Consider the following 72,089-nt stretch of genomic DNA (forward strand, 5'->3'; position numbering starts at 1 on the left):
CTTCCCTCCAAAAGAGCCAGTCTTTGCATGATTCTTATCTCCAGCAATTCTTATTGAAGACATTTCTGATTTTTTATTTTAATGGACTTTCTGAAATCAGATGTAATGCCTATTATTCTTGCATGGTTGTTTTTTTTTAATAAATTTATTTATTTTATTTATTTATTTTTGGCTGCATTGGGTCTTCATTGCTGTGTGCGGGCTTTCTCTAGTTGCGGTGAGCAGGGGCTACTCTTCATTGCGGTGCACAGGCTTCTTGTTGCGGTGGCTTCTCTTGTTGCGGAGCACGGCCTCCAGGTGCAAGGGCTTCAGTAGTTGTGGCTCATGGGCTCAGTAGTGTGGCTCACGGGCTCCAGAGCGTAGGCTCAGTAGATGTGACGCATGGGTTTAGTTGCTCCACGGCATGTGGGATCTCCCTGGACCAGGGATCAAACCTGTGTCCCCTGCATTGGCAGGCAGGTTCTTAACCACTGTGCCACCAGGGAAGCCCCTGCATGGTTGTTTTATTCCTGCATTTTTTTCAAACAAACAAGGGAGCCAAGGGACCTGGGGGTGCTAATCATTCTATAACCCTCGAGCCATGACAGCAGGGCTTTCAACACCAATATGGAAGTGGCAGCGAAAAGACAGTGCTGAGGCCTGATTGAGTGTCCTCTTGGTCATCAGATAAATGCTTAAACAAAGCTTGTCTATATGTATTCTGCAGCAACAGATTGTGTCTTTCTTTGGCCAATGGGCGTAAAAGGGTTCCAATGTAGATATGGGTTAGCAGAGACAGCACGGATGTGAAAAACAACAGAACCAGATGAGACGTCCAGAGGATTGTCTTTCCTTTTTTTCCCTCCTTAATTAAATAATTTCCATTTATTAGCTGCAAGTATACCCCCCAGCTTGGGGTTGGGATATGATGGTTCTAAGGGAAAAAAGGTGTGATCTCCAAAGTATTGACTCCCCAACCCCATCTTTCACAGATTTATCAATCGCTACCTTTATCCCTAGGATCACATGTACACCATCCCCTCCTGATCTGGCCAGCCACGGCAGGAGGAATTTCTGATTGGCATATGAATTAGACAAGGATCCAACATCTAGAGACACGTCTGGGGCCTGAAAGGGGCTCTTGGTGAACTGGTGTGGACCATCCATGATAGAAGGCCCGTGTACTGAATGAGGCACTTGGAGAACAATTTCAGCTAAAAAAGAAATCAAAGAATGCTGATTGGTTTGGTAAACAGTCACTTCCTGGTTCTCTGTACAGTCATTCCAGTTACCTCTCTTTCCTCTCACTCTTACTTTCCTATCTGTCTGTCTGCCCCCAAGTCCCCCAGTTTCCCATTGTCCTTATTCTATTCCATTTCACTGAATATAGGTGTGTTTATACCTCTGAAGCTTGGCTCATTCATGCAGCTAAACTCATGAATACCTTATCCATCCACTGTGGAGAAAAGAGAACAGAAAAAAGGGGGGAAGAAAGAGAATTGCTCCTAAACTGTGAAGCCATGATTCAAACAACCAGAAAGACCTAGACTCAAATCCCTGTCCTGCCTTTTACTAGCTGAGTGATTTGGGAAAATCTGCTGAACATCTCTGAGCCTTGGTTGCCTGGGTTGCCAAATGGGCATAAGAACCCTTACATTTCAAGGTTGTTGTTAGGATTAGAGATAGTGTGTAGGTTACTAGCTCATAGTAGATGTTGAGGAGATAGTTGCTATTAATATCTAACATAGAGTTATATATACAATCTGATATCTGTTTTTCCCATTTAACACTATAATATGAGCATCTTCCCATGTTTTTCAAAACTTTTTGTAAACATCATTTTTAAGTGCTACAGAGCAGCACATCATATGGATGTACTATAATTACATAATTTTTTTATTTTTGGATCCTGAAGTTTGGTTTTGTTGTTGTTGTTCTTCCTCTTTCCTGTTATAAAGGGTGCTACAGTGAACATCTTTGAGCATAAAGCTTTATATTTATTTAGGCACACTTTCCATGGGCTTTGTTCCTAGAAGTGGAACTACTATGCCAAAGCTTAAGGACACTTTTAAGAGTCTTGGTATATAATGCCAAATTTCTTTCCACAACTCCTACGAGCCACGTGTGTGGCCTGTCTCACTGGACCCTTGGCAGCCAGAGCAGACACCATGGGTTGTCTGCCCAAGGAACATTATTTTCCCTTTTTCCCTGTTGATAGAGATTTGGTTGGTCTAGGTGACCATACTTCCTCTGGGAATAAACCTGGATTAGTCTAAACCAACCTTGGTCATCTCATTTCTCTTGCCAGTGATTGGGCTAGAAGTGAGCATATGACCCAGTCCTGGCTAAGGAGATGAGATGTGAGGTTTACTAGGTATATATTTTTCATTTTTATTTGCAGCAACATAGATGGATCTAGATATTATCATGCTAAGTGAAGTAAGTCAGACAGAGAAAGACAAACATCATATGATATCACTTATATGTGGAATCTAAAAAAATGATACAAATAAACTTATTTATAAAACAGAAATAGACTCACAGACATAGAAGACAAACTTATGGTTACCAAAAGGAAAAGGAGGGGGAGGGATAAATTAGAAGTTTGGGATTAATAGATACACACTACTATATATAAAATAGATACAAGGACCTACTGTATAGCACAGGGAACTATATTCAGTATCTTGTTATAACCTATAATGGAAAAGAATATGAAAAAGAATATACATATGTATATATACCTATATGTATATATATAAATGAATCACTTTGCTGTACACCTGAAATTAATATGACACTGTAAATCAACTATACTTCAATAATTAAAAAGCATAGTGTCCTTAGATACACAGAGAGTTGCCTCAAAATGATTCATCTTCTTCAGTTCTTCTTAAATATAATCCATTATCAAAAAAAAAAAGAGAGAGAGAGAGAGAGAGAAGGGAAAAACAGTCTCCTTTCCTTCACTGGACAGTGTCATGTCTGCATGCCAGCTTAGGGACAAAACCAGTGAAGGATGGGAGCTTGATGATGTTATGGAAGTCCTGAATTAATCAACCCAGGAACCCCCTTCCTTGGGACTTATTTTCACTTGAAATCATATACATGTTATTTAAGAAGTTTGATTTGGTTGGTTTGTTATTGTCACCTAAAAGCATTTTAATGGGAATGCCAGCATTATAATTACTAAAAAACCTTTCGCAAATTAATTCACACACAAAAATAGCAACTTAATTTTGTTGGAATTTGCTGTTCTTTAATTACTGATGAGATTACATGTTTATTATTCATACGTTTATTAATAATTTGCATGTTTTTTCCTAATTTATCTGGAAAGATTTTTCAGAGATCCATGGTCTGCAGAAGAGGGTCATTTGCAGGCAGACTGGGCAAGGTGAGGCATCAAGGGAACAGTTAAAGTCATTCTGGGAAGGAGCTCTGCCACTCGTTTTCATACAAATATGCCTCCAACTTACAAAGTGTCTTGAGCTCACTGAGATGGGCTCCTATCCAAAATATGGTAAGATAGAAGTCGATCTTTCAGGACTGTTTGTTTGTAGAAAACTAGACCTTGGGGAGGACTGTCTCTCAACATGGAGACAGGAAGTCTGGTGGGTGAAAGGAAAATAAGACACGTGAAAGTGAAGGAAAGGTTGAGCAAGGACAGACACACACTAAGGACACACCGTACAGGAGCTCAGATAGCATTTCTCCCTGCTTGCTCCTGACTTTCCCAGTTTCAAGCCGCTCTGGTTCCCCATCACTTGCCCCATTAGGCTTATGCATGTGTCTGCTCTAGCTTAAGAAGATTTTCATTAGATTTTCCATATAGAGAAATGTTTTCAATTACTCCAGTTCTGAAATAAACTTTGAACACAAACATTGGAGCAAGAGCGTCTGATTCATCTCCCAGAAAAGGGAACATATGAAAATGATTCACACTCTCTTTTTATTAGCACGTTAGAGATTTACAGAGTACTGAGTCATCAGTATTAAGGTAATGTCTAATGGTCAGATAATTAGAAATTTAAATGGCCTGGGTTTCATAGGAGGTTTTCAATATTATGACTAGTCGGTGAATCCAAGCTCGACTGAGAAATACCCCTGATGAAGTCTTGCCAATCGAGGACATGTATAATACATGGGTAAGATTGTGTTTTGTTTTGTTTTTTTGCGGTACACGGGCCTCTCACTGTTGTGGCCTCTCCCGTTGCAGAGCACAGGCTCCGGACGCGCAGGCTCAGTGGCCATGGCTCACGGGCCCAGCTGCTCCGCGGCATGTGGGATCTTCCCGGACCAGGGCACGAACCCGTGTCCCCTGCATCGGCAGGCGGACTCTCAACCACTGCGCCACCAGGGAAGCCCGGTAAGGTTATTTTATAAAACTTATTGACTTTCTGGTCAAGGGTCTAGTAGCTTCCATCAGTCTTGTTCTAAACCATCATAAATTAACGGGTCAATAGTTAATGGTACTGCTAGGCAAGTTTAAAGCCAAATAACTCAGATCCCAAGACAACTCCATTTTACTCATTTGTAATTCAGAGGCACTTTGGTAGACAGATTTATGTTTGTTCGGCCAATTTGTACATCCCAAGGTCCTCAGCCTGAACCTCCTTCCCTTAAGCCCACAAAAACCGTCAGCAGAGTGTGGCTCACTGATCCACAGCTGACTCTTTTGTTTGTGTTGAGACCTTTTATTACCCAAGTTCCTGCATTAGCAGCATCTCGTAGGATTAGATCTGATCATCTGTGGTAGGTAGGATCCTTAAGATCCTGACCAAATCAAAAAGTGGACTCCATACCAAAGTTGGGAGCAAGAGAACATGAGAATGTATGTGCGAAAAGAAAAAAAAAAAAAGAGTATTTTTAAAAGCAATATAGGGCAGTTTGAGAATGTGTGGTGTGATGTGTATGTGCCATGTGGCCTGTGTATGTATTGGTGGAGGTATTTATGCCACTTTAAGTTGCCTGTGCGCTGTGCCCGGTACTTGGTGATTTTCAAAACAATATTGCTCTAGCTTTAATGTGAATTCTGCTGGAAGGAAGAGAATAGAGAAAAAAAATAGATCATTTGTGCTTCTGGCTGCCTACTCTTTATATGCAAAATAATAAAATAAACAAGATCCAAAAATAGTACTTTCTTTGCTAGCCCAAAGAGATCTTGCACTCAGCAATGAATTGTAAAAGGCTCTGCTTTTTTTATATTTATTTTTTATTTTTGGCTGCACTGGGTCTCTGTTGCTGCACCCGAGCTTTTCTCTAGTTGAGGCGAGCGGGGGCTACTCTCTGCTGCGGTGCACTGGCTTCTCATTGCCGTGGCCTCCCTTGTTGCGGAGCGCCGGCTCTAGAGCTCAGGCTTAGTAGTTGTGGCGCACGGACTTAGTTGTTCCATGGCATGTGGGATCTTCCAAGGCCAGGGCTCGAAGCTGTGTCCCCTGCACTGGCAGGCGGATTCTTACCCACTGCGCCACCAGGGAAGCCCAAGGCTCTGGTTTAAAGGAAATAGGTAATGAATTGGGCTTACATGGGAAGGATATAGGAGGAGGCAAGACTAACTTTAATGAAGGGCTCAGATTCAGCTGAGTGTGCTGATGTTTGTCGGGGAGGGTGATGATTTCTCAGTTCTGCGGTGATGTCTGGAAATGCGGCCCACACACTCGCGGTCATGAGCTTTTCTTTTCCTTCCCTGATAAAGCTCTGGGTGGACAATATCAGTGCCGCTGCCCATTTAGCTACAAAAACAGTTAATTCTTTTTCTTTTTTATATAGTTAGCTTTTTTTTTTCAAACTGAAGTATGGTTGAGTTACCATTTTATATAAGTTTCAGGTATACAACATAGTGATTCCCAATTTTTAAAGGTTATACTCCATTCATAGTTATTATAAAATATTGGCTATCTTCCCTGTGCTGCACAATATATCTTTGTAGCTTATTTTATACATAGTAGTTTGTACCTCTTAATCCCCTACGCCTATCTCGTCCCTCCCCTTTTCCCTCTCCCCACTGGTAATGACTCTTTTGTTCTCTATATCTGTGGGTCTTTTTGTTTTTTTAGACTGACAGTGTTGCCTCAGCCCTGACCAAAATCTGGTTGCCTAACTTTGGCAGTATCAGCTCATAAGGCCTGAGGTTTCAACAGCCTCTTCTCTCCCCTCCAGCCCCAAACCATAGGAGTTTGCATTTGGCATCCAATCCACAGTCAGTATAGCACCTACATCAGACCCAGATTCCCAGGGCCTATGGCAGACCAACTGAATGAGAATCTCTGCAAGTAGGACCCAGGACTGCACATGTTTACAAGGGCTCTGATTCTTACGCTCAATGTTTAAAAACTGCAATCTCATAATTTCTTTTTCTTTCTTTTTTTTTTTTTCTTTTTTTTTTTTTTTTACATTTCTAGCTAGGATTATCTGTGTTTAAAAAACAAAACAAACAAATGAAAAAAAAATCTACTTTATAAAAAGAAGAGTGTTTTGACCAGATTCTAGAAGCATTGATTATTTAGTGACATACAGTCTCTAACTGGCCATCTGACTATGACTCGGTTTGGGTCTTGGCTAATCCAAATTGGATCCCCCAACAGAGGCTCCCTGATCAGTTCCACAGTGACTGTTGGTTGTGGGCTGCGTGTACCAAGTACTCCTTATTCTGTTCTTCAAAAGATGTGTCACTGGGCCAAGAGAAGAAATGATGTCACAAGACAAAACAAGCTTCCCATATACTGATCAAGTCTCTTCTTTTAATAAAACTATGAAAATTTCTTTAGTGGCTTTAGTACTATTAATTTCTTTTGTATATTCTATGCAGAGCCCTTAACCCGAAGGATAATGAACTTAGCAAATTCTTGATTATTCACTTTGTGGATTTTCTAAAGTTTTTATTCCAAGCTCAAAGTCTCCAGCACTCAGAGCCCTGCCAGATTGCCATCTCCCAATTAGTTTAAGCTAAACATGACTGGAAAGATACATCTGCTATATAAGTAAGGATTCCAGATTTTGCTATAATTTCGGTTCAAATCTATGGTTTTCAATTAAGGGCTACTGATTGTAATCATTGTTCACAGGTGTTGAATGAAAGACCCAGCTTTTTATACATATCTCTATTTTTTTTTTTTTTTGGCAGTACACGGGCCTCTCACTGTTGCGGCCTCTCCCGTTGCGGAGCACAGGCTCCGGACGCGCAGGCTCAGCGGCCATGGCTCACGGGCCCAGCTGCTCCGCGGCATGCGGGATCCCCCCGGACCAGGGCACAAACCCGTGTCCCCTGCATTGGCAGGCGGACTCCCAACCACTGCGCCACCAGGGAAGCCCCATATCTCTATTTTTTAATTTGAAATTATTTTAAAATTTTCTAACTTTAGTATATGTGTTGCCGAAATGAGCACATGTTTTTGTTGTTATTCTCCCTCTTTCATGAAGATAATAACATACAATGATTAGAAAGTGATTCTTAATCCAGGAATTATTTAAGCTACATAACGGATTCTTGTTTTCGTGGAAGACAACTTCTCAAAGTTTACCCAACACAGAAGAGGGGGCCCTTTAAGATCAGGGCAAAGTGTGATTTAAATCTCCCCTCACCCTCTACTGGGAAGACACAGCTCCTTGGCCAGCATCTCTCTTGAGCTCTTTGTTTCTGCTCCAGCTTCATCCCCGCATGACCTGACATTTGTCAAGTATCCAGACTGGAAGACACTCCAACATTCTGTTCTTCTCCTACTCCACCCCCAACTCACCCCCCAAAACTCCCAGCTAGATCCATGTGCCCCTGAGCAGGACTCCAAGGTCAAGCCTGCTCACAGCTGACCCTCCCACCTCAGCATTATAACCAAGGGTTCCCAGCTCTGACTTAACCCTATGGACTCTGGTGGGACTTAACCCAGGCTTCTGGACCATCTCATTCTGTGTATTATTAGCTTTATGGTGACTCTTTCGCCACGCCCTGACACTCCCTAAATTGTATATTTGTATTCGTTAAAATCCTCCTTGCATTTAAACGGTTCTCCACTGAGGTCAAATGTTTTTGAGAATGAGCCGGTCTCTAGTGACTAAAGCAGCCATCATTCACATCTGAACACCATTGAAGGTGAAGGGAGACGCTATCTGGATAGGATGCTGGGGCCACAGATTCAAGGAAATAAGATACACAGTCATTTTAGTAATGAGGCAAACAATAGTCTCCTGAAAGGATTCTGGAGTCGTGTCCTTTGGACTTGCCACTGGGGAAGGAGGATAGTCCGAGCAGAGTGGACTGAGAAAAGTGGAGAGGTGGGAAGAAAAAGAGGGAAAGGAGAAGAAGCAAAGTGGGAGGAGACAAGAGAAAGACTGAACTCATTTTCGTATGACCTCTGATTGATGAAGTCACAGTCTTTAAAATACACTAACTAGAGCCCCTGCAAGAAGAAGACCAGAGAATGAACCAAAGTATCTAAGGTGAGATCACCTAAGCTGAGCCCACAGTTAATCCAGCTGCTAAGTCCTTACACCATATTCTGATTTCTTCCCAGCGTGCCTTATGGGTTGTGACTAATCTTAGGTCTGGGCAAAGTAGTTACATGTGTGGCTGGAATAGAGAGCTACAGACAGCCCTCCCTATCCAAGAGTTCCATATATGCAAATTCAACCAACTGAGCACCAAAAGTATTTGAAAAAAATTCCAGTAAGTTCCAAAAAGCAACATTTGAATTTTCCACATGCTGGCAACTATTTACTTAGCATTTACATCATGTTAGGTATTATAAGCATCCTGGAGATGACAAAGTATACAGCAGGATGTGCATAGGTTATTTGCAAATACTATATAAGGGCCATTTTATATAAGGGACTTGAGCATCCACAGATTTTGTTATCTGTGGGGGTCCTGGAACCAGTCCCCACTGGATACCAAGTGATGCTACATACAGATTTTCACCTCTCCTTTAACCTTGTAATCCTTCTTCCGATGAATTAGTCAGCATCACTACCTCAGGCAAGGAATGACTGCAGAAAGCAAATGCCACAAAAGGAGTCAATTGTTATCTTTTTAGTTTTTGACGTCTTGGCTTCAAGAGAACAGAAAGAACTGAAGCATGTACAATAGATGTGGGAGAAGAAGTGCTGAGTAATAACAAAGAAGCTTTCCCAATCCACACTGCTCCCCATCCTCTAGGCTAAAATGCCCCCCCACCCCCTTCCACCAACCAAGAAAACACAGGAAGTTACGAGAAGAGAGTAGACTAACTAGATGGTGATGAGTCCTTGATGGAAAAGGTCTGCACTCTGATCCTTTCCTGGGATGAAGCAGAGAGAATGTCCCACAGCAGAAACTTCAGATACATTTGGGAACAGTAGTACAGGGAGACTCTTGGAAGGAGGTAAGAACTGAAGGAAATATGGCTGTCTACTGTGTCCTGACAGATGAGTTTGAAAAAGCCCCAGGGTAGAGCTGTGAGTGGAAGGGGCCGGGGGCAGTGCTGGGGAGGTGGAATGATTCTTTTGTACTCAAGAGTGCCATGGAAATGACAGATGGCTGTGGATGGCCCTACTGGGTGTGGTCCCAGAATGGCATGGAAGCATCAGGATTATCCTGTGTGCCCGAGAGGGTCCTGAGAGTTAGCTGACCCAGAGGCAGGCCCAAAGTTGCTGTGATATGACCCGTACAAGGGATGACTCAGCAGTGACCAGCAAGTGTCCACATCCCATCTAAGCAGCTGTATTAGTGCAGAGTGATGCCAGCTCAGGTGAGATGCTCTCCTGCCACTAACCTTCAGTCATGGGCGTGATATAAGCCTCAAATTTAGAGGCCATCACAAAGAAAGTGCAGGAACTCTGAAAGGACTGAAGTTAAGTTTCTACTGCCTGGAAGAAAGGGGGGTTATTGTAAGTATTAACTTCCTGTACAGAAAAATGAACTTACTTTGTCCACAAGTGGGTTTGTGATCTGAGATTTGCATGTACTACTTATAGAAAGATGCATTCCTGCACCCCGTCCCATGTCCTTCCTCCTCCAAGTCCAGGCAGGATGCCCCATGAGGGCGCCGGTATTCCTTGTTTTTCCCTAATGCTTTTCAACAGTGCACCAATTCTGTGAACTAGTCGCTTTGTGTTGATTTTATAGCCCCTATTGCCATGGAGAATTTCTCTCTCAAGTCTTTCATTGTTTGTCTGTTTTATGCACCATTTCCCTCCAGAAAACAGCCATCTGCTCTGAAATCAGTATAACTGCATCACTTCTATGTACCTTTCATTTGAGGTTTGACCTTAGATCATGTGGACTTCTAAATACATGAGGCTAAAGAAAATGTTCTTATCTAATTAGTCATGACCCAGCACATCGGAACAAACTACATGAAACAAGATAACCTGGAGTGAGGGGTGGGGAGCCTTTCCTAGTTAGAATACACACACACACACGCACGCACATCCTCACACACACAAGGAGTAAAAAGAGAATGTTCTCCTACCCTTCAAGAGAACTCTACTGCCATTTATGCTCCAGAAGTGTAAATTTAGACATAAAATTAACCTCATAAGTGTTATGTTTAATATGTTAGCATTAATTTAGCTTCATAAATATGTAGCAGGTAAGATTTTTCAAATCCAAGTTATCAAGTGTGCTAAAACATAACTCATTTTATGTTTCTATAACTTTACAGACTTAGTGTATCAAGGTCCCTGTTCTCCACATTCTAAGTTGGGGGAAGGCTGGGGCCACTAAGCCGTGGGAAGGAGTGGCTTGGTGTTCACTGATCGCTGAGATGTAGCATGTACCATCTGGTCTTTGGACATCACACCAGATGGCCTCTGGTTATAGCTCAGTGTCCTCGGTTGCTCTCTGGCATCAGATTATCATGCTCACGTACTCTGTAGCCCTCATCCCAGCTGAAAGCCCCTTTGGATCCATTGCCCCCACCCCCGTGTCCATCACTCCTTTGACACTCCTAGGAGCAAGGTGAACTTCCTCCTGTATGTGTGCAGGAGAGTCAGAGGACTGTGAAAAATCCTCTTTTGTTTCTACTTTCCTTCTGTATTGTTCCTGCACCATGCCACTTTGATTTTCTTTGAGTACCATATTCTTAAAAATTACCCAGGACCTTGGCTCTGGGTAACTGAGGCCAGTACCTCAAGGCTATGGTCTCTGATATAAGTTTAGAATATGTTTTTAGGAATTCAAAAGCAGAGAGTCAACTTCCTTGTTTTTCCCCCATTCTTTCCCTTCTCCAGGACCAATGAATGGCGCTCCTGATCCAAAATAATGGAGCTCCCGATGTAAATGAATGCAGCTGACACAGGAGGCAGTGGAGAGGGGAAGTCATTGCAATCAGGAGCAGGATAAGGGGACCGTGGTTAGCTTGACAAAAATGCTACTCCACTTCAATCTCTAGGGAGGGATGCTTCATTTGCACACACGAATCATTTCCTCTGCTCTCCCAGTCCCCACGTTGCTGAGGTCTACTTGCTTCACAGGCATCATGTCTGTCCTCTTATTCCCTGGCATTTTCCTTGCTCTGCATTCCTCTGACCTGCTCATCTTTATAATCCTGCCTCTCCTCCTGATGCTATGCTGGCCGGTGGGTGCTGCCTGGTAGAAAAGGAAACAGTCAATAGCTGCTGTCTTTGGGGCCTTCCTTCTCCCTCACTTCTCCCTCCTTTTTTCTTTGCCTTTCTTCCTTCTTGACTCAAGCTGTCAACTGTCACACAGGTAGCTGCTGCCAGAAGTGAGGTTGGCAAATCCAGCAGGAAGCTGGCAGAGGCCATAAACCTTCATGCTCTCTCCTTGACAAATATCACAGAACCCTGTTTTCTGCAGAGTAATTGCCTTATTGACTATTGTCAGTTCTCTTTCTTAAATTTTTTAGGGTGAAATTTGATTTTTAAATGTTTTCTGCACTTGAAGCATAGCTTTTAATCATGCTTTGAGGGGAAAGCTATCTCTGTAACAACACAACTCTAAAGAGGAAACATGATTATCACAGAGTTCACTCCTATCAAGGCCTTTAGAAATGTTCTCCTTCAAAAAGGGAAGGTTATCCCTACCATGCTTTCATAAAGCTTAGTGTAGTCCTAAGAGGTACCTTCCAAATGGACCTTTCAAGACAGCCCTTGTCTCTGCCATAAGGAAAATCCTTTTACTATTAAACTCCCTCAATATTAAGTGCAGATCTGACTAGTATTCCTCTTAAGAACAGACTTAGTCTGTGGGCTCAGAAATTCTGTGTGTGTGTGGTGTGTGAGTGGTGTGAGTGGTGTGTGGTGTGTGTGTGCGGTGTGTGTGGTGTGTGTGCGGTGTGTGATGTGTGTGTGTGGTGTGTGTGTGTGTCTTTAATGCTGTTACTGTTGTGCTCTCAATCACTTGTGCTGCCTCACACATTAGGCTGGAGTAATTTGGCAGGCAGTTCAATTTCAACTGAAAAATTGTATGACTTCAGAGAAATGTACATATCCTTGCATTTTGCTTTTATTGTTCCAGAATCCCAAAATGAATTATAAATGGTCCCTATAACCAGTTCAGTTCTGAGTTGAGCATATCTCCTGGATAAGAGGAACTATGCTGGGCCCTGGGAAGGGATAAAGATGACTAAGGCCTTCCCCATCTACAAGAAGTTAGTAACCAAGTGAGCAAGACAAGCATTCAAAGCCCCAGCAGACAGGACAGAGTTGAATACGTGTACAAAGGAGGTACCAGCCAACCTGGGCCACGGATACACAGGGAAGAAGGGTAAATTCTGGGAGGGAGTCAGCAAAGACTTTCTGGAGAAGGAGTCCTTGACAGGTAAGGTGGATTTGGGTTGGAGGAAAACAGGAGAAAGTGTCCCCAGCACGAGGGAACATCAGACATCAGCCCCTAATTTAGACTTTTATCACTTTACTTCTAAATATTCCATTGAATCAACTTCTTGCTTCTAGAAACTTCTCTTTGTAAGTCTTCCTGCTTCTCTCCCCAAAATATGTCTTTAAGCATATCACATTTCTACTCAAAACCGGTCCAGAGCACTTCATGGCCTGGATGCATGAACTCCAAACTCTTCATTGGATATTCAAGACTTTCTTTACCCTGACCCCAACCTTTCTCTCCTGCTTTGAGATCTTCTGACACATACATAGTCTTTCACACAAAGACGATGGATAAAATATGCATCCACAATGTTTTTTAGATGTTTGAATTCATATTCTACATTTTAAAGCCAAGATATTTATTCTCCAATGAAAAAAAACCAGGGCTCTTTGAAGAAGTGGTTGATTCCAGGGCTGGGGGAAGGAAAATACAGATGAGCCTGGAATATTCTATAGTGTCAGAAAATAAGGAAGTGTTCAAAAAAGGATAGGGGCAAGTCAAAAAGATATAGGAGTCAATGGGAAGGAGATCCCAGTGTCCAAATCTGGGCAATTTGAGCAACAAAATAATAATGATAGTACTGGATTATACTATTATACCATGAAATAAAATCATATCCATTAGTCCATGCTAATATAAATGTAATAATTAAATAAATAAGTAAATGGGGAAAGAGGGACAGCTTTTACTGACAGAAAAATTATAGGAGATACTGGAGAAGATGGCTGAAGAGTAAGACGCGGAGATCACCTTCCTCCCCACATATACATCAGAAATACATCTACACATGTAACAGCTCCAATAAAACACCCACTGAACGCTGGCAGAAGACCTCAGAACCCCCAAAAGTCAAGAAACTCCCCACATACCTGGGTAGGGCAAAAGAAAAAAGAAAAAACAGACAAAAGAATAGGGACACGGACCTGCACCAGTGGGAGGGAGCTGTGAAGAAGGAAAGGTTTCCACACACTAGGAAGCCCGTTTGCGGGCGGAGACTGCGGGTGGCGGAGTGGGGGAGCTTCAGAGCCGCGGAGGAGAGCGCAGCAACAGGGTGTGGAGGGCAAAGTGGAGAGATTCCCGCACAGAGAATCGGTGCCGACCGGCACTCACCAGCCGGAGAGGCTTGTCTGCTCACCCGCCGGGGCGGGCGGGGCTGGGAGCTGAGGCTCGGGCTTCGGTCGGAGCGCAGGGAGAGGACTGGGGTTGGCGGCGTAAACACAGCCTGAAGGGGCTAATGCGCCACAGCTAGCCGGGAGGGAGTCCGGGAAAATGTCTGGAGCTGCCGAAGAGGCAAGAGACTTTTTCTTACCTCTTTGTTTCCTGGTGCGCGAGAAGACGGGATTAAGAGCGCCGCTTAAAGGAGTTCCAGAGACAGGCGCGAGCCGCCGCTAAAAGCGCGGACCCCAGAGACGGGCATGAGACGCTAAGGCTGCTGCTGCCGCCACCACCAAGAAGCCTGTGTGCGAGCAGAGGTCACTATCCACACCGCCCCTCCCGGGAGCCTGTGGAGCCCGCCCCTGCCAGGGTCCCGTGACTCAGGGACAACTCACCCGGGAAAACGCACGGCGCACCTCAGGCTGCTGCAACGTCACGCCGGCCTCTGCCGCCGCAGGCTCGCCCCGCCTCCGTATCCCTCCCTCCCCCCGGCCTGAGTGCCAGAGCTTCCGAATCAGCGGCTCCCTTAACCCCGTCCTGTCTGAGTGAAGAAAAGACGCCCTCCAGTGACCTACACGCAGAGGCGGAGCCAAATGCAAAGCAGAACCCCAGGAGCTGTGCGAACAAAGAAAAGAAAGGAAAATCTCCCCCAGAAGCCTCAGGAGCAGCGGATTAAATCTCCACAATCAACTTGATGACCTCTGCATCTGTGGAATACCTGAATAGAGAACGAATCATCCCAAATTGAGGAGGTGGACTTTGGGAGCAAGATTTATTATGTTTTCCCCTTTTCCTATTTTTGTGAGTGTGTATGTGTATGCTTCTGTGCGAGATGTTGTCTATATAGCTTTGCTTTCACCATTTGTCCTAGGGTTCTGACCGTCCGGTTTTTTTTTCTACTTAAAAACTTTTTTTTCCTAATAATTATTTTTTATTTTAATAACTTTATATTATCTTACTTTATTTTATTTTATCCTCTTTCTTTCTTTCTTTCTTTCTACTTTTTCTCCCTTTTATTCTGAGCCATGTGGAGGACAGTCTCTTGGTGCTCCAGCCCGGCACCAGGGCTGTGCCACTGAGGTGGGAGAGCCAACTTCAGCACACTGGTCCACAAGAGACCTCCCAGCTCCAAGTAATATCAAACGGTGAAAATCTCCCAGAGATCTCCATCTCAACACCAAGACCCAGCTTCAGTCAACGACCAGCAAGCTACAGTTCTGGACACCCTATGCCAAACAACTAGCAAGACAGGAACACTGCCCCATCCATTATCAGAGAGGCTGCCTAAAATCACAATAAGGCTACAGACACCCCAAAACACATCACCAGACATGGACCTGCCCACCAGAAAGACAAGTTCCAGCCTCATTCACCAGAACACAGGCACTAGTCCCCCTCCACCAGGAAACCTACAAAACCCACTGAACCAACCTTAGCCACTGGGGACAGACACCAAAAACAACGGGAACTACGAACCTGCAGCCTGCAAAAAGGAGACCCCAAACACAGTAAGATAAGCAAAATGAAAAGATAGAAAAACACACAGCAGATGAAGGAGCAAGGTAAAAACCCACCAGACCTAACAAATGAAGAGGAAATAGGCATTCTACCTGAAAAAGAATTCAGAATAATGATACAAAATCTTGGAAACAGAATAGAGAAAATGCAAAAAAACCTTTAACAAGGACCTAGAAGAACTAAAGAGGAAACAAGCAATGATGCACAACACAATAAGTGAAATTAAAAATACTCTAGAAGGGATCAATAGAATAACTGAGGCAAAAGAACGGATAAGAGACCTGGAAGATAAAGTAGTGGAAATAACTACTGCAGAGCAGAATAAAGAAAAAAGTTCTAAGAGGGAAGTTTATAGCAATACAATCCTACCTGAAGAAACAGGAAATGTCTCGAATAAACAACCTAACCTTGCACCTAAAGCAATTAGAGAAAGCAGAACAAAAAAAACCCAAGTTAGCAGAAGGAAAGAAATCATAAAGATCAGATCAGAAATAAATGAAAAAGAAAGGAAGGAAACGATAGCAAAGATCAATAAAACTAAAAGCTGGTTCTTTGAGAAGATAATCAAAATTGATAAACCATTAGCCAGACTCATCAAGAAAAAAAGGGAGAAGACTCAAATCAATAGAATTAGAAATGAAAAAGGAGAAGTAACAACTGACACTGCAGAAATACAAAAGATCATGAGAGATTACTACAAGCAACTCTATGCCAATAAAATGGACAACCTGGAAGAAATGGACAAATTCTTAGAAAAACACAACCTGCCGAGACTGAACCAGGAAGAAATAAAAATATGAACAGACCAATCACAGCACTGAAATTGAAACTGTGATTAAAAATCTTCCAACAAACAAAAGCCCAGGACCAGATGGCTTCACAGGCGAATTCTATCAAACAATTAGAGAACAGATAACACCTATATTTCTCAAACTCTTCCAAAATATAGCAGAGAGAGGAACACTCCCAAACTCATTCTATGAGGCCACCATCACCCTGAAACCAAAAGCAGACAAAGATGTCACAAAGAAAGAAAACTACAGGTCAATATCACTGATGAACATAGATGCAAAAATCCTCAACAAAATACTAGCAAACAGAATCCAACAGCACATTAAAAGGATGATACACCATGAACAAGTGGGGTTTTTCCAGGAATGCAAGGATTATTCAATATACACAAATCAATCAATGTGATACACCATATTAACAAATTGAAGAAGAAAAACCATATGATCATCTCAATAGATGCAGATAGTGGGATAGGGAGGGTGGGAGGGAGGGAGATGTAAGAGGGAAGGGATATGGGTACAGATGTATATGTATAACTGATACACTTTGTTATAAAGCAGAAACTAATTCACCATTGTGAAACAATTATACTCCAATAAAGTTGTAAAAAAAATAGATGCAGAGAAAGCTTTCGACAAAATTCAACACCCATTTATGATAAAAACCCTGCAGAAAGTAAGCACAGAGGGAACTTTCCTCAACATAATAAAGGCCATATATGACAAACCCACATCCAACATCATCCTCAATGGTGAAAAATTGAAACCATTTCCACTAAGATCAGGAATAAGACAAGGTTGCCCACTCTCACCACTCTTATTCAACACAGTTTTGGAAGTTCTAGCCACAGCAATCAGAGAAGAAAAAGAAATAAAAGGAATCCAAATCGGAAAAGAAGAAATAAAGCTGTCACTGTTTGTAGATGACATGATACTCTACATAGAGGATCCTAAAGATGCTACCAGAAAACTACTAGAGTTAATCAATGAATTTGGTAAAGTAGCAGGATACAAAATTAATGCACAGAAATCTCTGGAATTCTTATACACTAATGATGAAAAATCTGAAAGTGAAATTAAGAAAATACTCCCATTTCCATTGCAACAAAAAGAATAAAATATCTAGGAATAAACCTACCTAAGGAGACAAAAGACCTGTATGCAGAAAAGTATAAGACACTGATGAAAGAACTTAAAGATGATACTAATAGATAGAGAGGTATACCATGTTTTTGGATTGGAAGAATCAACATTGTGAAAATGACTCTACTACCCAAAGCAATCTACAGATTCAATGCAATCCCTATCAAACTACCACTGGCATTTTTCACAGAACTAGAACAAAAAATTTCACAATTTGTATGGAAACACAAAGGACCCTGAATAGACAAAGCAATCTTGAGAATGAAAAATAGAGCTGGCGGAATCAGCTCCCTGAATTCAGACTATACTACAAAGCTACAGTAATCAAGACAGTTTGGTACTGGCACAAAAACAGAAACATGGATCAATGGAACAGGATAGAAAGCCCAGAGATAAACCCACGCACATATGGTCACCTTATCTTTGATAAAGGAGGCAAGAATATACAGTGGAGAAAAGACAGCCTCTTCAATAAGTGGTGCTGGGAAAACTGGACAGGTACATGTAAAAGAATGAAATTAGAACACTCCCTAACACCATACACAAAAATAAGCTCAGAATGGATTAAAGACCTTAATGTAAGTCCAGACACTATCAAACTCTTAGAGGAAAACATAGGCAGAACACTCTATGACATAAATCACAGCAAGATCCTTTTTGACCCACCTCCCAGAGAAATGGAAATAAAAACAAAAATAAACACATGGGACCTAATGAAACTTCAAAGCTTTTGCACAGCAAAGGAAACCATAAACAAGACCAAAAGACAACCCTTAGTATGGGAGAAAATATTTGCAAATGGAGCAACTGACAAAGGATTAACCTCCAAAATTTACAAGCAGCTCATGCAGGTCAACAACTAAAAAACAAACAACCCAATCCAAAAATGGGCAGAAGACCTAAATAGACATTTCTCCAAAGAAGATATACAGATTGCCATCAGACACATGAAAGAATGTTCAACATCATTAATCATTAGAGAAATGCAAATCAAAACTACAATGAGATATCATCTCACACCAGTCAGAATGGCCATCATCAAAAAATCTAGAAACAATAAATGCTGGAGAGGGTGTGGAGAAAAGGGAACCCTCTTGCACTGTTGGTGGGAATGTATATTGATACAGCCACTATGGAGAACAGCATGAAGGTTCCTTGAAAAACCACAAATAAAACTACCATACGACCCAGCAATCCCACTACTGGGCATATACCCTGAGAAAACCATATTTCAAACAGAGTCATATACCACAATGTTCATTGCAGCTCTCTTTACAATAGCCAGGACATGGAAGCAACCTAAGTGTCCATGGACAGATGAGTGGATAAAGATGTGGCACATATATACAATGGAATATTACTCAGCCATGAAAAGAAACGAAATTGAGTTATTTGTAGTGAGGTGGATGGACCTAGAGTCTGTCATACAGAGTGAAGTAAGTCAGAAAGAGAAAAACAAATACTGTATGCTAACACATATATATGGAATCGAAGAAAAAAAAAGAGGTCAAGAAGAACCTAGGGGTAAGACGGGAATAAAATCACAGACCTACTAGAGCATGGACTTTAGGATATGGGGATGGGGATGGGTAAGCTGTGACAAAGTGAGAGAGTGGCATGGACATATATACACTACCAAACGTTAAATAGATAGCTATTGGGAAGCAGCTGCATAGCACAGGGAGATCAGCTAGGTGGTTTTTGACCATCTAGAGGTGTGGTATAAGGAGGGTGGGAGGGAGCGAGATGCAAGAGGGAAGAGATATGGAAACATATGTATATGTATAACTGATTCACTTTGTTATAAAGCAGAAACTAACACACCATTGTAAAGCAATTATACTCCAATAAAGATGTTAAAAAAAATCTAACTAATAAAAGTAGAATGAATGAGGGAAACACAAAATCGCCATTAGGCAAACATCACAGTAATCATTGTTGTAGGCAAGATCCACCGATGGATGTTAAAATCAGTGGACAAAGGTTTGAGAAGAAATGGGGCATTTATATAGCCCTCAGAATATCTCTCTCAAATATTTATCACTGAAAGAGGAAAAGATGGTAACTTTCCAGTGGAAAAACACAGCAGACACCACATTTACCAAATGATCAACGTGGACCTCACCAGTAATGAGACATATTGACATCATGTACCCTTGATATGATGCACTGAAAAAAGGTACAACATTGCTTCTGTAGTATTTCGGCCAAAAATGCATTATCTCACCTTAACCATGAAAAAACATCAAACACAAATTGACAGAAACTCTATAAAATAACTGACCAGTAATCATCCAAACTGTCAAGGTAATGAAAGACAAGGAAAAGCTTAGGAACTGTCCCAGATCAGAGGAGACCAAAGAAATGCAAACACTAGAAGTAACATTGGGTCCTGGGACAGAAAAAAAATGGGGGCATTAGGAGAAAAACTAGTAAAATTTGAATAAGCACAATAGTTTAATTAGTACTCTGATAGAAATCTTAATTTTTTAGTTTTTAATCATTATATTATGAGTCTGTAAGTCATTAATATTAGAGCAAGCTGGGTGAAGGGTATACATGAACTCTCTCTACTATTTTTTCAGCTTTTCTGTAAGTCTAAAATTATTTTTAAATAAAAAGTAAAAATAAAATCCTCAGGATATTTCACACAATCTGAATTTCCATGGTATCTGGGAAAACTGAAACATCTACATATGACCATCTGGTGTGGAACAGCAGCCGCCTGCCTTTAAGTAGGGCATGTTTCCTAGTTTGCCACAGTCCCTTCCCCTCCCTATTGTCTGCATGGGGCCATGATTTATTTATTTAGTTCTTGTGCTACAAGCCTGGTTCCAAGAAACATTTGAATTTGGGATTCATTTCTCAGTGAAAATCCCTAGTTCCAGGCCAAATGGTCTACCTGCTGCTCTCTAAACAAGCTTTGTCTTCAACCTTTCTGTACTCCCACTTTTGCTCAAGCTTTTCCTTCTGTCTAGACTGATTTCCTGCCTCTATCCCTAATTCTACTTATTTCAGTCTCCCCCATCCTTCAAGACCTAACATGTAGACCACCTCCTCCATGAAGCTTCTATCCATCAGTTGAGTTCACCTCTCTCTCCTTTGAACAAACAGAAGCACTTGGGGTTCCTACGAAAATAGTACCATTTTCGCATCGCTCACTTATTGAATAGCAGTTATGTGTCAGGTGCACTTTCCTAAGTGTTGGGTACACCCAGATGAGCAATATATCATCTTTGCCCATCGAAGATTTCTCAGGCCTAGAGGAAGGCAGACCAGAAAGCCAGCAATTAGAATTGATGTGAGAAATGCTGCGATAGAGCTATGCACAATATACTCAGAGTGCTCAGAGGAGAGGCTTCTAGAGGGAGGAGGCACCTCAGTTGAGCCTTGAAAGCAAATAGGAATTAGGTAGAGCGTGATGAAGACTGGGAACTAGGGAACAGCCTTCAGATGAGGGAAAACTTGAAGTCCTAGAGACCTGAAAGGGCAACTATAAGCAACTTAGGTGCATGTGTTTGGCAGGTAAAGTTGGGAACATGACCTTGTACAGTAGCCAGGTAACCAGGTTTATATGTAATTTATCACCCTCACTCAATTATTAACTCCTGGTGATGAAGGATCTTGGGGGCCTGAGGATAAAACATTAAACTTCAAGTTAAAAGATCTCACTTTTAGAGTCTCTGCCCTTTACTAGAGGTTATGACATTAATAGTCTATTTACAAGCTGTGTGGACTTGGGCAGTGTCCTCTGTATGTCTGTGCCTCAGTTTCCTCATTTGCAAAACACTCCTGACCACACAGAGCATTCAGAGCAGTGGTGATGCTAACCACTATGATCACAGACACCAACCAACCAGAATGGATGCTGGGCCAATGGGGATAGACACTGGCTATAAAAACTTGTAAGTGCAAACCAGGGTGTGCTGGCTGATTATCTGCCATGGTTATGAGGAATAGTGACCTAATTTTTGTAAACTGCTGGGCATAGTACCTGGCACAGAGTAAGCAATCAATAAAGGTTACTAGAACCATGTCCCAGGGACTGGCATGTTTTCTATCTCATTTAACTCTTTTTTTGTTTAATTTATTTATTTATTTATTTATTTATGGCTGTGTTGCATCTTCGTTTCTGTGCGAGGGCTTTCTCTAGTTGCAGCAAGCGGGGGCCACCCTTCATCACGATGCACGGGCCTCTCACTATTGCGGCCTCTCTTGTTGCTGAGCACAGGCTCCAGACGCGCAGGCTCAGTAATTGTGGCTCACGGGCCCAGTCGCTCCGCGGCATGTGGGATCCTCCCAGACCAGGGCTCGAACTCATGTCCCCTCCACCGGCAGGCAGACTCTCGACCACTGCGCCACCAGGGAAGCCCCTCATTTAATTCTTATAACAACTCTGTGAGGCAGATATTATTCTTTCCATATTTAACAACTGAGGAAAATGAAATTGAGAGAGGCTAAGAAACACTTCCAAGATCACAAAGCTAATAAGGATCAAAGCTGAGATCTGAAATCCCAAATGTAGTGTTCAGTACTAGCTACGTAATTTGCAGGGCCAAGTACAAAATGAAATTGTGGCCCCTTGATCAAAAATTATTAGGAATTTCCAGACAATGTCAGAAGAACATTAAACAAGTGTAGAACCCTCCCAAGTGTGGGGTCCTTCTAAGCACAGAGCCCTGTGTGACAGCACAAGTTGTACTCCTGTGAAGTTGGCCCCGACTGTTGTTTCCAAAACACCAGAGTGTTCTGGAAAGAGAACCGGCATGAAAAAAATCCCTGAGCATTAGAGTTAGGAATGAAAGAGTGAATATGGGACAAACCTCTACCCCTTTGATGCTTCATAAATGCCGTTGTAATGTGCTAACAGCTTCTAATGAGTACAGAGTTCATTGGTAAAATAAAGAATTCGAGAAGAGAGAAGAAAAGCCCACCTAGGCCTGGATCTGCTGGAATATGAAATGTCAATGGACTTTACACCACAATATGAGTTCCTTGAAATGTTCTGGTTTTTCTATATTCCAGGGAGTCTCGTTATGGTCTGGGTTAAAGATCACTAAAGAAATTTATATATCACACTTACTTTAGTTTGAACTCAGCCACCTCTTGAATTCATGAGTTTTAACATATACAAGTGTATCCCAATTACTGACTGTGTTACCTAATACTTCGGAAAAACCTGCTCAGGAAGGAAACTTAAACTTTACTCAAGTAAGAAGAGAGAGAAAGTATGTAGGGAAAATGATGTCTGTTGAGTCATGAGCTGGTCCCTTTCTTTAGTTTCCCTTCTCTGAGCTCTTCCCCTGAGCTTGCTGAAGAACACCCTCCCCTGTATTGTGGAGAGGACTACCTCAGGAGGAAAGGCTTTTCTCTCAACTCCTGACCATTTCAGATACTCAGATGCTGAACCCATTTTCCTGTGTATTAGCATTTATCTAAAGATGCTCCAACACTTCAAAAATAACATCATCATTTAACAAATGGGAAAGCCGAGGTACCCTGGTGATACCCCCCTAAACTACCCTGTACTGTAGGCTTTAAGCACGATTTTACTTCTTTTTGGACTAAATTTTCATCAGTTCTATGATGAGGATGACTCAATAGATCAACACGCATTTATTTGATACCTACTAAATTTCCTTTTATTACAAGTATGCCGGGGCTTCCCTGGTGGTGCAGTGGTTAAGAATCCGCCTGCCAGTGCAGGGGACATGGGTTCGAGCCCTGGTCCGGGATGATCCCACATGCAGCAGAGCAACTAAGCCCATGCGCCCCAACTACTGAGCCTGCACTCTAGAGCCTGCGAGCCACAACTACTGAAGCCTGCGCGCCTAGAGCCCATGCTCTGCAACAAAAGAAGCCACCCAATGAGAAGCACGTGCACCGCAACAAAGAGTAGCCCCTGCTTGCTGCAACTAGAGAAAAGCCTGCACACAGCAACAAAGACCCAATGCAGCCAATAAATAAATAAATAAATAAATAAATAAATGTATAAAAAAAGAAAAAGTATGCCAAGGATTACAAAAGGACCCACCATTGGAAATAAGGGATTTCTGATCTTCTTGAAATGAGAACCCTCAGGCCCTAGAGGATCCCTTGTATATGATGAGTCATTTTTCTCTTGTTGCTTTCAAATTCTCTGTCTTTAACTTTTGACAGTTTGATATATCTGTTTGTGAATCTCTCTGTGCTTACTTTTCTTGAAGTTCATTGAGTTTCTTGGATATATAATGTTCTTCACCAAATGTGAGATGTTTTAAGCCATTATTTCTTTTTTTTTTTTTTTTTTTTTTTGCGGTACACGGGCCTCTCACTGTTGTGGCCTCTCCCATTGCAGAACATAAGCTCCGGACGCGCAGGCCCAGAGGCCATGGCTCACGGGCCCAGCCGCTCCGCGGCATGTGGGATCTTCCCAGACAGGGGCACAAACCCGCATCCCTTGCATCGGCAGGCGGACTCTCAACCACTGCGCCACCAGGGAAGCCCTAGTTTCCTTTCTTGATTGTGTTGCCCTATGTCCTTTCTGGACCTTCCCGGTTTCCCAACCTAAGCCATCTCCCTTCAGCCCCACCTTATCCCAACATCTCTAAATCAAAGATTATTATGTGGAGAGCACTTCTCCCCCCTTTGGACATGGATGTAAAATTCATCAAAGTAATTGCTCATGTGTATCCTTAATGTCCTAAAACCTGACCATTGTACCATTATGGAGAAGCAACACTTTTCATTGGATATGAAGGAAAAAGTATGCTTCAAAGGAGAAAAATGCTTCACCACCTCAACTGTTAATTTTTCTGAAGTCGTCAATAAAAACAAAATAAAATGTAAATCAATATCTACATGAAGAGGAAAAGGAGCGAGAACCAAGCTGTCCTGGACAAGGGCGTTGGAGGATCTTGCTGGAGCTGAAATGCATTGGCTTGGATTTAACATATTGATTAAGCACAGCTCAGTGCCTTCAGCTGGTAAGAATCAAAGCGTGAGGCTAAACACGAAATTTGCTGTGCACTGTACATCACAGCAGAGCTAAAATGAGGCAGTGTTTTTTATCCCTACACCTCCCCAATATCTGCCAAAAAGAATTCAAAGCAAGGAAAAAATATGCCTCCTGTTGTTTGGGGGAGGTACACGATACATTTAAAAATTGATTTATGCCTTAATCGCTCTTGAAGCTTCATTATTCCAAGTATTAGTCCAAAAGGCTGTCTGATCCAGCAGACTTATTTGTTAATGCACCGACGGTAGCAACAGATGTGCTGTTTTTCATCTCCGACCTGATCCACTAGCTGATTCATCTGTTCCGTTTTCATTTTCCTGTCATTGATTTATTAATGATGTCTTACTTATCTGTGGTTCTTTGATGGGGTGAGCTTCCTCTGGCATGGTCTCAAGAGAGACGTTCTATACCTTCCCCAAATATCAAAAACCCAGCCCTCTTCTCTGGTGTTCTTTATCACCGCTCCAGAGATTAGAGACTTTAATCATTTACTAACTGAAATAACCTCTGTGGCTTGCAGAGTTTATGGCCAATGTGTCTTCAGAGCACAGAATTTAACTGCTTTTCCTTGCTAAGGAATGGGCCATGTGTGTTACACTGCTTCTTTGGACAGGGGGGCGTCAGTGTGCTCTCTGCAGGCACAGTGCAAATAGTGTATGCTCTGGGCAGCTCAGGACCACAAGGCATGGCTCAGCATGGCCCCGGGAACACATGTATATATTCCATGAGGCTGTTAACCTTTTGAGTTGCTTAGAGAGTGGGTGTGGCTTTTAGCTCCAAGCACCAAAGAAGAGAGGGTAGAAAAGAGGATTGAAATTCTAGAACCAGTGGCAGAACCGTCAACGTGGTTGTCTACTCCAAATGTCAAATGCACTCCTTTCTGTTGTCTAGGTTAAAAATTAAAAATGATCTTGCTTTGTTTTGAAACTTGGGACCCCTGGAAAACCTAAGTGCTCTGTGATTGACAGAGGCATGTTTCACCACGAAGTTTTACCTGAGGATCTGAAAGTCATTGCTTGTTGTATAGTTAAGATTTCTAAAACTATATGTTAGTAGGTAGGTTGGTAGGGTGGAGTCATGATTCTCACCCAGATCTCCCTGGAGGACTCAAACATTCGTTCCCCCATCTACCCTCCATGCCAGAGGGTAAGTCCTGCTCTCAGCTAAGTCCTTTTCTGGGACTTGCTCTGGGCTGAAGACCTTGCTCAAGGTCACCTTGCTTCCTTCCCAGGGACAGCCCGTACTGGGTGACTGTTTGATGCAGGGCATAAAGGCCTGGTACCTCATCCCAATTTGGGATCACGCTGCAGAGCCATGCCAGGTCCAGAGCTCCGATCAGCTGAGGTATTTGTTGCGACGTCGTCCCTGTGCAACTTCTCCCTCTGCCCAATTCTCCTTCCTTTCTTCCCCCAACAAAGGTTGATCCTGAGAGCTCGTCCACTTCCTAGTTTCCGTGGGCAAATCTCTGTCTTGGACTTGGCTTCCTTGGGAACCAGACTTGCAACAATTGCTACTGAGAGTGAAAAATTATGAACTCAAGTATGAAAGCCAGAGGGCCTCAGTGAGAGCATATAGAGATGCCTCTGCAGTTGGAGGGAAGAAAAGCTGAGGAACAGGCCCAGGGCTTAGGTATGAAAGTAACAGAGCTTCAGAGAAGGTTGGGTTCTAGGCCCCAACAGGTCTGCTGTGCTAATGCCTTGAGACATGGGATAGGTGTATCTAAAAACTGTGGATTCCCAGATTCCTCTGAACTTTCTGGGTCCACAGATGTGGCCCATTCCTGCATGTTAAAGGCTAGTTGCACCTCCCCTGCCTGAAGATGGTGCAGAGCTCTCTGCTTTGCAAGACAACACACTCCTTCTCCCCAAACTCCATTCACAGCTCTCCTCTTGACCAATAGACAAATGACGAGGGTTGAGTCACACCATAATTTGGCTGGGGAAGTGCCGAGTCTGCTGAAAAAGAAAAGGGCTATACTCTGAAGGAGCTTCAGTACCTAGCTAACATGGACTGGAAAAGAGTCGGGACACTGCTGATAGGACTGGATCCTGAGATACTGGATCCATGGGGGCAGAAAATAAACCCTACCACAAGGCCAGGGCCTTGCAAAGGTGGGCAGAGCCAAGCATCCAGGTCCCTGGTCACTCAGGAGATAACCTCTTAGGAAGTAACAGGCTCTATCGAGAAGCCATGGAGCATAAAATGGATGTAACTGTGTTCCCAGTGTTTCATTTCTTGAGCTGATCAGTAGATACCTGGGTATTTCTTGTATTTTTCCTCATCCTCTTTTTTTTTAACATCTTAAATATTGTAGAATACATTTAAAAAATAAAATTATATTAAGAAAAGAAGGCATTGAGGAAAGAAGTAGGAATATTTTTTGAAACTCAATATGTTTAAGGAATTTGAGGGATAACTAAAGAATTGTGTTTCGTAAGAAGTTCAGATAAGATACGTCCTATCTAGCGCCAACAATGTTTTAAATCTTTGCCCGGGGAAAAGAAATATAGTACATCAGCTATTGAGTCAAACCTTAAAATATTAGCCATAGACTATTCTGCTCCTTGTTTGGACCCAACAGAATGGAAAAATGACAACTTCCATCTTTTTATGTGCATTTCATCCTTACAAAGCTCATTTTTCATTTATGTAGTTTCACACACAGCCCCAGAAAGTAGATGATGGCCTTTTGTCTTTTCACTATGGAAGATGAAATTTGGACACATCACATGAGGAGGCTGAGCATGAGCACACCCTGGGAAGGAGCAAGAGGGCTGGACTCAGAAACAAAGGTCCTTTGCTCCATAACCCCTCAATCCTCTCCAGAGGCATTTTATTCCATAAACCTTCAATCAAGGTCAAAGGCTTTACTCTCACCCCACCATTTAGCAATCTAGTGTGTATCAGGTGTTAGATAATGTTAATTGGAAACAGGCATTTGTCATTACTGATTTATATTTGATGAATATTTATAACACTGCATTAACAACAAACCGTAGAAGATAAAAAGGCTGAGGAATAACGGGGGTTGGAAAGGTTTCATGAAGGATGGAATCTCTATCATGAGGCTCTCTATCACTGGCTCATACTAACAAGTCCATGAAATTGATTTCTGTGGAAAAAATTTAGTTGAAAACCCAAGGAATTATTTCAGAATTACTGCAACTATTCTCTTTTGGGGCATGTCTGTGCGTATGTATGTGCCTATGCATACCTATGTATGTGTTTGTTTGTTTTTGGCTATGTCGCATTTTAGTTGCGGCACACGGGATCTTTGTTGTGGCGCACGGGCTTCTCTCTAGTTGTGGCATGTGGGTTTTCTCTCTCTCGTTGTGGCACGAGGACTCCAGAGTGACTAGGCTCTGTAGTTTGTGTCACGCGGGCTTGTTAGATGTGGCAAGTGGGCTTAGTTCCCCCCACGGCATGTGGGATCTTTGTTCCCCAACCAGGGATCGAACTCACGTCCCCTGCATTGGAAGGAGGATCCTTTACCATTGGACCACCAGGAAAGTCCCATATTTATGTATTTTTAACTGAACTGTTTCTTGCTTTTGATAATAAGGAGGGCTAAGTAAAAAAGGCTTTGCTACATGCAGTAAGCACATAATTCAAATAAGTTAAATGTGTCTTCGTTCATTGCTCCATTAAAAGTGATAACTTCAGTGTGATTAGGCTGATTAATGAATTACTGGTTGAGTTGATCAATGGAAATAAAACGAATACGGTTATATAAGAGGAATTGGCTGGGGGGTGGGGTGGTTAAAAAGAATACAGTGGGGGCTTCCCTGGTGGCTCAGTGGTTGAGAGTCTGCCTGCCAATGCAGGGGACACGGGTTCGAGCCCTGGTCTGGGAGGATCCCACATGCCGCAGAGCAACTAGGCCCGTGAGCCACAACTGCTGAGCCTGTGCGTCTGGAGCTGTGCTCCGCAACGAGAGAGGCTGCGACAGTGAGAGGCCCGTGCACTGTGATGAAGAGTGGCCCCTGCTCGCCACAACTAGAGAAACCCCTCGCACAGAAAAGAAGACCCAACACAGCCATAAATAAATAAATAAATAAATAAATAAATAAATAAAAGAATACAGTGGACCTATCTGATAAAATACACAGGCCTAACGCCCACCTGGAGAACAGTATCCCCAAACAGTTTACAAGAAAACCTTCAAAGCCGTAGTGTGATTTGGAAGGAAGGCAATCAGCTGAGGCATCAGGTCGGTTTGGGTGGAATTTGGATCTACGTTTTACTAGATGTGTGGCCTTGGGCACCAAGCTCCTCCTCTGAAAATGGGAATAATAAATCCCCACCTAGGTAGTGGTTGTGAGGGGAAGTGAAACGATGGGTGGAAAACTCCAAGCCCAGGGGCTAGCACATAGCAGGCACTCAATACAGAGTGATTTCCCTCTCCGCCTCAGGAAAAGATGCTTGTATCTAGAAGAATGAGTCTAGGTTTGAATTCACTATAGGGACAGTGAGAGAGAACAAAGAAATGGGGTTCTATCAATCGTTTCTCTCCACGGCTTCAAAACCCTTATGAGAGTTGTTTATTACTGACTTAAACAGCCAATATGCGGGGTACAGCCTTTTCAGGAGTGAAGTATGGAAAGGCTTCCTCACCAGTTACTGAGCTGCCTCTGAATCAAGTCCCTGCACAGCTGTCCCAACCACCTTGGAAAGCCTGACCTTCCCTTGATCCAGCAACCAAAGGGTTAATGCCTGCTCATTAGGGTGGGAGGTGAGGGGGGGCTGCTTTGCTGCTTCAGAACCTTCTGGGGGATCTTAATTCCCCAACCAGGGATCGAACCCGTGGCCCTGCAGTGGAAGCGTGCAGAGTCTCAACCGCTGGCCCGCCAGGGAAGTCCCAGGACCTTCTTAACATCTCGGCTTCGTTGTTCATTCTGATACACCAGGATGTCTCACCATGTCCTACTGGTTTCTAAATATTTTTTCGCTCTGGTTTCTAACCAGTTCTCTCTTCATTCGCCTCTTCTTTGGTTCCCAGCATATTTGCAGGATCACAGAGAACTGGCGGTCACTCTCCCCTGGGGAGGTCCCTTTTGTGGACTAGAGCTGGCTGTCCTGGTTGCTGTCTCATCTACTTGCGTAGTTTCTCTTCTTAGCTCCAGCTGCTGCGGAGGTCACTTTTCCTTGTAAGATTTGTAATATAAACCAGAAGGGTGTAACTGGAGTCCCGGCCTACAGGGTAGCTTTGTCTGAAGGATTCTGAACCATGAAAGGGGGGATCTCAACAATGTGGTTTCCTGTGGGTGGGCCTGCTCTGAACTGCCATCGTGCCCACCATCCCCCTTGCCCCGCTCCCCCAGGGCACGTACATCCTTGGAGAGAGCTGACGGGGCAGCTCCCAGACCCGGCCCCCATACACACAAACTGGGCAAGTCTGGTCCCATTTCGCTCCAGTGGGGCTCCCTCCTGGGAGCCACCCTCTCTCTAGGGAGTCGAGTTATTGTCAAGATCCCATGTATCCATATTCACAAGAAGTGCCATCTTTATTCTTTCCATTAATATTAAAGAGCACATGCTTTTTGTACTGGCTACTGCCGCAGACTCTGCCCTGGCTGGGTTTTAAATGTTATTAGATACTGCTGTGATTAATAAAACACAAATTTATCCAAAACTTACTGCACTCAGATGCTTTCGGTGACATATTTTAAAGAGCAACTGTTACTAAAAGTACAACTACGGTACTATCCTGTGGGAAGGTTGTAAAATTTGACATTAACAAGAGGTTCTCATCCTAGAAAAGTTGAACAGTAGTGTTGTAGATCATTATGGAGATGAGAGGAAGGTAGAGAAGTTAATGATTAGCATATTAGTAAAGAGATGTAAGAACGTCAACTCACCACTCTCCTGCCTGGGAGGCCACCGTTCTAGCCCGTGGGGTCTTCCTTGTTCTCCATAACTGCAGAATCAAGAGGAAGATTAGGGTAATTCCAGAAACTCAAACCTCAGGAAAGCGTGCCCACATCTAAATGGGACTTTTACAAGCAAGATCAGTGATGGCTGCTGAATACAAGTATATCATCACCTCTGGGAGCGTGGAGATCTAAGGCAGCTGTGGCCAACACAGTTAGATTTGCATCTTCTCTTCCCTCCCTCCTCAGCCCCCTGACCCCCTGTTCCTCCCTCCTCTGGCTGGTCTTCAGAAGAGTGTTGGCAGGTAGCACCAAGCTGGGACGGCTGCCAGGTTTCTAGATGGAGGAGCTGAGCTGCAGTTGTGTTGGCAGAGAAAGGCATGGAAGAGCCAGGGTAAATGAATTAAGTCCTGATTCTCCACAGGAGCTACAGGACATTTCTAACACGCGGGGGCAGATGTTGGCCACACTGCATCAGCTGGTACCAGCACAGTGCTGCAGACAGATGGAAACACTGCAACGCTGACCAAAATGAAAAAGAATCACCATGTTAAAGCAATGCAGGGAGGGTTAAACCTTGTTTAAAACACAACTTCAACACAAATGATTTTTTAAAATAATCTCCTTTTTCTTATTATTTGCTGATGATGGTGTAGTACATCTTCAGTTAAGCCACACTAGTTCAAGCAACCGTCTCATACTCTCTCTCCTCTAAGCCCAGACTGGCAGTATTTTTAGGGAGTGGCCAGTTTCCAAGGGCAATATGCCAGGTCTCTACAGAATTAAATAAAATAGAGAAGGGAAGGTGACCAATATATGTAGTCATCTCTGTGTCTCAGATCCAAAAACACATTTCTCTTTCCTCAAGAAATTAGATGAGTCGTGAGTAAGCAATGGAGTGGTGGAGGGTCGTCTAGAATAACCTTAGCCAATCTTTAAAACTTCCCTCGGGAGTTAATGTCTGACATAAATTGGATGAAAATATTTAACAAAGAATATGTAAAATGGTCTAGGCTTCAATACCCTGTGGCAACAGAATAATGCCCTACCATCACCAAAATGTCCACATCCTACAACCCAGAACCTGTACATGTGTTGCCTTACCTGGCAAAAGTGTCTTTGTGATTAGGGATCTCGAGATGGGAAGATGAGCCTGGATTATCGGGGTGGGCCTGATCGAATCACAAAGTGCTTGTATGTGAAAAAGTGAGACAGGACAGTCAGGGTCAGTGATAGGATGTGGGAAAGACTGGACTGGCCATTGCTGGCTTTGAAGATGGAAGGGGGTCATGAGCCAAGGAATGCAGGCAATTTCTAGAACCTGGAAAAGGCAAGAAAACAGATTCTCTTCTAGAGTCTCCAAAAAGGAACATAGCCTTACTGATACCTTGACTTTAGCCCCATGAGAGTGAAAGATAAATAAATGTGTTATAAATAATAATAAATGTATATTGGGTTTATTTTGCGGTACACAGGCCTCTCACTGTTGTGGCCTCTCCCGTTGTGGAGCACAGGCTCTGGACGCGCAGGCTCAGCGGCCATGGCTCACGGGACCAGCCGCTCTGTGACATATGGGATCTTCCCGGACCGGGGCACGAACCCGTGTCCCCTGCATCGGCAGGTGGACTCTCAACCACTGCGTCACCAGGGAAGCCCCTTAAATGTATATTGTTTTAAGCCACTAAGCTTGTGGTCATTTGTTACAGCAGCAATAAGAATCTAATACAATCACAATCAAATAACGTTAGAGTCTAGATAAAAAGTTTTGTATTTCATTTAGAATAAAAGTCTATTCCATTTAGAATAGATCCTCTGGCAATATTTAGTTACTAAACAAATCTATATGAAATATTCAACTTTCATAAGATGCTATTTCCTTAGTTCCTCTTCTCAATAGGAGGTGAGTATCAAACTTTAATTACATTCTATAGCTGGGTAATATGGAAAAAGGGATTTTCACAAAACCTAAGGCACACAAAAAGTAGATCACAGACAGAAACGGACCCTGAGGTCTCATATGGGTCACTGCTGGGATAGTTTAGCTCCTATGCCTCACTAGTTTTGGAAATAAGCAAATGTTTAGATAAAACTTATTTTCTACATCCCCAAATTCTGAAATTCATTAGAGATTCAGCCTTCAGAAGTGGTTAGTACATCAGTTAAGATCCAAAATTTTACTGGCAGAAGATGAAGGCATGAAACTTCTCCAAATTTATAGCTTTCACGAGAGGAAAATGATTAAAGACGCCGCTTACTTGAATTGTTCAGGTTAAGCTACTGTGTCCCAAGGTGCATTTCAGTGACCTTTTTTTGGGCCAGGTGTGCATTTCATGCAGTGATCTCTGATTTCAAAAGGTTTTGGAGTGGGAAAACAATGTATCTATTATTGGCCTCACGTCCTAACAACCCAATCTGTGCCTAATTATGGGAAGATACAAACCTGAGTCAGATTGCAGGGGAGCGTGTTTTCCTAGTTCTATCCCTATTGTAATGTCTTAGCAAGTCAATGTGGTCAGCTGCAAGTAATCCCAGGCCCCCAGTGGTGTCCTGCAATGGTTGGAGGAGTAAAAATATGCTGGAATTGGTAGCGGTCAGGACCAGGGGAATGATACAGCTATAATGCTGGCCTCAGGAAGAGGATCAGCCACCTAAATGAATGAGCTGGGGACACGGGAAGCTTCCCTCCTCCCCCAAGGATGGTACTGCTATTCAAGTATTCTAACCAGTGGACAATGCCTCTGGATGGACAGAATATCCAGTAGTTCGTGGATAATAGCAGTGCCTTCTAAGAAGCGACGGAGTCCCTGTGGATGGAAGCAGAGCAGCTTCAAGCTGGGGTGGAAGGGAGGTGGGTGTGTGAAAAACAGTATATACAGCTCTGCAGGGAGGAAGCATTCAGCAGACAGCCATGGAGTTGAACTAAGGGGCTGGTTCGTGGCAGCTCCTGGCTACGGAGGAAAGAGAAGTTCACAAAGCAGGGCGAAAGCTCCGTGTTACATGGAACACGCACAAAGGGAGCTACTTCCGAACATTGCAGCAGCTCCTCGAGAAACAACTACCAAGCTTAAGAACCTAATTCTAAATTTTGTGCATGATGGGTGTGGGACCCTGAATAAACTTCTGAGCTTATACAGATTAGCTTAGTAACTGGTTCTGGCTGGAACTGCCTGTTGAAAATCCTCAGACCTTTCAGCTGGGCAGAGCTGGGGGTGGGATGGGAGGGGTCTTTCTCACAATGTTGGCTTCGTCCAAGTGGATCATTACATCTTTTCTGTAGGAAGCTTCAAGAATTCGAACCTCACATCCCTTCTCCAATCTTAAAGCCCCTGAGTTCCCATGACATGGACATTTCACTTTGCAATTCAATTAAGTGAGCCAGGAATGAAAAATGGAAAAAGTTAAAGCAAGTGACTGCCACAATTTAATTCTCAGGTTTGGCCCTGCATTTGCTTAGCTCAAAAACAGAGTCAGACAGCTCAAGAGAGATGCATCTGAGGAGATGGGAGCAAGGAAGGCAGGGCACAAAGTGAACTCTTTGAACTGAATCAGAGCAAATGAGTCAAAGTGCAGGAGTAAGAAAGGTCCAACAGAGAGGATGGAGCATCGCTGTTCAGGGCTCTCTGAAGACGCCTAAGGAAACCAGCACGCAGAGGGGGCCAGTAGTGACCCAAACACGAGGCCATGAAATATCCCAGCTCTTCTGAGACCTCAGGCAGCTGAGCCTCCCGGGAACAGCATGCGCTTCTGCAGACAAGGAGGGCAGGAGAGCAGGCGGAGAGTGAAGCGATCCACGCTGGGTGTTATGAGGGTGGAGAGAAGAGGTTTTGGTTCACTGGAGAGGCGTTTAGGTTTCAGACCTGACATCTTCCTAAACACAAGGGTGGCTGATTGTACACTTCAGTGGGGCGGAAGTCCACCCCAGGGTTTCCCCGGGAGTCCCATTCCGTGTGGGCTTGTGGAAGGAGAGCAGAAGAACATTTGCACAGAGCCTGGAAGTACATCATGGCTGATTCAGCTGATTAGCGATCTTGTTAACCTCAGGTTGCTGCTGTTTCTTCAATTCTCTTTTCTCTTACGTCTCATCACCCCTTAAAACAACCTTGACGTGCCAGGGGTGGAGAGTGGGGCAGGAGAAAGGGGGAGGTGGGTGCAGAGAAGACTCAGTGATCCCCTTGTCAAGACTGCGAGTGGCCCTTGGGGCACCCTTGGGCAAACGCTGATTGTAAACTTCAGGGCTAGAAAGGTCCCGTGCCTCACACAAGATTTGGCCACTGAATTATTAGGTGACAGGCTAAATAATAGCTCCTTTCTTTTTTTTTCAGGTTCCCTACTGGCTTAGCTTACGCTAGCCTGCCTGTCAGACTAAGAGTGGTGTGGAGCTTTGTAAATGAAAATGCCAGTTACAAAAACGCGTCTGGCAGTTGTCTCAGGTGGGGTCTCCAGGAAACAGAATTTGAGGTGGGGAGTGAATGCAGGTGATTTATTGGGAAGTGCTCTCCGCAGAGGAGTACAGAGGGCAGGATTGGTCAGTGGAAGGAGTTTGGCAACGTAGTCATCTAAAAAGCCTCAGCTAATCCCACTGTGAGTTTTGGGGCTGGATGGCACTGCAGAGTTGTCCTGAAATGGGGCAAGCAGGCCAGACTTTGATACTTCTGCATTGCCACTTAATGGCTGTGGATTCAGGGTCCACCCTGCTTCCTGGAGGATGGTACCACCCATCCTCACTGGGTATCCTCTCCCCCAGCTGATCCCTCTTCCTCAGGTCTCTTTGTTCTCAATCTTCTTTATCTTTCTCCTTCCAGGCCCCTGACCAACCAGCCAAGCATTCACCACTGTCTGAATCTATATATATGCTAACCTCAGATCACTTCTCTTTCTACACAAAGAAGATAAGAAGGTGAATCACACAAAGCTCTGCCCCTTGTGAGGGTTTCCAGCTTAAGCCTTCATGCTGAGCTGATCAGTCCATGAAGCAAACTTGACTTTTACTCTCCACTGTCCGGTGCTCATGGAGCTGAGGGAGAGGTCCCAGCATATGAGTGGATGACATGGGGACCTGGGCTACTTCCTTATGCAGCTTACCTCTGACCTCTGGCCCTGTTTGTGCCCCTTTCCAAATGCACCACTTCTACCTTTTTTTTAATTTTGGCCACACCACGTGGCTTGTGGGGTCTTAGTTCTCTGACCAGGGATTGAACCCAGGCCCTTAGCAGTGAAAGCATGAAGTCCTAACCACTGGACTACCAGGGAATTCCCCCGTTTCTACCTTATTTATGGCAGAGAGTGGAAGAGTTCACATAGTTCTGGGAAAAGACCATAAATGCATTTTCTTGTCTGTCCAAAGTGACTGTCCACTATTTCTGATCTTCCTTTCTGATCAAAATTTAAAAAGAAAAAACACCACTCGTTCATATTAGTAGCCACAGACCATGTACCAAGGCCATGTTAATTTGTTGTACCAAAAATGGTACATGTGGCATAACATCTGCAATTGGGGCTACTGTTTGGTTAAGTTTGCAGCAGTTCACTCTCACTCTTCAAGATCTGTCTGGCTTTTGTAGGAGACAGACTGGTTAATTAATGGGGATATGATGGGGACCCCTCCCCATCCCCTGTATCCTTTAGGTCTTTAAGGATGGCACTAATCTTTGTCATTCCCCCTTGGTTGTGAAGTTGTTTTCTATGTACTATCTTGGCCAGTGGGGAAAGGGGACTGTTTCTGTTTGGCCTTCCTCCCAGTGACTGCTCTTACCCCACAGCTAAGAAGCTAATGTGGGTGTCTGCCAACTACTGATGATTCCTGTTCCAATTACACATTCCAGGTCTGGGGAAGAGACCACCTAGTGTGTCTGTGCACCCAGTGGACTCACTGAGAATTGGACCTGACCAGGACCTCATTTATCACCCAGACTCCGTGTCTACCCTCGAACAGGGGGCCTAGACGACACCTCCATTCCCTAGGGCATCCAGATCAGCTTGGACCCTGTGTCCAACAGTGTCTGCAATGTTGGGGTCTTCCCTTTTGCCCAGTGTGTGAGTACCCAAGCTCTGGAGGCAGCATATTCCAAGGACTTTCTGGCCTTACAGAGAATATCCACTCCAGTATGCCTGCTTCTCTGAGTCTTTGGTCCTGCCTTCTGCCATCTTCCATGGCACTTCTGACATTTCCTTCATATAGGGTGAGCCATCGATTTCTCCAAGCTCCAAGAGCCATCCTAGAAGCATGTTAGACTGTTTCCCTGGGGTCCTTGTCAAGGTATTACATTCTCTGCCCACTGGCAGTGTTCCCTTATGTCTCTGGCCTTTGTGGTAGAGTCAGAGATGACCATGTGATTTTCGAGGCTGTGGGTTAGCCATGGAATGTCTGGACCTTGGCTGTGACTTTTGGGCACTTGCCCTCTGGCCATGTTGTCAGATGGAAGTGCACACAGCTTCCTGCGACCGCGTCTTCCTGAGTACGGTGAGAGGGCCCAGAACCCTCGACCGTAGCATTTCATTATGGGCGGCCAGAGAGACCAAGGTGAGCTGGTCAAGCTCTCTGAACCTGAGATGGACCATGTGGTGGACTTGACTCATTGAAGAGGAATGAGTGCCACTGCCTCCTGAAGCCTCAGTGCTACAGTGACAACTGTGTGAGAGCAGGATGACCTTGGCTTGTGCTGGTATTGAGGGTGTGGGCAGGTCCAGCTGTCTCTCTCCACTTGACGTCTTCTCTTTCGGCCATGGGACTGTCCTGGCTGGAGAGCTGTGGGCCAGTGCTTTCCCAGACCCCCATCAGTTTCAGTGAAGAGCAAACTCAGAATATTAACTGTCATATACATTATTCTGTGGACATTAGTCTTAGGTTAAAAATGCTTTATGTCCCAGTGGTTTTAAAAATAAGAAAAAAATGCATAAAGCTTGAGGAGTCATTTGCCCTGTTGCTCCTGTATATTGCAGACAAATGAACACATGCCCCTGTACTTATTTACGTTGTAGACCAGTCATTTTTCCTTACACAGGAATCTTATTAAAACAATAAATCAATGTTAACCTGGGTTTTAAATTGGCCCAATATGTTTGGAGAACTTGCTGGTTTAATTTTCCTATTTTTCATTTTCAGTTAACTAATTTAGTTTTCCCAGGTGGGATACCACAACCTTAAGACGTGGATTTATCTTGAAACCAGCAAGCCCCGACATATATTGCCACCAAAACAAGAAAAGAAAAGCCAACATTTTTTCCTGTAATGAGACAGCAGAGAAGCTCGGGTCCAGAAGGTACCATCCTGAGCATTGCCAAGTGCCCAAGTCTGGGCCCTGGGAAGTGACACCAACTGCCTGCCTGCAAGTTCTCCTGAATAGTCTGTTCTGCATTTTCTCCACATCTCCTTGGCCTGAAAGCCTCCAGTACATCTCTGTTATAGACTGAATGTTTTTGTCTTCCCCCCAGACTCATAGGCTGAAGCCTTAACCCCAACATGACTATATTTGGAAATAATTTACATAAGTAATTAAAGTCAAGTGAGGTCATAAGTGTAGGGCCCTGATCCAATAGGATTAGTGTCCTTGTAAGAAAATACACCATCAGAGACCACTCTCCCCACTCCCCTCACCCCAGCTACACTCCCCTCCCTGCCATGCACGCACATCCCCATGCCCTGAACATGCAAGACGAGACCATATGAGCACACAGTGAGATGGCATCACATACAAGCCAAGAAAAGAGGCCTCAGAATGAAACCTACCTTGCCAGCACCTTGATCTTGGACTTCCCAGCCTCCAGAACTGGGAGAAAATAAATTTCTGTTGTTTAAGCTGTGTGGTCTATGATATTTTGTTATGGCAGCCCAAACAGATGAAGACAATCTCCCAGCAATGTTTTCCCAAGAACACTGTGACAATTGCTGGTGTTCCCTTCCCCCCAGAGCACTTGGGGTCCCAGTAAGATCTCAGCTGGCACCTCCAAGAGGCCCACACCATCACAGCTTGGGTTGGTTTTAACAAACCGAAGGCCACAGAGTATGACTGGCGACAGATACCAGGGGAAGATTTTCTAGCCACCACCCCCCAGAAGAATATGTGCATGTGAGTGTGTCTGTTGAGGGGGGTGGTGACTTTAACAATGGACCAGTATCAGAAGTTTCCTGAAGCTCACAGCTGCGTTGGACTTGTACTCCACCCTGAAGAATGCTACTGGGGGTGAGTGTGGGCCTTAAGAAAATGCTGAATCAGCAAGTGCTGTCTTTTGGGGAAGCTGCTCTATGTAGTGGCTTTGGAGTCAGTCAAAGCTAGGTTCAAATTCCAGCTTTTTACTGCATTAATCAAAATAGTGTAAGCAAGGGCTTCATTGGCTCAAGTAACTGAAAAGTCCAGGGAGATGTTTTGCTTTCAGGCACAGTAACATCCAAGTACTCAAAAGATGTCTTTGGAAATCTGTCTCCTTCTCCCTTCTGGCTCTGATGATCTCTCCACTGGCCTCACACTAAGGAGAATCTTCCTCTGCAATTCTACACGCACCTGATCCTTAGCACAAGAAAGAGAGAGAGTCTTTGCTAAGGGGTTCAACAAAGGTCTCGGTGAGGTTGCTGATTGGCCAGGGCTGAGTCATATGTACACCCCGGGGTGGGAGGGTTGGGAGGTTGGTCCCATTTGAACCCAGGAGAGATGGTGCTTTTCCTTAAGGAGGAAGGGATGCAGGGCAGGCCAAATCAACAGATGTCCACATAGACACTGAAGGGCTCTGTGACTCCAGGCAAGCTATTGAACCTCTCTGATCCTCGAGTTTCCCCTTTTAGAATTTCTGTACTAGTACCTGCCACTAGGGAACTGATGAATACTAAGTGTGCTTCTAGCACAGCTCCAGGCACAGAATGTAGGTGTAATAACTGTTAACTCCCCCCCTCCTCCGTTTCCCTGTCTCTGACCCTCTCCTGGAAACCCCCGGGGAAGTTCAAAGAACACCTTGAGTGGTACTGAAGATGTCATGCTGTTTCAGGCTGAGTCTCTTCTGCCAAGGGTTCGTTCTACTCGGTGATGGTGGCCTTGGGGACACAGTGGGACTCTGAGGATTCTCTGGTTGGGCTCAGCCCTGGGACATCCAGGTGAGCTGGTGGAGGCCTTCCAAAAGACAAGTGATGTCTGCAGTTTCCTGGGCTGAAGAGCTCAGAGCGGCCAGCAGGTCCCTTCCTGGTACTCTCTAGAATTCAAAACCAAGCCTCCCACTATATATATTACTTTCCCAAACAAATTAGGTCCTGGACGAGATTCACAGTCCCTCTTAGACCTGTGTAGTTTCTTTCATCCAAACAGCCACTCACTACTTGAACTGACCTTTGTGAACGCTAAAGAATCTTAATGTAAATTTACCCATGAAGATTAACACACTGCAATCATGTACCTGCTCAGCTGGCAGCAGGCTTGAAACTGCCAAATTTGTTCTTCCCATTTCCACCTGTTCTTCTTCCCTAACTATCCTCACAGCACTTTCTTATCCTTTTACCATAGGTTAAAAGAGTCCTGGCACCTGTCCCCTCCAGCGGGCCAGATTGAAGCATGTGATCATCTGCCAACACATTCATGCCCAATGGAAGGAGGTCTGGCATCTCAGTGCCCCACTTTTCCCCTGATTCTGCAGTTTTAAAAGTCACCCACAGATTCTGAGGAAATCTAAAACTAAAAAAATAAATATCACTTAATGGATTTCTTTTAAGTTCTGTCACCTAGTTTCCTTGGATCCACCTTGATTTATCCTGGGACCTTGGCCCAGGATCTCATTTTCACAGCTGCTACAGAGGCTAACAAGATAACAAGATAACCAAGATAAGTTGTTTCAGGATACACTTAAGAGGTGTTGGGGACAGTCACCTCCTTCAGAGACAATGATAAATTTGCAGACTTTTCAGTGAAAATTTCTGTGTAAAATTGCAGAACTGGTGTGGTTCCCAAGGATCTCAGAGTAAATGGAGACAAATAATGTCATCACAAAGGGAGACATATCAATGGACCCGATTTGACCCCTTCAAGGGGTCCTGACAATTTCCAATTTGTGTAATTTGGATCTTTCATTAAGAAATCCATTTCCTTAGGATGGTTTTATTTTGTGTACTATGTGTGGGATTGCTAATCTTTAAAGAACTTCTTTTGAGAGAATGAAGAAAAGCCCCTCTACATGCTATTGGGAGAAGTGTGAAATGGGAAAACTTCTTTGGAAAGCAATTTGGGAATATCTAGCTAAGTTAAAAATGGAAAAATCCTATGACATGGCAATTCCATTTTAGGAGTAGATCCTGTGCATATACTAGCATGAGTGTACAGAGAGGGCTATATGTCATATCACACCCAATGAGGAGTTCAACCTCAGTCCCCTTCAGCAGAGCACTGGTGAAATAAACCATAGCAGAGCTGCCACAGGACACTGTGCAGATATTATGAAGAATGAGGTACATCTTACATGAAGATTTGGAACATACCACACAATACATTAGCTGGAAAAAAAAAGCAAGTTTCACAACAGTGTGCATGGTATGCTTTCATTTATGTCCAAAATTGACCGGTGTGTGTGCAGGGAAAATTACTAGAAGGACACACCGGAAATCATTAGCAGGTGTAGCAAGACTAGAGGGCTGGACTGACAGAGAAGCTTACTTTTCAACAGGTCTTCTCATACTGTTTGATTTTATTTTACCTTGTTCATACACTTCTTTCTCAACTAGGGAAAAACGCTAGAGAACAAACAAATAGGCCCCTTTCAAAGGGAACCCCCATTTCCAAGGCAACAGTGCTGCCAACCAAGAATAAGCAGCACTGGTTCTGTAGAGGAGAGAATCTTTTTTTATTTGCCCTTCTGATGCCAAGCAGGGCCCTGTGGGGCTCCTGGGCACAGAGGCCTTTTTGTCCCCCACTTCTTGTAGGCAAGACTCCAACCTCCATGACCTTCCCTGAGTTCCAAAGGGCAGATTCGGAACAGTTGCTAATCAAGGGAGGGGAAGCCACAAAACCATCCGAGGCGAGATGAAAGGGACCAGAGAAGCTCATCAGAGTTAGGAGACCCACCCACCTGTGACCCTGCACACACCCTAATCTTGCCAGCAACCCCACCCTTTTGAAACTTTGCAGAAGAAAGAGGAAACTTTGATCCTTATATCACGTAACTCTGACAACAAGTCCTGACTATATAACCTCTCCCTATTCCCCAGGGAGTGGGGTACGGTTCTTGAGGAGCTAGCCTACTGTGTTCTCTTTGCCTGGCAAAGAAATAAAGCCACTCTTTCCTTCTCCTCCATAACTCTGTCTCCGTATTTCTGTTTGGCATCGGTGCACAGAGAGACAAGATTTTGGCAACACTTCTAGCCAATCACATTTTAAAGACCAGCCATGTCCACTGGTAGAAAGAACAGATATTGAACTTGGGGTTCTGTTTGAATTTGAAGGAAGGAATCATGGAGACATTTTCCCTTCACGCTCTTGTGGAGATGTGCTGTTAGCCACCTTGCCCAGCCTTCCTCTCTGTGTGTGGTCCTTCAGCTGTAGATGGTATCCAGATGTGTGGGCTCCTGGGTATGAGTGGGTGCTCAGAAGGTGGCAGGACCCAGAACACAGCCTCGATTCTGGAACCTCCTAAGTTTGGGAAACTGAAGTGGGCTCATGCTGCTTCCAATATGTAACTGCCACTTTAGTCATCTGTACTTTCACATAATGATTTAATTTTTGTGCCTAAGCTTAGAGAAAGCCTAAGAAACTTAGAGAAAGCTTAGGAAATCAGAGGAAGCTTACTAAAGTACTACGCTAAATTTTTTTCATTACTGTTTTATTTATTTATAAGTTTATTATTTAATGATATATTATTAGTGATTCCATACGTAATATTTTTTATCTTATATAGCAATAAATCCAAGTGTGAGAAATTTAAACAAGACATGTTTATCAGATTGGTAAAGCTTTAAAATTTGGGAAGGAGTTACTCAGTTTTCCTGGGTCTCTCCCATGTATACATGTTATTAAATTTCTGGTTGACTTTGTCCTGTTAATCTGTGTATGTCAATTTAATTCTTAGGCTTGCCAGAAAATCCTAGAAGTGTAGAAGAAAAGTTTTTCCTCACTGAACAGTTGGTAACAGGATGGGATGAAACTTTACTGGCTGGACCCTACTTGCCCCAATGCTGCTGCAGCTAAGAGACGTTGGGATACCTGACAAAAGCCAGCAGGAGGTGAGAATTCTTACTACATATGTCTGTCTGCAGGGTCTACTGGAAATGAAAGTGGTAAGAGATTTTCTCTTTTTTAAAAAATTCGATTTAGCAGGAGAAAATATTTGTAGGGCTAATTTCTTGCACTCGGTGACTCTTGGTTTAAAGTTTGTCAGAGTGCTCTTGGTTTGTGGATCTGTTTCCTCCCACATATGGTCTCTTTTTTTGTCTTTGCCTTCTGTGCCGTTTGTCATAAAGGAGGAAAACCATTGGTCTGATTAGGTTTTTCTTTCCTCTTGTTCTGTATATAGCTTGGCTTACTGACCATTGAGAAAACGGTCTCTGATCTCTGCCATTCTGAAGGTACCCAAAATGGTGTGCATTTGGCAGCCAGTCAGACAGACTGGGATTCTAAGCATCTCTTTGTCAGCTCTCAGGGAAATTTATCATAAGGGGTCCCAGTTCATAAGGGGCCTTTGGCATCTCAACCTTTGTTGCTTTGTTAATGATGCCACAAAGGTCTTTGTTTTCTTAGACTATTTTGGGGAGTGGACTTTCTGGATCTTGTAAGGGCTGCATCCTTTGCACTCTCTTGTAGGCATGCCTCTTGTATCTTATTGGTTTGAGTCACTGTTAAGCTCCTACGCATCAATGGCCAGACGATGTACCCTTTGAATTAGAAAAAATTCTAAATTGGTAAATTTTTAGAGAGATTTTAGCCCAAACAATTGTACCTAATTGGTATGCAAAGCCCCCAAAGCCTTCAGAATTCCAAAATAGCTTTATTGAATGATTTGTTGTCAAAGGCTAATGAAATATTAAATATACAAAAGGTACCTAAAACTATAAGACTGACATAAATACTGCTCCCCTCTATCCTCCTTTGAGTACTCGTTCTCTCTTTAAATTGCCTTTCTACTCTGGAGAGACTGTTAAACAATTACCTTCAGAAATGGGACCATCTGAGGTTATAGGCAATCATCTTCAGGTCAAAGACCAAACTGAGGGCCATAGTTAAAGAATTTCTTAAACCCAGGGAGGATCCTCAAAAGTTTTTGTAGGGTTTCCCTGGTGGCGCAGTGGTTGAGAGTCTGCCTGCCGATGCAGGGGACACGGGTTCGTGCCCCGGTCCAGGAAGATCCCACATGACGTGGAGCGGCTGGGCCCGTGAGCCATGGCCGCTGAGCCTGCGTGTCCGGAGCCTGTGCTCCGCAACGGGAGAGGCCACAGCAGTGAGAGGCCAGCGTAATGCAAAAAAAAAAAAAAAAAAAAGTTTTTGTAAATGGATTTTTGTAAATGGGAGGCTACCGGTGACTACAGCTTATATTCAGAGCCTGATAGGAATTTTTTGGGCCTACTTTCCTAAGCTAAATGTACCCAGAGGGAAAGAAAAACATTCTAACATAGGTGGATGGGTATGTCAGTCCTTTGATATCATTTAGGTGGCCACCCAATTCTTTGAGGAATTAAAAACAGCTGTCCTTGTTTTACAACTCTAGTCTTCACAGGATCAGAGGTGTGGCTCCAGAAATAATTCAAAGCCCACCAATCCTTTTTACCACTCCCCAAACCTCCCCTATTTATCTTAAGAGGCTTATAAATATTGCAAAAAATAATTCTGGCCTTAAGGGAACAAAAGTCCTCCTAGGAGGAACTTGCATTTCTCTCCCTGTGTTTTTGAGATGTAAATGTTCTACCTGGTCTAGACCATCTCTTTAAAATACAAATTTCAGGTCGGTAAATCTTATCAAAAGAAAGAACAAGACAGGGAAAGGACATTTGGAACTTGACTCTTCACGGACAAATGCAAATCTTAAGCGTCTTCATAAATATTAGTAAAAAGGGTTTAGCCATCTAAACAGGTGACATTGACTTGCTCAATCTGCCAGAAACCCAATTTGAATCCAACCTCTTTTATAACTGGTGTGTTTTGTATTATTGTACCTGATTCATGGCTGAAATTTTAGAATGGGACTATGGGGTCTCTGTTTGCTTCTGTTTGTGTGTTTGTACATGTCTATATACATGTGTTATATATGTGTGGTATTTTCTACCTTTGGATGGTATTGCCAAAATTAATTTGTAAAAGAGCTCTATTTAGTTGCTTAAAGAAAATTAAGTGCGTAATTAAATTCTCAGAAATATAATAGGGACTAACCCAAATGAATTTCAGCTTCATGTGATCTGGGAAAATATTTGGTATTAAAGCTAGTTTAAATTTGTTGGTTTAATACAGACAGGTCTTTAGAGTTATCAACATTAAGTGTAATAATATTGTACCTAGGTTTACTGAAAGTCAAATAAGATCATGTTATCTGTGTTACAAAATTTGTCAGCAAGAAAAGTAGCTTGGGATGATGGTTGACTTTGTCTAATGTTTCATGAAGTTTTCATGGGTAATCTAAACATAACTCTTGGGAATAAGTAAATTAAATAAACGTAAAAGGGATAAGAGTTTTTAGGTGAACTCTTTAAGAATAATGATGTTTTATCATGTCTACTTAAAAAATAGTTTCTCCAAATATTTCAGTAATTTAAAACTTTAGAGTTTTGCTAAGCTAAGTTACATGATGGAAATTCATTAAACATATAGGTCATTTCCAAATAAGATAAAATACTGGGGCTTCCCTGGTGGCGCAGTGGTTGAGAGTCCGCCTGCCGATGCAGGGGACACGGGTTCGTGCCCCGATCCCGGAAGATCCCACATGCCGCAGAGCGGCTGGGCCCGCGAGCCATGGCCGCGGAGCCTGTGCGTCCGGAGCCTGTGCTCCGCAACGGGAGAGGCCACAGCGGTGAGAGGCCCGCGTACAGCAAAAAAAAAAAAAAAAAAAAAAAGATAAAATACTGAAACATTAATTGCTAAACAAGTCTAAGCTTACCTACTTTTGTCTTCTTATTGCAGAAAAACTAAAGATTTTGTTTGTTTAGCAAACACGTTTGTTAGAAACATGTCTTATACCACATTGAAAAAAAATTATGCTATGAGGAAATGTATGTTTTTAGAAATTATGATATGTATTCATAAGTTTGCAATCAAAAAAATACAGGTATGATAAACAGTTTACAATTGCTTTCTTCTTAGTTTTCACTAGAAATTAATGTTTCTAAGGTTAAGAATTCTAATTAACACATTTAATTAAAACTACTACAGTTAATAAGGACAACATCTTCATATGCAAGGGGAAAAAGTATAAGGAATGGAAATGCATTTTGTTAAGAGGAAAGAAAGTACTTTTGTCCTAAAGTGAGGATTTTAAAAAGGGGCGGGGGTGGGGTGAGGGGGAGCACAAGACAACCTGAATGTAAAAAGGGGAGTTACAGAAGGTTTTTAGAAAGGGAACCTTGAGAAAAGAGTTATACATGGTAAACTGGCTCAGATTGGAATGAAAGTAATTGAATTTTAACATCAAAGGTAAGCTGTGCAAAACTACAATCTGGTTTTCTACAGAGAGAACAAAGTTTTCTTGGACTATTGATCTGTTTTTGAAAACACATTGTAAAAATTTCCTTACCTTTTAAGTAATCTGTTGTAACTTTCTGTATTTGCTTTTGAAATTTTTTATTGTCACTTTGGTTAAGTGGATAATTATTTATTTCACAGTGACCTATGGTCTTTTTGATGAAGTGTTTTAAAACCTTTTTGATATTTTCGATAAACTTCCCCCAAATCAAATTCTAAATGAAGTGTTATTGACCTGGAAATAACTTTGAGGTTTTCCAGAGAGCCCCTGGAACACCTCAAGAAATTTCTTTTCTCTCCTTATGAAAGGAGATATTAAACTAATAGGGCTTTATATGCTAAATTACATGGGAAGTGTTATCAAATAAAGATGATAAACCTTCTTAGGTTATATAGGTAAATGTTATTAATATATGTTCTAAAAATTGTATGAAATTCCTAAAACTTGAATATGTCCTAGTATGTTATTAGTTATATTCTAGATATTATCTTAAAATGTTGTATTTTACAGAAATAACCAAATTTCCTTGTCAATTGCATTGTAATCAGATATTCAACCATGTCATTTTAATTCTTTTGTCATTCGTAGACGGTTATTGTTTTAATCTAATGCTTTTGCAAAAATGCTTCAGCTTCAAGAAGATTCATAGAAAGGACTTTTTGACAAATACAGGTTTCTGATAATCAGATTATATCACGGAACTGGGTAAGAAATCACAGAACTCTAATGGAAAACCTGATGGCTTCATAAAACTGTTAACAGAAGATCAAGTTCAACAAGAATTAGTTACACAGGACCGAATGAACTGATGAATATGATTATAAATTTTATAACTTCTGCCTGAAATATTGCTGACTTTTACAAATCTTTGTTTTCCAGATATAAGGAAACCTTTCCCCTTATACTATGACTTACAGCAATTTGGTGAACTATACCTTTGCAGGAAGAATTGAAACATTTATTTTTTTCTCCCTACCTAATCCATCCAGAATTTAGAAACTCTTAGTAAGTATTCTTACTTTCATGCCAATATAGTTATTTGCATAAGTTCACTAAGAATCTGTTCTCATTGTAACAGGACACAATTGGCAACACTGGTTATAAACATTACCATGGCTTTGACTGGAATGTCATATTTGAGAATATGTATACAATCAGTTATGACCAGACAGCTTTAAGGAACTAAGATTGACTTTATGGAGCCATAAAGCCCCTTGGAAAAAGAACCTGGTACCTTGCAGCCAGGGTTTCCAGCAGCCTTACCAGGTGAGTAAGGGAGACTATTTCCTGGCAGATGCAGGAACCTCGGGATATTTGGGGAACCTTAAGAAAAGAGGAATTCTACTCCAATAAAGATGTAAAAAAAAAAAAAAGAAAAGAGGAATTCACCCAAATCTATAGGTTTTTACAGGCAACTCTGATGGCAAGTTCTTGGCGTGGCTTCCTGGCCCCGAGAGGCATTTAAATATTCGCATCTGGAGTTTCCTTATGAAAAGTTCCAGCAAAGCAGATTCAAAAGAGCCTATATGGTCAATTGCTATTCTTGCTGGACTTATGTAAATAATCAGGCCAAGTTTAATGAGACTAAATTTATTTTGCAAATAAATTAGTCTTAATTTGGCTGTCTTTGGTAGAAATGAGGGTGATTCTAAAGAGAAAAATGTTGTGTTTCAGCAGAAACTTAATACACAGTTATAGATATTAGATTGTAAAAAAAAGAAAGTTTGGGAGTACAAGTGTTAGCAAAAGTGTGAGAGGAAAAGGCAGGTTCATTTATGTAGTAGTGGTGGTGGGTATAATTTAGCTCAATTCTTTTAGAAGACAGTTTGGCAGTATCTGTTCAAAGTAAGATGTGCATAGTCCCTGATGCAGCAATCCCCCTTCTAGAATTCCTTTTGCAGAAACAGTTGCAGATGTGCACAAAGATTATTGTACAAGAATTTTATTCATTACTGTTCCTATTTAGGAAGATTGTAAACAACCCAAGTGCATGTCAATAGCAGATTAAACAATCGTGATACTTCTGTACAATGGGATACTATGGTGGCGTAAAGAGAAGCAGCTCTACATGTTTTGACATAGAAAGATGTCCATAATTGAGAGCCAAGTTTTTTAAAAAAGAAAAAGTGAAAAAGCATTATGTATGTTCTTATATCAATTTATATATACTATAAAGATCTATAATAGCATGCACTAAAAAGATAGCTGGACAAGTATAAACCAAGCAGTGTTTGTCTCTGGGGTTATAGGGACTTCTACTGTTTTATAGCATACACTTTGTAATTTTTATTATAGTCATGTGTTACTTTTATTATCAGAGATAACAATAATGATTTTTAAAATAAGAAAAAATATTGATCAGAAAAAAACTGCTTCACACTCATTCTTAAAGGCAACTGACATCAGGAAGCTTGTGAAGTTACTGTTAAAAATTAGTCTGCTCCTCTGACCAGATTTGCACACCAGTGACTAAGTTTTGGGAAGGGAAGTTTCTTTACTGCTTCAAATTATATTCTAATTTGTCGTGGAATGACACTGTGCATCATTAAAACGTATTTTTCCATTGATTGAAGAAGCAGTAGCTTAATAGGTTATTTCCTATGAAACTAGAAAAGTCCACAAGTTGTCTTGAGATGCTTACATGAACACAATTTGGAAAGTGACAAGCCTTCCTATATTATACATTAATGAGACTAGGAGGAGAAGGAGGAAGAGAGAAAGGGGAAGAAGAAAAGCATTTGGAAGTTCTATTCAGGAAATAATATTTCTCTTTATCTCCATCGTTAGAAGTACACTCTGCAAGCCTTTAGTTAAAAGAAGATGCTTGAAGATTTTTTCACACTCCCTCTTTTCTGTTTAACTTTTCAAGCACCAAGGTTTTTGTGAATCTGTACAATTTCTAAAACTCCTGGATGACGATGGAAACTATTCTAATCTTATAAAATGGTTAATGGTGCCCTCTCTTGGATTTCCTTTTAAAATCCCAGGCTGGTGTATGACCTTGGCTGCTCCAAGATCAACCTAGGAAATGTGGCAAGGACCAGCTTTCCACTCAGCTGTAACTGCCTGTTTGGTTTGGTTTGGGATGTGAGGGGTCGGGGTTCCCATTCACTCTCTTGTCTGGCTGGTCCAGAGTCCTGAAAGGGACTGAGTTGGCAAGCTGTTCCAGCATTCCCATTTACAGTGAGGAATTGGAGGCTGGGGTGAATGACTTATTCACCGCAGCCTAGAACACGTAGCAAAACTCAGGTCTCCGCAAACCCCACTCTGCTCTTTCCATGGCTTTATGATGAGAGTTGTTCAAATGAAGATTTATCTCTTTATTTTGGTGGAATGTCTCAAGGGTTTGATTTGAATGATGAAATACATAGTTGCCTTTCAGCTCATGCACAGTCTGGTAAGTCTTCTCACTAGCATTTTTGGCTCAGTCTTTAACCATCAAGCCCTGGCCTCCTTCCTGGAATGAGTCATGGCTTGAACTCCAGGGGCTGCCTGAGCCTCCTGCCCCTCGATGCTGCTGCCAGCACAGCCAGCATGACCTGAATCACACAGCCATCATTGCCGACACACTTCAGTCTCCAACTTGGGAGATGAAACCTGATTGGTGCTTGGGGGCAGGATGCCAGCTTCCTGAAGAAACACCAGACTTTGTCTCTTAGAACTGAGCTGTAACATCAGAGCTGTAAGGTGAGGGACATATCAGCCTGGGCATTCATTAGATGTTGGGAGCTTAAGGCCTTAAGTGGTGAGCTGAAGGGCTCCAGACTTTGGGTCCCTTTCCAGTCTCTGGTTTATGAATATCATCAATTCAAAGAGTAAGCAAGACAGACATAACACAATAAAACTGGAGATGCCCTGAAATTGTCAGCTCATTATGAAAGATCTATATACTAGAGATGTCCTCAAATAAGACAACATCTTAAAATTCATATACTTCCAATAACAAATTGTAAAACTGAAATAAATTGCTAAACCATTAATATTAAAAACATGTTTTTATCAATCATGGCAGAGCAAAGAATGAATTTGCTTTCTAGGTTCTCTTTAGAAAATTATATCTTAAAAGATTGTTGAGGGGCTTCCCTGGTGGCGCAGTGGTTGAGAGTCCGCCTGCCGATGCAGGGGACACGGGTTCGTGCCCCGGTCCGGAAAGATCCCACATGCTGCAGAGTGGCTGGGCCCGTGAGCCATGGCCACTGAGCCTGTGCGTCCGGAGCCTGTGCTCCACAACGGAAGAGGCCACAACAATGAGAGGCCCGCGTACCGCAAAAAAAAAAAAAGATTGTTGATATATAAAAAGGCACTCAAAGAGCAGGCAGCTAAAATAGGGAAATTAGAGAGGTATGTCAGACTGTTAATGAATAAATGATGTTGTTTATACGGGTGTTGTAATGTTTGTGTTATTGGTCACTATTTTAGATTTCTAATTTGCTCTTATTTCTTTTTCACTCTAAATAAATATGCATTTGGTAGCAATTTCATACTCTTTTTCTTAAAGAGGGATCTTTAAATTGCATACACATCATTCCCCCACAAAACCCGGGCCAGCTTTTGTACGTCTTCTTGCTGATACCCAGCTGCGTGTGTGTGTCCAGTACTGGCCAGGCATCCCCAATATTGTCATCATCCACAAGACCATTATCTCCTTTGCAAGCATGTTTTGCTTCTGACTTCGAAAGAGCAGTCACATCTATTACCTTGGATCTAGTGTAGAGGCTATGGATGACTTACAGCATCTCCTAGTTACTTAAACTCTCTGTGCCTTAGTTTTCTCATCTGTAAAATGAGGATAATCCTGGTACCTACTTCGTAGGATCGTTGTGAGGGGTAAATGAATATCTGTAACATGCTTAGAACTGTAAGAGCTGGCTGTGATTTTATTTTCTTCTTTGCCCATATATGCGCACTTCGCAATATGCAGTAGAAAGAGACCTCAGACTTTCTTCACCCTTTCTCCCTCCTCCCTTCAATATTGGGAGTTTGGAGGAGAGATGAGAGGTTGGTAGCAGTAGGACTCATGATGAAAGACAGCAGAATCTTCATCATGCAGGAAGTCAACAGATAAAGTAAAAATTCATAAATCCAGAAATCACAATGGAAGCATACTATCTAGAAATACAGAGACAAATTCTAGAAGAAATGGCTAAAGGATTTGAAAGTTGTGGGCTCTGAGCACGTAAGAAGGGATGGAACTGGAAATTACTGTTTTTTTCATCATAAGCTTTGACTCTTTTAAATATGTGCATATGTAATTTGATTTTTTTAATTTTAAATATTTTAAAAATGTTACAAACACAAACCTTTGACTAAAAATACCATTTCAAAGCATTCTTTTGATTGGAAGAACTGGGTTTTTTTTTCCTGATGTGATAACGGTGCTCCTGGTTCCTCTTTGCAGTCATTTTAATAAGGAAAATTAATAAGCAGCAAATTGCAACAAAAAGGAAGGGGTTTGTTTAGGTAAATTATAAGTAAGCTTTCCCTAATGGAAGACTTTGCTTAATTGGCCTGCAGCTGGTGCTAATTTATTCCCTTCACTGTATCTCATTTTTGTCTTGCATGTGTATTTGCGTGTGTTTGTGTTTTAAGCTTCACATAATTTGAGGCTTTCATTTGATGGCATGAATTTGGATACAACTGGAACTGCTCATGAGAAGCGTATCCTGAAGAAGAATTTACTTTTTTGTTATGGCTGTTTTGAGGTACACCTGGAAGCTACTGATTGCAATAGGAGTACAGGTGGGATGAACTAGGTTGGGGGTTTCTACGTGATTATATTTGATCTTATTTTCACATTATATTGTTCTCTCAGTTCATACCCTCCCACTCCCCAATTCAGTATTTAAGGCATGAAAGAAGCTTGGATTAGCTAGTTAATAGGTGCACTGGTTCATTGGGCATGAAAATCAATGCTTGAGCCTCTATCTAGAAAAGGTAGCATCCTGGACACAAAATGGAGAGGCAACTGGCTTTTTTAGTTTGAAAAATGGAGAATACCATCTGGGTATATTTCTCTTGTGCCTGGGAGTATTTCTGCTGGGTCTGCTGGACACGAACTGCATTTCATTATCAACTAACAAGTGACATCAGTCATGGTCCCATTTCTCCCTGGCTCACAGGAAGGAGCAGTGCAGAGAACATATCGTTGTTGGTTTTTTTCAATCTAGGTACAAGGGGAAGATTTCATTTTATTACTGAATTGTAAGTCGTGCTTGCAACCAAAATTGATCACTTGGTGAAGATTCTTACTGTTCTTTTCTCCCTGTTCATATTTTACAGAGCCAATACCTGGCTTTAAAAAAAAAAAAGTAATCAGAGCCCAACTGCTAGCTCTTTTGTAATGCAAAACTGAGGCTTTTGAGTTTGAGATATATTAAATCATATCACAAGATACTACATACTAAGTTATTGTCTCTATAAGAGACTCATCAATAAAGTATTGAAAGTAACTTTGTTTAAAAGCAAAGCACTGTTGAACTTTGAAAACATTATGCCAAATGAAATAAGCCTGACACAAAAGGACAAATATTGTGATTCCACTTCTATGAGGCACCTAGAGTAGTCAAATTCCTAGAGGCAGAAAGCAAATTGTTGCCAGGGGCAGGGGGAAGAGGGGGCGAGGAGTCATTGTTCATTGGATCAGAGTTTCTGCTCGGGATGATGAAAAATTCTGAAAAAGGATGGTGGTAACGGCTGCATATCGTAGTGAAAGTACCTAATGCCACCAAATTATACTCTTAAAAATGATTTAAATGGTAAATTTTATCTTACGTATATTTTACCACAATAACAAAAATACCAAAAAAGCAGGGTTTCCTGTGTGACACCAGTGCATTCCAAATTATACAAATAGGCACATTATGCAATTTTGTAAAACTCAGAGATATTTATTGCCACCTCCCCCCTCAGTCATCCTTTGGCCTTTTGTCCTATATTGTTTTTCAACAAGGGAAATAAAGGGAGAGGAAATTTAACCTTATAAATACTGCTGAGTTTTGGTCTAATCCATGGTCCTCTTGCAACATGGTGTTTATCACAGTCTAATCAATATTTAAGTGTAGAGATTATCAGTAGATTTCAAACTTTTCTCATCCCATTTCTCCTTCACGGTTGAGGATATTATGTTTTGGATGTGCAGTAGCTCGTGCCGTCATTGCTACTCTCCTCTGATGGCGACCAGTCTCCCCAACAGCTGCAAAAAGAATTTCCGCAATAGCTCAGCCAAAGGGGAGCGGTGGGAATTCTGTAGGATTAGAGCTGGAATTTGAAGCTCAGGCCCAGAGGCTGGGATGCTGCAGATGGACACTTAGGCTATTTGTTAACGTCATATTTCCAAAGCACAGCTAACTCTTGCCTATGTTTGCTTATCTCTGAATAGTCTCCTTCCTCTCGTACTAATAAGCAGGAACTGCTGGAAACATCCCTTGCTTATCATACAGCAGTATCCTCCGGACGTCTGCTGGGAAACAGTCAGCCAGTCACTGAAGTAAGCACAGCTCACATGCTCAGCTATAGCAGTCATCGGCTCTCTCAAAACTGTACATTTGTTCTATGGTGATGATGACCATAGGAAGAGAAGCAGTCAGAATATCAATACATTTTACACTTTCCTCCCTTTAATATATCTAAAATCATGCCTATCACCCAGAAGAATCTATCATTTCATCTCTTCTTAAGGTTCTATAACTTTACTTTAGTATGTTAAAGTCAATGGAGAGGAAATAAATTACTATGCCTTTATATTTGATGAAAGCATAATCGTGGTACCTTTAGCCCAGTGTCCGGTCACACTAGGTGTCATGTTACAGAAACCATAGTCGATACTATTCATTTTTCTGCATGTGTATAAATATCTTGTTCTAGACGTTAAGGTAAACACACCAACCCATTCATAGATTATTCTAAATAAATAAGAGAACACTGCAGGGGGAGAGGATAGGGAAGGCTTAAAACTCAGAAATATATTAACTATATTGTTTTCTAAAATAACTATCATAGAAGCCATTGTTGAGCAAAGAACTTTTAAATGATTGGTATAGCTTAGAGAAGTTGAGGAAAATACAATTGTTTTCTTATATTTAGGGAAAAAAACATATCCAGAACTTGGAAATAGAGAAAAAGGTTACTGCATATCCTTTCTACATCACACTGGAGCAATGTCCAATGGGCCACATAAGGATTACCTAATTCTCTAGGGTATGATATATACCTTTGTTTGACTTTATTTACTACTGATTTGTATATGTTAACCTGTAGTAAATTTAAGCAATGCAAATGATTCTTGTCTAGTGGCAATACAAATGAATTTTGTCCCCAGAGAAATTGTTTGTGCCTGAAAAAAGATTACAACCCAAAGGTCTAAGTTTTATTGCCCTGTATGATATTAACCACTTTTGTGTGTAATTTAGTCATTTATTCAAGTATGTTTTTTTAAGTGACTACAGATGATGTTTCTCCTGTATTCCTTAGAACCAGTTTTGGTCTTTCATGAAGAGATAAGCAGACCATTAGTGTGTTCTTACTTTACTTTTGCACAACAGTTATGTTTGTAACCTTATGAAAATTATACTTTGACACTGATGTACTTCTCAAGGCCTAGGAAGGCAAGTAACCAATAGTCATTGATAATGCTGGTTAGAAGTCAGTGTTCTCAAAGACCAAAAAATGAGTTTCCATGAAACGTCAGTGTTGCTTGTTTTACAGCATGCCCAAAGTCCAGATGGGTTTTGAATTACCAGCAACTTGCCTCAGCATTGAACTGAGACATTCCGAATTCACTATCACAGTGGTCGAGTGGGCAGGAGAGGACTGAGTGGGCAGACGCGGGGAGAACAAAGTGAAAAGACCATTCTGTCCAGAATTACTGAGCAATCCAGAATGGGAAGGACCAGTTTGCTACCTAAGAGCTATAAACACAAACCCAAAAAGGCATCAACTATGCTGCATAATCTCAAATACTGGATTCCTATTAATAATTCAACCTCGGGCTTCCCTGGTGGCGCAGTGGTTGAGAGTCCACCTGCCGATGCAGGGGACACAAGTTCGTGCCCCGGTCCGGGAAGATCCCACATGCCACGGAGCGGCTGGGCCCATGAGCCATGGCCGCTGAGCCTGTGTGTTGGAGCCTGTGCTCTGCAACAGGAGAGCCCACAACAGTGAGAGGCCCACTTACCACAAAAAAATAAATAAATAAATAAATAAATAATAATAATTCAACCTCAAATAGAACAAAAAGGAAGTTTTTATATTTAAACTGGGCGGGAGGGAAATGATCAATACTCCTTCCTCCTTAAATGGTCATGATGAGGTTCATTAGTGAATGGCTCTTTCTGGACCTGAACAGAGAGGAGATGATTAAAATGAAGAGAGAGAAATTGGTCTCAGTAATAAAGTAAAAGAGTTTTCTGGAAGCTTCTTTAGAGGGAGGAAATGTGTGGTCCCTGAGGGATATGGAGAAAGTGAGGAGAAGAGAGAAGTTTCCATGAGAGAGCTGGCCCCAAGGCTGCAGAGGCAGATCCTTCCACAGAGAGAAAAATCTTGAACAAAAATCAGGCCCAGTACTTGATTTTGAATTTTTTCCTGCTGCTCTAGGATTGCACTCAGTCCCCTCAGCCTTTCAGTGGAAATCTGTCACCTTAAGCAGATGCTCTGGGGAATGAAGGAGGAGGGGGCCAAGCTCAGGCAGGAGAAGTGTGGAGAGGAGGGGACAGTAGCCACAAAAGCTGAGGTGGCCAGGAGGAGGCATTCGGCCTGAGAAGTCACAGGAGGTCACCCCCCTCTGCCCAGCTCCCAAGAAACCTCAGAAATGGGGAAAGCATGCTGGATTCCCTACATTTATTTGAAAGGCAGGCTCAATTCATGTTTCTTAATTAAAAGAAAGAATGATTCCAGAATCCTGGAGAGCTGGAGAATCCCGGTTACATAAATATACCTTAAAAATCTGGAGTGAAATGGGCTGTGGAAAGTGGATTGAAGCCATTATCTCCAACCCGATTACCGTCTGGGTAGTTCGCAAGTCTAGGGATCTTCTTGCTGGTTCAGAGCAGGGGCAAAGCAGGTCTGGGGGAACTGACCCTTTAAGAAAAAGAACGCCAAATTACTCAAATAAAACAAGGTATGGGCCTGAGCAGGGACCTCTCAATCTAAAAGCCCTGAAGCCAAAGGCTTATTTGCAATGTGGTACATCAGCCTCTAAATTCGAGGTATTTTTAAAGCAGGGTTTAAGGAAATGAATGACATATCTAACCTCTCAAGTCAAGATTATATTTAGAAAAGGAAAGCTTGAGTCCTTTCAGAGCAGTTCAAACACAAGGGTGTATGACAGAAGGTGCTGGAACCTGCTTCTTATTCCAGGACAGTGATTATATCAGCTAATGTGGTGCTGCTCTAGAGATAATTTGCTATAAATAAGAAAGGGCGACTTCCGGGTAAGATGGCGGAAGAGTAAGACGCGGAGATCACCTTCCTCCCCACGGATACACCAGAAATGCAGCTACACGTGGAACAACTCCTACAGAACACCTACTGAATGCTGGCAGAAGACCCCAGACCTCCCAAAAGGCAAGAAACTCCCCACATACCTGGGTAGGGCAAAGCGGAGAGATTCCCGCACAGAGGATCGGTGCCGAGCGGCACTCACCAGCCCGAGAGGCTTGTCTGCTCGCCCACCAGGGCGGGCGGCGCTGAAAGCTGAGGCTCGGGCTTCGGTCAGAGCGCAGGGAGAGGACTGGGGCTGGCGGCGAGAACTCAGCCTGAAGGGGGCTAATGTGCCACAGCTAGCCGGCAGGGAGTCCGGGAAAACTCTGGAGCTGCCGAAGAGGCAAGAGACTTTTTCTTCCCTCTTGGTTTCCTGGTGCGCGAGGAGAGGGGATTAAGAGCGCTGCTTGAAAGGGCTCCACAGACGGGCGCGAGTCACGACTGAAACCGCGGAGCCCAGTGACGGGCGTGGGACGCTGGGGCTGCTGCTGCCGCCGCCAAGAAGCCTGTGTGCGAGCGCAGGTCACTGTCCACACCGCCCTTCCGGGAGCCTGTGCAGCCCGCCACTGCCGGGGTCCCGGGATCCAGGGGCGGCTTCCCTGGGAGAACGCACGGTGCGCCTCGGGCTGGTGCAACGTCACGCTGAACTCTGCCGCTGCAGGCTCGCCCCTCACTCCGTGCCCCTCCCTCCCGCCCGGCCTGAGTGAGCCAGAGTCCCCGAAGAGGCTGCTCCTTTAACCCTGTCCTGTCTGAGCGAAGAACAGACGCCCTCCGGCGACCTACACGCAGAGGCGGGGCCAAATCCAAAGCTGAGACCCAGGAGCTGTGAGAACAAAGAAGAGAAAGGGAAACCTCTCCCAGCAGCCTCAGAAGCAGCGGATTAAAGCTCCACAATCAACTTGATGTACCCTGCATCTGTGGAATACATGAATAGACAACAAATCATCCCAAATTGAGGAGCCAGGAGTCAGTGCTGTGCCTCTGAGGTGGGAGAGCCAACTTCAGGACACTGGTCCACAAGAGACCTCCCAGCTCCACATAATATCAAACGGCGAAAATCTTCCAGAGATCTCCATCTCAACACCAGCACCCAGCTTCACTCAACGACCAGCAAGCTACAGGGCTGGACACCCTATGCCAAACAACTAGCAAGACAGGAACACAACGCCACCCATTAGCAGAGAGGTGGCCTAAAATCATAAAAAGTCCGCAGACACCCCAAAAAACACCACCAGACGTGGACCTGCCCACCAGAAAAACAAGATCCAGCCTCATTCACCAGAACACAGGCACTAGTACCTTCCACCAGGAAGCCTACACAACCCACTAAACCAACCTTAGCCACTGGGGACAGACACCAAAAACAACGGGAACTACGAACCTGCAGCCTGCAAAAAGGAGACCCCAAACACAGTAACATAAGCAAAATGAGAAGACAGAAAAACACACAGCAGGAGAAGGAACAAGATAAAAACCCACCAGACCTAACAAATGAAGACGTAATAGGCAGTCTACCTGAAAAAGAATTCAGAATAATGATGGTAAAGATGATCCAAGATTCTATTTCCCAGATCCAAAATCTTGGAAATAGAATAGACAAAATGCAAGAAACAGTTAACAAGGACCTAGAAGAACTAAAGATGAATCAAGCATCGATTAAAAACACAATACATGAAATAAAAAATACTCTAGATGGGATCAATAGCAGAATAACTGAGGCAGAAGAACGGATAAGTGAGGTGGAAGATAAAATAGTGGAAATAACTGCTGCAGAGCAAAATAAAGAAAAAAGAATGCAAAGAACAGAGGACAGTCTCAGAGACCTCTGGGACAACATTAAACGCACCAACATTCGAATTATAGGGGTTCCAGAAGAAGAAGAGAAAAAGAAAGGGACTGAGAAAATATTTGAAGAGATTATAGTTGAAAACTTCCCTAATATGGGAAAGGAAATAGTTAATCAAGTCCAGGAAGCACAGAGAGTCCCATACAGAATAAATCCAAGGAGAAATACGCCAAGACACATATTAATCAAACTGTCAAAAATTAAACACAAAGAAATCATATTAAAAGCAGCAAGGCAAAAACAACAAATAACACACAAGGGAATCCCCATCAGGATAACAGCTGATCTCTCAGCAGAAACTCTACAAGCCAGAAGGGAGTGGCAGGACATAATTAAAGTGATGAAGGAGAAAAACCTGCAACCAAGATTACTCTACCCAGCAAGGATCTCATTCAGATTTGATGGAGAAATTAAAACGTTTACAGACAAGCAAAAGCTGAGAGAGTTCAGCACCACCAAACCAGCTTTACAACAAATGCTAAAGGAACTTCTCTAGGCAAGAAACACAACAGAAGGAAAAGACTTACAATAACGAACCCAAAACAATTAAGAAAATGGGAATAGGAACATACATATCGATAATTACCTTAAATGTAAATGGACTAAATGCTCCCACCAAAAGACACAGATTGGCTGAATGGATACAAAAACAAGACCCATATATATGCTGTCTACAAGAGACCCACTTCAGACCTAGAGACACATACAGACTGAAAGTAAGGGGATGGAAAAAGATATTCCATGCAAATGGAAACCAAAAGAAAGCTGGAGTAGCAATTCTCATATCAGACAAAATAGACTTTAAAATAAGGACTACTAGAAGAGACAAAGAAGGACACTACATAATGATCAAGGGATCGATCCAAGAAGAAGATATAACAATTGTAAATATTTATGCACCAAACATAGGAGCACCTCAATACATAAGGCAAATACTAACAGCCATAAAAGGAGAAATCGACAGTAACACAATCATAGTAGGGGACTTTAACACCCCACTTTCACCAACGGACAGATCTTCCAAAATGAAAATAAATAAGGAAACACAAGCTTTAAATGATACATTAAACAAGATGGACTTAATTGATATTTATAGGACATTCCATCCAAAAACAACAGAATACACATTTTTCTCAAGTGCTCATGGAACATTCTCCAGGATAGATCATATCTTGGGTCACAAATCAAGCCTTGGTAAATTTAAGAAAATTGAAATTGTATCAAGTATCTTTTCCGACCACAATGCTATGAGACTAGATATCAATTACAGGAAAAGAGCTGTAAAAAATACAAACACATGGAGGCTAAACAATACACTACTTAATAACGAAGTGATCACTGAAGAAATCAAAGAGGAAATTAAAAAATACCTAGAAACAAATGACAATGGAGACACGACGACCCAAAACCTATGGGATGCAGCAAAAGCAGTTCTGAGAGGGAAGTTTATAGCAATACAATCCCACCTTAAGAAACAGGAAACATCTCGAATAAACAACCTAACCTTGCACCTAAAGCAATTAGAGAAAGAAGAACAAAAACATCCCAAAGTTAGCAGAAGGAAAGAAATCATAAAAATCAGATCAGAAATAAATGAAAAAGAAATGAAGGAAACGATAGCAAAGATCAATAAAACTAAAAGCTGGTTCTTTGAGAAGATAAACAAAATTGATAAACCATTAGCCAGACTCATCAAGAAAAGAAGGGAGAAGACTCAAATCAATAGAATTAGAAATGAAAAAGGAGAAGTAACAACTGACACTGCAGAAATACAAAAGATCATGAGAGATTACTACAAGCAACTCTATGCCCATAAAATGGACAACCTGGAAGAGATGGACAAATTCTTAGAAATGCACAACCTGCCAAGACTGACTCAGGAAGAAATAGAAAATATGAATAGACCAATCACAAGCACTGAAATTGAAACTGTGATTAAAAATCTTCCATCAAACAAAAGCCCAGGACCAGATGGCTTCACAGGTGAATTCTATCAAACATTTAGAGAAGAGCTAACACCCATCCTTCTTAAACTCTTCCAAACAATATCAGAGGAAGGAACACTCCCAAACTCATTCTACGAGGCCACCATCACCTTGATACCAAAACCAGACAAGGATGTCACAAAGAAAGAAAACTACAGGCCAATATCACTGATGAACATAGATGCAAAAATCCTCAACAAAATACTAGCAAACAGAATCCAACAGCACATTAAAAGGATCATACACCATGATCAAGTGGGGTTTATTCCAGGAATGCAAGGATTCTTCAATATACGCAAATCAATCAATGTGATACACCATATTAACAAGTTGAAGGAGAAAAACCATATGATCATCTCAATAGATGCAGAGAAAGCTTTCGACAAAATTCAACACCCATTTATGATAAAAACCCTGCAGAAAGTAGGCATAGAGGGAACTTTCCTCAACATCATAAAGGCCATATATGACAAACCCACAGCCAACATTGTCCTCAATGGTGAAAAACTGAAACCATTTCCACTAAGATCAGGAACAAGACAAGGCTGCCCACTCTCACCACTCTTATTCAACATAGTTTTGGAAGTTTTAGCCACAGCCATCAGAGAAGAAAAGGAAATAAAAGGAATCCAAATTGGAAAAGAAGAAGTAAAGCTGTCACTGTTTGCAGATGACATGATACTATACATAGAGAATCCTAAAGATGCTACCGAAAAACTACTAGAGCTAATCAATGAATTTGGTAAAGTAGCAGGATACAAAATTAATGTACAGAAATCTCTGGCATTCCTGTACACTAATGATGAAAAATCTGAAAATGAAATCAAGAAAACACTCCCATTTACCATCGCAACAAAAAGAATAAAATATCTAGGAATAAACCTACCTAAGGAGACAAAAGACCTGTATGCAGAAAACTATAAGACACTGATGAAAGAAATTAAAGATGATACAAATAGATGGAGAGATATACCATGCTCCTGGATTGGAAGAATCAATATTGTGAAAATGACTCTACTACCCAAAGCAATCTACAGATTCAATGCAATCCCTATCAAACTACCACTGGCATTTTTCACAGAACTAGAACAAAAAATTTCAAAATTTGTTTGGAAAAACAAAAGACCCCGAATAGCCAAAGCAATCTTGAGAACGAAAAACGGAGCTGGAGGAATCAGGCTCCCTGACTTCAGACTATACTACAAAGCTACAGTAATCAAGACAGTGTGGTACTGGCATAAAAACAGAAAGATAGATCAGTGGATCAGGATAGAAAGCCCAGAGATAAACCCACGCACATATGGCCAACTTATCTTTGATAAAGGAGGCAGGAATGTACAGTGGAGAAAGGACAGCCTCTTCAATAAGTGGTGCTGGGAAAACTGGACAGGGACATGTAAAAGTTTGAGATTAGATCATTCCCTAACACCATACACAAAAATAAGCTCAAAATGGATTAAAGACTTAAATGTAAGGCCAGAAACTATCAAACTCTTAGAGGAAAACATAGGTAGAACACTCTATGACATAAATCACAGCAAGATCCTTTTGGACCCACCTCCTAGAGAAATGGAAATAAAAACAAAGATAAACAAATGGGACCTAATGAAACTTCAAAGCTTTTGCACAGCAAAGGAAACCATAAACAAGACCAAAAGACAACCCTCAGAATGGGAGAAAATATTTGCAAATGAAGCAACTGACAAAGGATTAATCTCCAAAATTTATAAGCAGCTCATGCAGCTCAATAGCAAAAAAACAAACAACCCAATCCAAAAATGGGCAGAAGACTTAAATAGGCATTTCTCCAAAGAAGATATACAGACTGCCAACAAACACATGAAAGAATGCTCAACATCATTAATCATTAGAGAAATGCAAATCAAAACTACAATGAGATATCATCTCACACCAGTCAGAATGGCCATCATCAAGAAATCTAGAAACAATAAATGCTGGAGAGGGTGTGGAGAAAAGGGAACACTCTTGCACTGCTGGTGGGAATGTGAATTGGTACAGCCACTATGGAGAACAGTATGGATGTTCCTTAAAAAACTAAAAATAGAACTACCATATGACCCAGCAATCCCACTACTAGGCATATACCCTGAGAAAACCATAATTCCAAAAGAGACATGTACCAAAATGTTCATTGCAGCTCTATTCACAATAGCCTGGAGCTGGAAACAACCTAAGTGTCCATCATCGGATGAATGGATAAAGAAGATGTGGCACATATATACAATGGAATATTACTCAGCCATAAAAAGAAACGAAACTGAGCTATTTGTAATGAGGTGGATAGACCTAGAGTGTGTCATACAGAGTGAAGTTAGTCAGAAAGAGAAAGACAAATACCGTATGCTAACACATATATACGGAATTTAAAAAAAAATAGTCATGAAGAACCTAGGGGCAAAACGGGAATAAAGACACAGACCTACTTGAGAATGGACTTGAGGATATGGGGAGGGGGAAGGGTAAGCTGTGACAAAGCAAAAGAGAGGCATGGACATATATACACTACCAAACGTAAGGTAGATAAATAGTGGGAAGCAGCCGCAGAGCACAGGGAGATCAGCTCGGTGCTTTGTGACCGCCTGGAGGGGTGGGATGGGGAGGGTGGGAGGGAGGGAGATGCATGAGGGAAGGAATGTGGGAACAGATGTATATGTATGACTGATTCACTTTGTTATAAAGCAGAAACTAATTAAAAAATAATAATAAAAAAAAAAAAAAAAAAAAAAAAAAAAAAAAAAAAAAAGAAAGGGCTTTGCCTCGTCAGGACTGGCACCACAGCCATCACTCAGAAGAGGGCAGATTAAAAGGCCAGGCACCAGGTGGCCCTCAGAAAGCAAGGTCAAAATAGCCCTCACAGATAGGCAGGGTTTTCTAGGTAATGTTGGATGAGGCCTCTCACTTCTCCTCAGCTTTTAAAATAGATTTGAGGATTTAGTGGTAATCCTTTTGTTTTCACTGTTTGGCCTGAAATCCATTAACTTGGGTGGTCCTGAATCTATTTTGTTAAAATTCTTTATCTTTTTCCTTGCATCAGTGATAGATTTTAGATGTTTTCTCTTTTTCTGTTTTGTGTTTTATTTTTAGTTGGGAAAGGATATGGTGCTCACAGCAGGCTAGAAAGGGATAAAAGGCAGTCACACAGCTTTTTAGCAATAAATACCTGGCAACACTCCAGATTTAGAAATTATATATTTCTATTTTTATAAGACTAATAAAAAAATTCCTTCAGCCATATAGAAACATATCTGATGCTCTATGCTTTCAAAAGCACATTTAGACACTTGATTTCATAAGATCTTCTCTAAGAACCCCATGAAGTACGCAGAGTGAGTATTATTTTTCCCTTTCTCTCCTCTCTTTCCCCACCTAGCTGCTCACTCCCCAACAATCCTCTGCCCTGAAATTTAATGATGATAACACTGAAATCAAGCCTAGGGAGAGATCCCCAAGCTGGTATGGCAGCCAGTGGGGGAACTCGGATTGGAACTCAGGATTCCTGACCCGTAGTCCAGTGGGCTTTCCTTCTGAATCTGTAAATAAATTCCCCCATTAATTTCTTTCACTAATTAACAGGAGCTGCTGTCCACGCCATTATTACTTACTCCTGTTTGCCTTTACCTATGCCTTTACCTATGGCTCTAAATTTTTTAGCTTCCCAGGGCCTGGTTCTACCTGGAGCCAAGGACATTTATGTTGGGCCTGGTAGGGGCCCCTGTTGCATGGATGAATGAATGAATGAACCTACTGAAGGGAAGAGCAGTGGTGGAGGTTGGAGACGCTGGCCTGCCTTTCTCAGGACTTGGGGAAAGGTCTTCCCGCTCCTGGAGAGCTCTCTCCCCTGTGCTCATACCGTCTTCTCTGGGTTTCCTCCTTTCTTCCCAGGCCACTCCTTCTGCCTTGTTTGCAGGCCCATCATTCTCCACCTGGCCGCTAAACATGGGAGCTCCTGCAGGTGAGTCTTAGGCCCATCTTTCCTCTGCTATACTCACTACCGAACTGGGTTCAACCTTGTCCTCTCCTTCAGATGTCACCTACATGCCATTAACTCCCAAACCATTTTTACCCCAGTCCTTTCTGAGCTTCGACCCTTAAATCCAACTAGGGATTTACTGTGTCTACTAGGATTTCTCAAATTCTCAACACACCCCAGACAGAACTCAGGATCTTCCCTCTTCCCCCAAACTGGTTTTCCTGCAGGATTGATTTCCTATCTACCACACATCCCATTGCAAAGTCCCGGGAACTCCTCTCTCCCTTCCCCTCTGGAGCCTATGCATGACCAAGTCTGTTGGTTTTGCTGGTTGAGTATCTGGTGACAGTGACAACTTCCCCCCACTCCACCTGTATCTCCCGGACCTAAGTTACCATCGTCTCTCATTTGGACTTGCAGTAAATAGCCTGCACTTCTCCGCAAATCCACTCTTGTTCCTCTCTTACTCCTCTTTACACCAAAGGCTCTGCACCTCACTCATCTGCTTCTACGGTGCTTCCCTGCACCACCCTTCCCTCGCTATGCTGCTGCCAAGCTGACTGCCTTGGCCCCCTCCTCCCCAGCTACGGTCACAGGGCCTTCACCCAGGGTCTTCTCTGTCCCACTCTCAGTGCACATACATACACACAACCACCTTGTGTCCTCCTGCTCATCCTCCAGGCCTTGCCCAAGCATCATTTCCTCAACCCCAGGCTCTGTTCCTTTGTTCAACGTGCACAGAGAGTGACGCCCTGGATACACAGAGTTCAGACTTGTAATCATACTCCTTCATTCTGTCAACCACCCTTTCCTGGGCACCTGCTTTGTGCCAAGCACAGTTCTAGGCTCTTGAGATCCATTGGGGAACTAAACAGACAAAACTCCCTGCTCCATATTGGCTTACATTCTATGGTTAACTATAAATTCATTTCAGTGCTTACCTTTTTAATGTCTGTCCTGCACTGGGCCCTATGTCCAATGAGAACTGGGATTGTGTCTGTTTTTCTGTCAAGTATCATCAGCCCTCAGCACAGTGCTAGCTCCCAGCAGATACTCAAACGTTTGGGGAACTAATGGCTCTTCACATTTGTAAATTAACAAATGAATGAATAAATGTAATTTTAATATTGTGACTTGGCTTACGTTAAACTTGTGATATTTTTAATAGTTAATAAATATTGTGATAAATGATCAGAAAATAAAGTCCATTTGTAAAACCATCAAGACAGTCTTTCTTCAACTTACCCCTTAACCTTTTTTTTTTTAACCCATTAACCTTTAAAGGATGTGAATTGCCATTCCCTCCTCCCCTAGCATTTAAGTGGCTTCTGAAGAATTAGCTGAACTTTGCTGCCATCTTTTGAGCAAAGTTAATACCACAGGGATGAAGGCTCCATCCCACCATATTTCAAGTTCTCGGTTATCAATGAAAAGTCCCACCACTGTGTTCTATTTTTGCCTAAAAATGCAAGAATGTGTTGCCAGTTAAGAGGAAATGCATGGCCACACCCAGTGCCTTCCTCTATTATAGTTTGTTTGTTTGCATAGCTCTCTCTTACCCTCCTTCTTCCTTCCCTAGCACCATGGTAAATGCTTAATAAAAATTTTTTATGTGAACATTTATGTGAACAGTGAGTGAATAATTGTTGTATATCAGAATCTGTAGAGCACAGACACTCAATAGATATTAGCTATTACTGTTATTATTAACTTTATCATTATTATCAAGCACCTTCCCTTGCAAAGCAGATGAGTTAGATAAGACTTCTGCAGTGAGTTCTTCCATGTGTGAGGACACCCATCCCAAACTCAGTATAAGTTTTCTATATTTTCCTCTTCCCCATCCTCTCTCTGGCTCTCTCTTCTAGAAAGCCTGTTAAAACTACTTTTTGTTGCTATCTCAACCCTTTAAACATATATATATATATATATATATATATATATATGTACACACACACACATATATATACCCATATATATGTATATATATATAGTGCTCTATATTTTACATTATATTTTATATATTTCCAATAAAATTATAAATGCCTAGTTACAAAGGAATTGTATTTTAAACTTAGGATCTCCCACAATATGCAATAAACTCCCCTGGACTGTACTAAAAGCTCTTCTCTGAAATGAAAGACATGAAGAAAGGTTTTATTTTGCTCAGATATATTTTGCATGAAGACTGGGGTAAGAAGTGTATGATAGAAAACTAGCTGTATATTTAAAGTAAATATTTGAAAATTATATTCCTTTGGAAATTTCACAAATTTAAAATCTGTCTTCTTTGAAATAGCTGTAATGCCAGGGAGTCTTTGTATATTTGAAGCTGGAGAAAAAAAAAATAAGAACCAAGAATCATGGCAAAGTTAACTTCTTTAAATAAAGCAAGCCAGAGAGACGGAAAAAAAAATTGGATTGCCCCCTGAGGAAAAGTCTGGAAGGATTCCACACATAACCATTTGAGCGATATACAGACTCGTTAAAAGAACAGATATTCCTTGGAGTCTCTGAATAATGTCTATACCAATATTGGTTTCAGATAAGTGAAGTTATTGGATAAGCCAAGAAAACGAAACCATGAAACTAAGAGGCTCATCGTCAGCTGGAGATTAGCCCTCTGAGCACGACTGGGAAATGCTGCAGCTGGAGGAGAACCCATTTCATTCCACGTACCTGCTTTTTGTACATATTAGGTTGTCAACAAAGATCTATTGAATTCAAGGGGACCTTGATTAGCCAAATTCTCATCTTTCTTTACTCTTCACTACACTTCAGTTCATGCTAATTTAATGATTCTAAACATCCAACTTAAAAAAATTTTTTTTATTGAAGTATAGTTGATTTACAATGTTGTGTTAGTTTCTGGTGTACAGTGAAGTGATTCACTATATATTTCAATATATATATACACTCTTTTTTATATTCTTTTCCATTATGGTTTATTACAGGATACTGAATATAGTTCCCTGTGCTATGCAGTAGGACCTTGTTGTTTATCTATTTTATATATAGTAGTTTGCATCTGCTAATCCCAGACTCCTAATTTATCCCTCCCCCACCCCCCTTCCGCTTTGGTAACCATAAGCTTTTTTTCTATAAACAGCCAACTTTAAATGTTCAGTTTTAAACAACTGATTTAGAACAGGGATGTCCAGAAGAATTATGTTTTGAAATGTAGGTTGCCAAATGATTGAGAAAACTAAATGAAGTCTGTGAACAGAAATTTGAATGATTTTATATTTAGTGGCTATGTCACATGTGCTTTTTACTAATTTTATTTAAAACGTTGCTCGTTTTCATTTTTGCCCAGAAGCAGTCTGAGAATTGGATGCTGTCTTTGGTCCTTTATGTGTGGTGGCCTGCTTCATCAGAAATGGAAAGGCTTTGTTCTGGGGAAATTTTTCCGGTCTCAGCTGAACACAGTCAAAGCACTGAGCAGTATGACCTCTTTGTTTTCCCTGCCTCGTGCATGAAAGAAGATACCTGCCAGCAATTTCCTGTGCTGACAGATTAGGAATGAAGCCTCTGAGCCAGAGGGGAAACGGGAGAACTGGCTGGATCAGGCTGGTCATTTGGGAAGACTAATGCTGACTACAAGGCACCTGCCCAAGACATCACCTGGCTATTTAAAAACCTTTGTGTAGTTCAATGGGCTAAATGGGAGTTCTATGCAGAGGACAAGGACCTATTCATTTCTCTCAGGTGTAACTTTTCAGAAGAGCCCTCAAAATAGAAGGTCCCTCTATTTTGAAAGCACTAAATCCTCTTGGTGACTTTGGTGAAAGAGACATGAAATAACTGATGAAGGCAAATGTGTTTCAGATGGAAAATAATGTCTCTTGGAATGGAATGCCCGGTGAACATCTGGTGTCCCTTTATCTTGAATGAACATCTGTCTAGTTGGTTAATAGATTACACCTGTTGACCCAGCCAACCCTCTCCCTACATCTAAATGGCGAAAATACTGAGGTCCCACCCCAAGAGAGACTGATATCATTTCTTGGTTTTGGCCTGGGCTTAGGTATTTTTTTAAGCTCTCCAAGTGATTGTAATATGCAACCAAGATTGAGAAGGCCAGTGTAAGCAGAAAGAGACTTGGATGGATTTGGGAATATGATTTATTAATGCAACAAAAACTAAAACAAACTAGAGATGTGAATTGTTTATAGAATTTTTATCATGAACTTAAAACATTTCAAATAATTTTGCTTACATTAAGTTTTTTTCATTTTTAACAGTTTTAGACAACTTTATGTTGAATTTATTGATTTCTTGTCAATATTATAAATACACCCTTGGGCTTCCCTGGTGGCGCAGTGGTTGAGAGTCTGCCTGCCGATGCAGGGGACGCGGGTTCATGCCCCGGTCCGGGAAGATCCCACATGCCGCGGAGAGGCTAGGCCCATGAGCCACGGCCGCTGAGCCTGCGCGTCCGGAGCCTGTGCTCCGCAACGGGAGAGGCCACAACAGTGAGAGGCCTGCGTACCGCAAAAATATATATATATTATAAACACACCCTAAGGTAGATGATACCTTGTCCATTGTGTCAGTGATGGACAATTTTTAACAAACAGAAAGATAAAACAAGACTACATATTGTTCACATCCCTATGCATGCAATTCTTTCAGACTTTGCCTCAGGGGACAACCCTACAATGGGTTACCTGTGATTGAAGACAATCTGGGGTGACTGGTGCTTTGTTATTTTCTTGTTTCCGTAACTGGCTCATATAGTCAAATTTTGTATTTTTATAACCTAATGGTTTGATTAATTAATTAATAATTAATATTTAAATTAACTTAATAAATATGACTGGGCCACTGGGCGCAAGTCTTTATCTTTGTATAGCAGGAGACAATTTCATTTATGTTAGTCGAAATATGATTCTAGAAAAACCTGTTTAGAAGTTGGTACTAGCCAAAGACTACCTTGAATTCAAAAATGACTGAACTCTGGCACCAATAAGCCATGCTCATGTAGATAATATCATGCCCTGACACCTTCAATTGTCTTTATGACTTCGGTTTAGTGACTATTAAGGCACAGCCGTAAAACAAACAGGAAAAAGTAGTGCTGAGCTGTAGTCCTAACCTACTGCAAACACACAGCTCTACAGCTGCCTCCCACAAATCAACTATAATTAAAAACTCTTAAAACTATAAGAGGTATGCCTATTGGAAAACTTTATTGGCTGCCACTGCATTTCCTTGTGGTAAATTGACCAAGAAGTCAAACTAAGATGTACCTTAAGGTTACATTCTTTAAAATAGGCAAGGGCCAAGCGAATATAAAATACCTGTCGGTTTAGTAAAAACAGAGTTTGCTTTATCCTTTCACTCATTTATTCATTCGTCCAAGGAGCCACTGTGTGATAAACAAGCATGGATTTCTCCTTCAAGGGTAATTAAGATGAAACCACAAAGCCAAATAGTTTAGTCAGGAAAGCCAAAGTGTTCTACCACTCTTGGTCTGGAATCTTTAAAAAATGTTTTCATTATAAAATTGAGTATAGGTTTTTTTTAATTTTAAAAATAATTTCCACAGATTTATTTTTACATTTATAGGTGGTATTTTCACTGTAAATAATAATTTTTCTGGGCCTCAGTTCCTAATTTATGAAGCTATTAATCAGGTCACAGAAGCTAAAGCTGCCATAAAAAAAGAGACTCAAAATCATGGTGGCTTCAATGGGTTAGAAAAGACAAAGTTTGGTTTCTCTTCCACATCCAAAGCTGAACAGGCACTCTGAAATAGCTGGGCAGGTCGACTACACAAAACCATGACTGACCCAGGACGGCTAGTCAGCTCTATGTTCTCAATATGTGACTTCCATCTCTTGCGCCCAAGGTATCTACTGCAGTTGTTGCTGCCTCCCGTCCAGTGGGATAAAAGAAGCTTGAGAACAAGCAGCTACTTTACTACAGAACTGACTAGAAGTTGCATGCATCTCTTCTGCTGACATCTTATTGATTCAGACTTAGTCTCATGGTCTTTCCTAGCTGCAAAGGAGCACAGGAAATGCACTCTATTTTGGGGTGGTCATGTGCTCAGTTCAATCTTGGGGAGTTCTACGACTAAAACAAAGAAGGGGAGAATATATAGTGGGGAACACTTAGCAATCTCTGCTGTTTGAAGGGTTCAGACTGGAGGATTTTCAGTATTGCATTTAGTATTAAATCCTATGACTGTATGATTTGGACCAGTGTCTGGTATGCTCTTTAATTTTAAACCTGAAGAGTGTGTGTGTGTGGGGGGGGGGGTGCGGGCACATGCAGATTGTGATTCAGTAGGTCTGGAGCAAGACTTGAGATTCTACATTTCTTACAAGTTTTTCTGATGATGCTGATGTTGATGCTGCTGGTCCACAGTTAACACCTTGAGAAACAAGGAGCTAACCCAGCCTGATAAGAAGACAAAAGACAAGTGAGGCTCTTTGGGGTAGCACATTACATCAGCGAACCATCCAGTGTCTCACCTTGTACTTCTGATGGAAGGGTCACCTGGGTCAGCACAAAGCTATCACCACCCTTGATAAAAACAGCAGCCCAGATGTCAGCTTCGCACATGGATAGCGGATTAGGGAAAGACTGTGTATGATGGGTTCAGAATACTTTCTGTTACTGACTCATATACGTATATTTTCAATAAATGGCCTACAATCTAAAATTAAAAGTAGATAATAGGATATTTACATGGCATTGGTTTGGACTTTGAGAGCATTTACCTCCATTCCCATATGTTTATTTATTTTTGATCACTGTTTCATTTAAAAATGAAATCTACCATCACTTCCACATACAGAGTTAATCTCTATTGGACATCCAAAGTACATATGACATCTTAAAGGTCACTGACATTCATAAAAATCCTTTCCTGAAATACATTTTTACATATTTTAACTAAACTGGACATTACTAATATCAGTAGACACATCTTAAACTGTATTTACCTACCAACTTATTCGTTTTATAGAAGACAGAATTTGCTGTATCTTTATTGATATAAAATTGTTACCCATTTTTATCTAACCTAAGAAATGTTCCTTTTTGGCACTTCATTTTTACACTTTGAAGAGCCATGACTTCAAAAGAGAAAATTGGAGGTTTTTCTGGCATCCTATCACATGACATATTCTGTATATTTCCTGGTCTTCACATTTGAAAGGGAGCACAGTGAATTTTGAAGTAATTATCACCTACATTGGAGGAGTCCTAACAGAGCCACTGGCTTTTAGCTAATTTGAAAATGAGGTGAGGGTGGCGTATTCTGACAGGTCTTCAAGTTCCCAAGATCCCGGGATGGTTCTTCATGGCTCCCCCTAGCAGTTAGCTGCCTCTGTCTAATCAAAAGTTTAGGGGCCACTGTCCCAAGGAAAAGGCCTGAGATTTAGAAAAAGAGCAAAAGGAGGTAGTGAATTAAAGTCTTATAACGATTACCAAAAAAAGTTTACAGTGTTAATCCCTGGGTAGAAGATTTTGAGGCTTTTACTTTAAATTTTCTGTTTGCAGGGTTTTAAAAATCTTAATGTATGTTTTATAGTCAGATAAAATGCAATCTAAAATTAAATGTATTAATGAATTCTCAGAAAGAAAGAAGAAAAAGAAGGAAGAAAGAAAGGAAGGAAGGGAGGGAGGAAGTATATAAGGGTTGGAGTTGATGACCTCTACAATTTCTCCTCGGTTTTATAAATATGAATCTTATGACTAGGCGAGAATAGAGAAGATGGTCACCATGGAGAATTTTAGGCCAAGCTTCCAAAATTTTATGCCAAAAAAACCCCTCTGAATTTGGAGAGAGGATGTTGTTTTCTCTGAGCCAAGAAGAACATTAATCACCAAAATAGTTGGCTGACACAGGGCTGCTGTCTGCCCACTGGCACTCAGTTTG

Source organism: Mesoplodon bidens (assembly GCF_964165515.1).
Source record: "Mesoplodon bidens genome assembly, chromosome: 3".
Lineage (NCBI taxonomy): Eukaryota > Metazoa > Chordata > Mammalia > Artiodactyla > Ziphiidae > Mesoplodon > Mesoplodon bidens.